This window comes from Rana temporaria, chromosome 3 (genome assembly GCF_905171775.1).
Source record: "Rana temporaria chromosome 3, aRanTem1.1, whole genome shotgun sequence".
Taxonomy (NCBI): Eukaryota; Metazoa; Chordata; class Amphibia; order Anura; family Ranidae; genus Rana; species Rana temporaria.
In genome coordinates this window covers 432,324,892-432,385,839 of record NC_053491.1, presented here as the reverse complement: position 1 = coordinate 432,385,839, position 60,948 = coordinate 432,324,892, and the positions used below count along the sequence as shown (strand labels likewise).

The 60,948-nt window shown below is 44.3% G+C and overlaps 2 protein-coding genes across 4 annotated transcripts in view; one reads left to right on the top strand and one right to left on the bottom strand.

Annotated features, from left to right (window-relative positions):
- Window positions 1-1,071: 1,071 nt before the first annotated feature.
- NXNL1 (nucleoredoxin like 1) lies at window positions 1,072-35,283 on the bottom strand. Its single transcript, XM_040346354.1, has 3 exons — window positions 35,132-35,283; window positions 11,843-12,473; window positions 1,072-1,529 (listed from the first exon to the last, which is right to left on the bottom strand). Exons 2-3 carry the CDS (start codon window positions 12,169-12,171, stop codon window positions 1,202-1,204), a joined length of 657 nt encoding a protein of 218 aa, XP_040202288.1. The 5' UTR covers window positions 12,172-12,473; window positions 35,132-35,283; the 3' UTR covers window positions 1,072-1,201.
- Window positions 35,284-42,165: 6,882 nt separating this feature from the next.
- Window positions 42,166-60,948, top strand: part of PGLS (6-phosphogluconolactonase) — a 49,822-nt gene continuing 31,039 nt past the window's right edge. Inside the window, exons 1-2 of one of the 3 annotated variants that reach the window (XM_040346351.1) lie at window positions 42,166-42,255; window positions 51,501-51,762. In XM_040346351.1, the coding sequence (XP_040202285.1) occupies window positions 51,508-51,762 (255 nt within the window). In that variant the 5' untranslated portion in view covers window positions 42,166-42,255; window positions 51,501-51,507. Of the gene's footprint in view, window positions 42,267-42,421; window positions 42,446-51,500; window positions 51,763-60,948 lie in introns of those variants that run through there. The other 2 variants (XM_040346353.1, XM_040346352.1) reach the window with 2 other exon arrangements.

Genomic DNA, 60,948 nt, shown 5'->3' with positions numbered 1-60,948 from the left:
GACAGAAGTTTATCTAAATCTAAAATAAAGGTTTGGAGCTACAAAGTTATCTGAAAAAAAAAGAATATATATATATATATATATATATATATATATATATATATATAATATTATTTGAAATGATAAATAACAATTTTTTTTAAGTTGTGTGTTGTGTTCAGATTTAGGGTTTTGTTGATCCACTAGAAGTCATTGGCTCGGATTCACAAAGCACTTACGCCGACGTATCTCGAGATACGCAGCGTAAGTGTAAATATGCGCCGTCGTATCTATGCGCCGTGCCCATAAACTGACATACGCCTGAAAATAGGCTTCATCTGACGTAACTTTCCTACGCCGGCGTATCGTGGGCGCATATTTACGCTGGCCGCAAGTGGCGCTTCCATTGATTTCCTATTTAAATATGCAAACGTACATGCGCGCGGTGCATAATATACACGGTTTGCGTAAGTCGTACGTCCGGCGTAAAGCCATTCCCCATATAGGAGGCACAACTCATGCAAAGGCATGGACCAGGGAACACAGCCGTCGTATTTTACATTGTTTGCGTAGTTCGTGATTATGGCTAGGCGTAGGTTACGTTCACGTCGTAGGTAGTGATTCGACGTATCTTAGGCAGTTGTTTTGACGTGATTCTAAGCATGCGCACTGGGATGCGGCCACGGGACGGCGCATGCGCCGTTCGTTTTAGGTACTTCTATGGCGCTTGGCCCATCATTAGCATGGGGTCACGCCTCATTAGCATGGCTCACGCCCACTTCCACCTACGCTGGCTTACGCCGAGGAAACCCATCGTAGATTTGAGAGCGAGTGGGAGCAAGTGCATTGTGAATACTGTGCTTGCCTCTCTGCGCTGCTTCGGCGTAGCGTATATTCGATACGCTACGCCGGCATAAATATGCACCAATGTATGTGAATCCGGGCCATTATATGTTTTTTGTATGTTATTAGTATATAATGTCTGACTGATGTGTTTTATAATAGATAGTGAGACCTGTTGCATTCAATCATCCCCAAGTGTGTCCTGACGAAGCAATATAGTGAAACGCGTTGACGCACAGGGGCTGAATGATTCGTTGTTAAAAAAAAACTATTTTTGTTTATTATACTTTCGTCCATCTTCTCTACAAAGTCCGATTCAGAGCCTTTGACGGTTCATTTTTTCCATAAACTCATTATATGTAAAAAAGTAAAGCTTTGTTCAGAAGAAGTCTCCTCCTCCTCCACCACCACCGTCATCATCATCGTCCCCTCCAGCCCTCCCCCTCTTCTTCTTCTTCTCAGGGCTCTCCAGTTTGTACTTTATCCTGCGGATCGGGTCGCTGATGCTCTTGGAGGCAGTTGAGTCACAGAATTCTTCTGGTAAGAAGTTCCTATCAATCATCTCAGACACTTCCTGCCAGTTCTGGAAGCATGGAGGTCCCAGGCGTACAACTTCATCCACTGCATTAGGGGAGATCACCTGTCCAGAGGGTTTGAGGACTACAAGGACCGGTACTTCTGAGACTGAGAACTGGACTTCAAGGTCCCTAAAAAATTATAAAAGGAGGTTACAGAACAGTGGTTTATAATTTCTTAAATTATGTTATAGCATTAAAGTGGACCCACCATCTGATATGTTTTGCATGCTTGAGAAGTAATGTGAACGTATCATTTTACAGTTACCTATTACTAGTCAAAAGGATCACAGTTCTGTGGTTGGTGTATTGCCAGCCACAGAACTGTGATCTTTTGACAAGTAATAGGTAACTGTAAAATCCTCTTTTCTTTCCAGAAGGATTGAGTTATCTTTTTCAGGCATTATTCAGGGTCAGGATGTTATACTTAGGCCGCGTACACATGGTCGGACAAAACCGATGAGAATGGACCGAGGTTCAGTTTCATCGGTCCAAACCGACCGTGTGTATAGCCCATCGGTCTGTTGTCCTTGGGTCCAAAATTTTAAAACATGCTTTAAAATCGAACCGATGGCCCGCTGCCCGATCGGTCCAAACCGATGGTTAGTACAGAAAGCATCGGTTCAAAACCCGCGCATGCTCAGAATCAAGTCGACGCATGCTTGGAAGCATTGAACCTCGTTTTATTCAGCACGTCGTGTGTTTGACGTCACCGCGTTCTGACCCGATCGGTTTTTGGAACGATGGTGTGTACACACATCAGACCATCAGGCCACTTCAGCAGTGAACCGATGGAAATGCCCCGTCGGAACAATCTCATCGGTTTGGAACGACCGTGTGTACGCGGCCTTAGACTGAGATACTGGCCCAAGGATGACACAGGTCATAGTGCTTGTGCAGTTCTTGGCTGTGTACACAAATGTTGGACACAGATCAGCTCCTGTTGAAGCCTCCCACCTTGTGACTTGCTACAAAGTATGACCTGTTTCACATGGGCTTCAGCTTTTGTAAGAGCAGTGTGAACAATAAGTATTGGCAAAGCATTTGCAGAGCTTTCAGCAAGCTTTGTTGAAGCTTTTAAAGTACCATTCTGCTCCAGTTTGTAAATGTTGAATACAAATCCTAATGTTCCAATCGATCGATTGCCGCATCGCTCGCTTGTCGTCTGACAGGCTCCCCGCCAGCCTCATGCCCTGTACACACAACCGGTTTTCCTGATATGCCAAAACCCAATGTTTTTCCTGATGTGATTCCTCTCAAGCCTGCCTTGCATACACACGTTCAGTCAAAAAAACGCTCGACCAAAACGCGGTGACGTCCCACACGTACGAAGGCACTATAAAGGGGAAGTTCCATTCCAATGGTGCCACCCTTTGGGCTGCTTTTGCTGATCTTGTGTTAGTATAAGTTTGGTGAAAGACAATTCGCGCTTTTCAGCCTCGTGCTCTTCAGTCTGTTACAGCGTGACGAATGTGCTATTTCCATTACGAACACTATTTTTACCAGAACGAGCGCTCCTATCTCATACTTGATCCTGAGCATGCACGTTTTTTTTTCCCCTCGGAAAAGCATGCACACGAGCGGTTTTCGCGACGAGAAAAAGACTGACGGGAAACACGACAGGAAAAAATAGAGCAGGTTCTAATTTTTTTGCGGGCAGTTTTCTTGTTGGGAAAACTGCTATTGTGCATACACACGACCGGTTTTCCCGATCAATCTAAAAAATGGCAGTTTTCTCGTCGGGAAAACCGGTCGAGTGTACAAGGCATTAACAGGTTGCATCTTTGGCGGCTCCCCACCTCATGGTCTCATCCCGAATCCAGGCGGTTGCTTCTCCTCCTGACCCATCAGGACTTAGCACTCAGGACCAATTGGGTCTTAGGAAACGTCATGAGACCCGATTGGCCAGGAGTAGAAACAGGAAGACATTAGCAAATATTAATTTGCTAATTTCACACAACTGGGTGGGCTCAGAGCGTTAATCAGGCTCTAATCATGTGCGCCCTGTATGTAGATTAGAGACTGGGTACATGGATTCGGGGGGCGGCACCCTTGCTCCCCTAATTGATGGGTCAGCACTGCTGAAAAGACAGAATGACAAATCCTTTGGCAAGTAAAACAGCTCTTAAATATGTATTTCACTGTTTGCCTGGAGCTGAGCTTTTAAAGAACAAAAGAGAGCAAATGAGAGAAGGTAATTAAGCTTTGCACACACTTAAAGTGCCTAATTTTCCTCCATTGTTTGAATGACTTTGTTGGTAGAGACTCAGAGACACTCTGTAAAATCTAGCCTGGTATAGGAAGAATCTGGCTAAAAGGCAGTCCTCCCCATACATATAAGAAGGCCAGTATGGTGGCCTGAGTTTATGGGAGGAGCCCGGAGGGTATTTAAGCAGCCCACTCACACATGCTCTTTGTCGGTTCAGTGTGCAGTACTACATGTCACTGGGCCGACTCTTCCCAGCTCACCTCATGTCCGTGAGTCTGCGCATTCAATCGCATTCAACATCGCAAGCGCTTTGCGGCTTCTCCCTTCATGGTCTTCGCCGGCGGTTCCCGCTTACTTCGCAGGTAGGATTCAAACCTTTTCGTATCTTGTGCAATCTTACAATTCGTTATGCTTCCTATCCTGCATCCCTTTTGGGAAAAAATCTGCCTGAGTTACTTTTGCTCATGTTTCAACATCATTTGGCTCAGGCGTAGTACATTTGTAACTTCCTTCTGCCAAACATACGATTCATTTGTAAATCCATTTGGAGATTAGCATGTGTTTGTATGGGTTCTTTGGCAGATTGAGGTGGTAATTGGACTCACATGGTGCCTTCTCTGCACTTGATTAGCCTGGGGGGATGGGTGGTTGGTAGGTGTTCGGTTTCAAAGCAAGGGGTAGCATACACTCTACAACCAATTCGTATCAGATTCGTTCAATACTCCTTACTATCAATTCGTATCGGATTCATTTCACGCATTTTACAACCATTTTGTATCACATACATTGCATACTTTCTACCGTTGTCATTCATTGTTTCCCCCATGTCGTGTGTTTTAGTTCCCACAGCGGAACTTACGAATTGCTTGTACACGGCTCTTCTCTCTCATTTATTTACCAAAGTTATTGCCTGTGTGTCATGCATGGCGCCACACCACACTCTTGGGATGCGTTGCACATCCACTCCAGTCCAAAGCAAACCCAGTCGCACGTTCACTGTCCCAGGTAGGATTCGTTAGCTTGTTTGTCATGTCAAATTCGTGGCCACTCATGGTGTCACCTGTACCATATGTTTGGTTCCCGCAGTGGAGCTTACAAAGCATTGATACGCACTTCTCGTGTTCTATTTTCTACACCAAACCTTGTTGTTTTGCCCCATGCACGGCATCACGCTACACATTCCCGACATGTTTCACTCCAGCCACAGTCCGCCGCAAACTCACTCGCATGGCCCACTGTCGCAAGTAAGATTTACACATTCTTTATGTCTTATCAATTTGCTACCATTCGTTGTCTCCCATATCGTTCATTAGTGGCCCCTATGGAACCTACGATTCAAACAGGCGTTGTCCTTCTACCTTATACTGCTTGCTTAAGGTACAAACAAACCAGGTGTTTCTATCCTTTCTCAGTAACCCAATTCTTATTGATTGAGACCTTGCAACCACGCAAATCATCTCAGCAGTCTGATACCCTTGCTGAGACCTTTGCAACACATGACCCTTACAAAATGCAAAAAAAAAAAAAAAAAAACGCAAAAAGAAAAAAAATATATAAAACGCAGAAAAAAAAAAAAAAAAATATTGCCACCACGTAATCTCAGCCCAGCAACCTGACACCTGTTGAGACCGTTGCAACGATGCAAAATTCGTCTCCACAGCCTGACACCCTTGTTAAGACCCTTGCAAACGCAATACCGTCTTAGCAGCCCCACACTCATCGAGACTCTTGCAACCACACTAAATCGTCTCAGCAGCCTGACACCCTTGTTAAGACCCTTGCAACACATGACCCTTACAAACGCAAAAAAAAAAAAAAAAACGCAAAAAGAAATATGAAAGTGCAGAAAAAAAATGCCACCACACAATCTCAGCCCCGCAACCTGACACCTGTTGAGACCGTTGCAACGACGCAAAATTCGTCTTCGCAGCCTGACACCCTTGTTGAGACCCTTGCAAACGCAATAACGTCTCAGCAGCCCCACACTCATGGAGACTCTTGCAAGCACAGAAAATTGTCTCAGCAGCCTGACACCCTTGCAAATGCAATACCGTCTCAGCAGCCCCACACTCATGGAGACTCTTGCAAGCACGCAAAATTCGTCTCCGCAGCCAGACACCCTTGTTGAGACCCTTGCAAACGCAATACCGTGTCAGCAGCCCCACACTCATGGAGACTGTTGCAAGCACACAAAATTGTCTCAGCAGCCTGACACCCTTGTTAAGACCCTTGCAACACATGACCCTTACAAAAGTAACAAAAAAAAATTAAATAAAAAAATAAAAAAAAAATAATAAAAAAAAAAAGCAGAAAAAAATAAATTGTCACCACACAATCTCGGCCCAGCAACCTGACACCTGTTGAGACCATTGCAACCATGCAAAATCGTCTCAGCAGCCTCACACCATTGTTGAGATCCTTGCAAACGCAATACCGTCTCGGCAGCCCTACACTCATCAAGTCCCTTGCAACCACGTAATACCGTCTCAGCAGCCTCACACCATAGTTCAGACCCTTGCAAACGCAATACCGTCTCAGCAGCCCCACACTCATCAAGGCCCTTGCAACCACGGAATACCGTCTCAGCAGCCTCACACCATAGTTCAGACCCTTGCAAACACAATACCGTCTCAGCAGCCCCACACTCATCAAGACTCTTGCAACCACGCAATACCGTCTCAGCAGCCTCACACCATTGTTGAGTCCCTTGCAAACACAATACCGTCTCAGCAGCGCCACACTCATCGAGACCCTTGCAATACTGTCTTGAGCAACCTCCCACTCTTCAAAGACCTTTGTGACCATACAGTCTCGCCCCAGCAACCTGGCATTCATTGAGACCCTTGCAGCCAGACAAATCATCTTTGGCCTCATGTACACTGCTGTTGGTAAAAAAAAAAAAAAAAAAAAAAAAAAATGGGTTCAGACGGATGTTCAGAGGCATTTGAAACGCCAATGCCTGTAACAGCTTGTAAACACTGCCAGATGCGATAACTCATGTTTACCAGCGTTTCATTCACAGTCGTTTTCATAAAAAAATTAAAATAAAGGGGAATATTGTCTCAGCAACTTGACACTCATTTAAAACCCTTGCTAAATGTAATATCATCTCAGCTACCTGACACCCTTCTAGACCTTTGCAACCACACAATCTCATCTCAGCAACCTGACACCCGTTCAGACCTTTGCAGCCATACAAAGTCATCTTAGCAACCTGACACTCATTTGAGACCATTGCAAATGCAATATCGTCTCAGCAACCTGACACCCATTTAGACCCTTGCAGCCATACAAAGTTGTCTCAGCGGCCGACACTCATTTGAGACCATTGCAAAACGCAACATCGTCTCAGCAACCCCTCACTTGTTGAGACCTGTGCAACCACACCATGCCATCTCAAAACAAACCTCATAATCGAGACCTTTGCAACCACGCAATATCGTCTCAGCAAACCAGACTGAGACCCTTGCAACCACCAATACCATCAAACCTTCATACTCAAGGCCCCTGCCACCACACAATATCGTCCCAGCAACCTGACACTCACTGACACCCTTGCAACCGCACAATATTGTCTGCAGTAGTATAAAACACTTAGCGGCACGCACCTACGTGCAAACCCGAATACAAACTAAACTTGCAAACACACCTCAGTGACAAACAATCAGCCACACAAACACACAGTGGCACCCAGTTGGCCATCATCTTCAGTGGCACGCGGGCCACTCATCTTTTCTCAGTTTTTTCCCTGCGGTTATTTCAGGTTTTCATCCAGCACCAGCGAGTGCACGTTGGCCTGCGAGTGCACGTTGGCCTGCGAGTGCATGTACATCGTCTTGTTGAGCACCTGTGTATTGTCTTGATTTTCTCACACCAATGCAAGATCCAGTCCAAGTTCTCAAACTAGACTAAGCATCAGTAGCAGACTTCGCTATGTGGGACAACTTCCCCACCTGATAGAACATCATTTCAATCTTCATCCCGGCAGTGTCAGCCGAGCCACCAAAGGCTTTTGCAGCCATTTTTAGGCCGCCACTGGTTCTCCAAAACTTGGCCCCCAGAAATTCTCTTAAATTTTTGCTTCACCCAGTCTTCATCACGCCTCGTGCTGCACCCCATCGTGGCAGCTGCCCAGGTCTGGGACCACACTTGAACAGGACAGACACTGTTCTTCACCACAGACAATCAAGCCACAGCCGACATCATCAATTAAGGTAGATCTAAGTCACTCCCCATCACTTCCTGCGCCGGCTCGCGCAGCTGTCACTCCGTCACCAGTTAATATCTTATGTAGACCTTTTCCAGGCAAATGCAAAAAGCAGCTGATGCGCTTTCCTATTCCAACCTTGGAATGGATGTTTTTTCCAGCAAGAGCCTGGAGCCGACCCAACAACTATCCCTGTCCCACCATGGACATTGCTGACGATGGACTGAAGTCGCATCTCGCCAACGCAATCCAACTTATTAACCACTCCTTGGCACGCAACACACTGAAGGCCTATCGCACTGCTTGAAACACTAATCGCAAATTTTTGGCCCCTTGCCCCGGAGCAGCAATAGACAACGTTGGACACATCCTAGCCTTCATATCGTATTGCCACATGCAGCTGACCATTTCTCAATACTATCACGCCATATCTAGATGGCATCCAGCATTTCCTGTCCCTGCAGGACCCCAGTAAACCGTCAGTATTCTCGAGCCCATGCAGTCAAGTCCCTCCTACAGGGCATACAGAAGCACCAACCTGTAGTCAGTGGCAAGCACCTACCTTTCAAGAGTCCCCTCTTTAGGCACATGTCTAAAATCCTTACTCGTTCCCTGTTTAGGGCTTTGCCCAGTCTAGTCACCCAACAGCCATCTACGGTTCCCTACAACCTAGTGAATTTAGTCAGCGGCTCCGGGAGTCACACACTGCTCCGACGCCACCCGACTCGCTTTCGAACCACTACACTCTCACAGTCTGCAAACGCAACAAACCAGCCCCTGGGGTTGTCATCAACCTGTTTCAGACTGACAACGCCTGACGCCCAGTGACGGTCCTCGACCCACTACTGCTCCATCTACCCGGCCAATCTGATGGTACCTTTCTAAACCAGCTCCCTGAGTGTCAGCCAGTGTGTCAAGCATGTCAGAATCCTCCTAAGTAACTTGGGCTTCAAACCCCAGTCAGTTCTCTGGACATTCTTTCCGAATTGGAGCAGCCTCAGTTGCCTCCCAACAGGGAGTACCAGGCTACGTAATCAAGATACCAGGCTGATGGAAGTCTCCTTGTTTTGCCACATACATCCCAAATCCTAATGAAGGAATGGCACAAGCCTTTACCAAGCTGGCTCAATAAATACAAAAAATCAATATAAACTATTTCCCTATCTGAGTCTTTTGCCCCCTTTTCTTGGCATACTGACCAGAACACCAAGGCACACTTCAGGTCTATTTATGTTGTAAGTCTTGTCGCGTGTTTATGTGATCCGCATCTCTCTCAGAGGGTAACGACCATAAATAAGAAGGCCAGTATGGTGGCCTGAGTTTTTGGGAGGAGCCCGGAGGGTATTTAAGCAGCCCACTCACACATGCTCTTTGTCGGTTCAGTGTGCAGTACTACATGTCACTGGGCCGACTCTTCCCAGCTCACCTCATGTCCGTGAGTCTGCGCATTCAATCGCATTCGACACCCTCCCGCCCTTCCCTTTTTCAGGGCACTTCTCAGCATATCCTTCAATTAACTACCCATTACTTACCTTGGGTATGCCCCCTTTTCTTGGCATACTGACCAGAACACCAAGGCACACTTCAGGTCTATTTATGTTGTAAGTCTTGTCGCGTGTTTATGTGATCCGCATCTCTCTCAGAGGGTAACGACCATAAATAAAATATAGTCTAATTAACACACCATAACATAAAAGATAATGACTTAGTGACACTAAGCAGTCCATATCACATAAAGCTCCAGTAATAATCACATCCTAAGAGTCCTAATCCATAACTAAACCTGGATTACTAGGAAATGGAACAGCAATGATGTACAGTAAGAGCATAATTACTAGGATTGGGAAAAATCTGTTTAATATTATATCTCATGGTTGGGCTTAAAGAATTAAAGCCATTTATCATGATTTCAATAGAAAAATGTAAGTACCTATATTAACTGTTTCAGCTCTGATTCATCTCCTATGAACCTGAATAATTTTTACATTGGACTATTCCTCTACTGCAACCGGTCTCAATTAATGGCCCTGAACATTCCTCCAACTACATGCTGATACCTTATTAATCTCAATATGATTATCCTTGTCCAAGAATGTAATGGAAAGTGTGAAAGTTGGGAAACCACCATGTTCTGATTTCATAATCCAATCCCCTGGTGCCTTTAGGTATGAGATAGGTGTCAGCTGTTGGAGTTGCATGGCTGAAGGTCAAAATTGTTGTCGCTAGGATAGAGATGTATAAATGGCAATATATACGGGTGACCAATGAGGTTGAAGGCCCCCGACCCTGTTTAGAGATGCGTATAAATGCTAAGGTGTGCTCCTAGCACTTATTAGAACCAAAGAAGCTGCTTGGATAAGCAGCAAAAAAAAATTCAGAACAAGCCCGGAGAATTGTGACAAACCGCTACTAACTATACTAAGACCTGGGTAAATGAGAACCTGCACAGACATAGATCAGTAAAATGATATGTATTTGACTGGTTGCTATTCATTACTTAATTTTGCAGTTTATCATTGTAGCACCCTCCTAGGTAGGTGCAAGGATAGTTAGGTAAGTGTTACATACCTCCCAACTGTCCCTGATTTTGAGGGACTGTCCCTGATTTGGAGTAATGTCCCTCTGTCCCTCATTCTTCTCATTTGTCCCTCATTTTGGTCTGATCTATACAGATGTATATAAAATTCACTTTGTATCTATCAAAAAGTGTTTCCCAGTGCTAAACCTGATTTCTAAATTGCTGCATTTGTAAATGCCAAAAGACAATATAAAGAAATAGTAGTGGTAAAAAAAGCACTTGTGGGTTTAACCAATCTTATTTTTGTGTACAATTCTCCTTTAAGGGGGCGTGGCAAGGGGTGTGTCCTATTCCTGCATACTTTTGCTGATAGGTGTCCCTCATTCCCATCTCAGAAAGTTGGGTGGTATGGTGTTAGTGTGTGTTTTTGATTTGGGTTAGGTATAAGCAAAGTTTGGCTCACTGTACCCAGTGAGCTGTGATTGTTTAGTTAGATCTGGTCTGTGTGCTCTCCAGCTGCTAGTCTCCTGGATAGCTCCCTCTGTATCCAGGTAACTGTAGAAGTCTCTGGATGATAGGTGTGGTGTTATGCAGATAGCAGCATGAATATTGATACAGCCTTGGTATATCCCAGAGAGGCAGGCTCTGATGGCATGTTGGGAGACTGTATTTATTCTGAGAGCACACAGAGCTCTGGGTGTGGAGGAGAACCTGAGGGGGGCACGCTCTCAGGTACAAGCTGCAGTGAGGAGGCCTCAGGTGGGTGACCTAAGGGAGGAATGCTGAGACCAAAGTACTTGTAAAAAGCTGACTGAGAGGAGCTGTCTGCCATAGATCTGTCTGGTATCGCAGGAGGGCATCGCTTGGAAGATTGGAAGGAGGTTTCATCTGTCCTTGGGCCTTGTGAGTACAGACATTGAAAGATCTTGGGGACCTTGTGCTTTAGCTATCCCCCTGGTACCTTATCATAGTCAGCTGTGGATCTGTTAAAGGGGACACCGCTGGTGTCCTAAACTAGGTCTGTCCAGAAACATTCCTACTTAAAAGGGCCTTTGCTCTAATGGCTCTACTACTACTTAAGCTGAAGTCTACTGTTACAAACCCGGACTTCATCATAGCTTGTCCTAAAAGAAAACCCAAGTCCTTGGTTGTATATAGTTCCTTTCTTTAGAGTATCTCACCACTTCCCTCATCCCTATCCAAATTCTCCAAAAATAAAAACAATAAAACATCTCTTAGATTGGTCTGTTGTGCGCCTGGCTGTGGGGTGGAAGTTGGGAAGACCTGGGCTCCTACGGGAACAGCGCTACCTCATTAATGCCACTTAAGCCCTGTACACACGATCGGTCCATCCGATGCGAATGGTCTGATGGACCGTTTTCATCGGTTAACCGATGAAGCTGACTGATGGTCAGTCGTGCCGACACACCATCGGTCAGACCATTCTCTTCGGTTTAACCGATCGTGTGTACGCGGCCTAAGAGTGTAAATCCAGGTAGGTATCTTGTTACCTTCTAAACTCTTCATTCTCAAAGGGAACCAGTAACCAACGTTTTGGCATGTCCTTTATGAAGCTGTCATGTTCTTCCTCACTGCGGTCTCGGGTTATGTAGATTAGAGCTAACTGCGAGGATCGGTGCACATAGAACTCATCAGTCAGTTTGGTGAAAAAGTCCTTCAAGAGTGGAGCAAACTCCTGACACCGGGAAGAACCAGACTCAGCAAAGTACAAGAGGAGAACACGGTTCTCCAGCCTTTCCCACAACTCCTTGTCTGTATCCAGCTCGTCCTGATCACGGTTGTTTTTAAGCAAGACTTTGCCAAGAAACAGTTCTGCCATCCTATCTGAAGAAAGCTTTAACGTGGTATTTATTTTAAATAAAGAAAAAAAGGATTTACAGTTGACTAAAGCCTGCAAAAATATGTCCTTTATAAAAATGTGATAGCATATGTTCTCATAGGATCAGCCATAACTGATTTCATATGGAAACCAACTGTTGTCAGTCCTAAAACATCTTTGTTGTAGTTATTTGGGTTCTGTAATTATCTGATGTTACTTCCAAGTGGTTTGAACACAATTCATATTTGGATGATGCAGGCAAATATTGCAGTGGAATCCCCTGGTGCTGAGGAAATAGTATCCTAAAAAAAATAAAAATACAACTAATTAAATATTTGCATTTAAACAGAGGCATTCAGCTTCCACTAAGGATGCAATGTTGATCATTTAAATCCTAAAAGCGGAGGTTCTGCCTAAAAAAAAAAAAAAAAAAAAAAAAAAAGCCAGAAGCTACAAATACTGCAGCTGCTGACTTTTAATATTAGGACACTTACCTGTCCAGGGCACCCGCGATGTCGGCAGCCAAAGCCGATCTGTCGCTCGGCTCTCGGCTGCCGCCGCCATCCTCGGTATGGGAATCAGGAAGTGAAGCCTTGTGGCTTCACTTCCTGGTTCACTACTGCGTATGCACGAGTCGCGCTGCATGTCCTCACTTGTCCCTGCTGTATTCTGGGACCTGTGTGCCTCCCAGAAGACAGCTTGGGAGGACAGAGTAGGCGCTGGAAGTGGCGTAGGTCACCTTAATCGCTGAGGTGATCTATGCAGGAAGTGGGAGCAAATACCTGTATTACACAGGTATCTGCTCCCTCCACCCCATTGAAAGGTGCCAAATGGGACACCGGAGGGGGGGGGGGGGTTTCCAAAAAGTGGAAGTTCCATTTTTGTGTGGAACTCCGCTTTAAAGTGGTTGTAAACCTTAGAAATGAATTATGAACAAAACATATTCCTCTATAGTGTGTACTTGTCTCAATTACGTGCACTAAAGGTCAATTTTGTCTGCTGCTTCATTCCTCCTCTATCAGCGTGAGTCACTTCTGACAAGTTTTCCTGACACCAAGAGAAAAATGGTGACAGGGGATGGACCTCCAGCTGATTGACAGCCTCAGCTCTGCCCCTGAGAGCCGTGTGCATCACCTGAGGCTAGTCACTTCATTGGGTATGTGTGATCCCATGTACACACGGTCGGACTTTTGTTCGGGCAAAACTCAGTTGGAATTTCCGATGGAAAAATAGAGAACCTGCTCTCTATCTAAAGTCTGTAGGAATTTTTCCATCGGAAATTCCGATCGTGTGTACGTGGCATTAGGGTTTACAACCACTTTAAGGCTAAACTTCAGAAAAGCAGTTAAATACAATGGCCCGGATTCACAAAGCACTTACGCCGACGTATCTCGAGATACGCCGCGTAAGTGTAAATGTGCGCCGTCGTATCTATGCGCCTTGCCCATAAACTGAGATACGCCTGAAAATAGGCTTCATCTGACCGACGTAACTTTCCTACGCCGTCGTATCGTGGGCGCATTTTTTGCTCCCATTGATTTTCGATGCACATATGCAAATGAGCTAGATACGCCGATTCACAAACGTAGTTGCGCTCAGCGCATAATATACGCGGTTTGCGTATGTCGTACGTCCGGCGTAAAATGTTATTCCCCATATAGGAGGCGCAACTCATGCAAAGGTATGGACCAGGGAACACAAGTCGTCGTATCTTTTGTCGTTTACCTTGTACGTGAATATGACTAGGCGTAGGTTACGTTCACGTCATAGGCAGTGATTCGACGTATCTTAGGCAGTTGTTTTGACGTGATTCTGAGCATGGGATGCGGCCACGGGACGGCGCATGTGCCGTACGTTATTCGTTTCTTTATGACGCTCAGTCCATCATTTACATGGGGTCACGCCTCATTAGCATGGCTCACGCCCACTTCCACCTATGCTGGCTTACGCCGAGGAAGCCCAGCGTATCTTTAACAGCGAGTGGGAGCGAGTGCTTTGTGAATCAAGTGCTCGCCTCTGTGCGCTGCGCCGGGCCATAATTTATAATACATGAATATGGACAGTTTTCACAGACAAATGATTTGTAATTCTGTTCAGTTTTGAGACCTCAGTGCTTTGTCAGACAGCACAGGTCCTGGATCCTTGTGTAGACTGCATTTCAGTAAAGTAATATTATCCAGTCCTTTCCAACCTGTGATTGGAGAATAAAAAAGCAGATCAACAGTATTGATGTGATCATCACCGAAAGCACAGAGCAAAGTAATGGAAGCCTGACTGGCTCAGAGCATTGATAGCTGCTATGCAAGCAAATATGTTAGATTTGTGTAAATAAGTTTATTTTCTGGATTAAATTGCATTTTAAATACAGAGACTTTTGTGAAATATGTTTATATGGGATTTTCGGGCCAGTTCACACAGGAATTGCACTGGAACGCATTGGTTCTAACGGTACCTAAAAATCTCTATAGGCCAAGGCTTTAATTTTTTTTTCATGGGGCACAGTGGCAGCACATGGGGCACAGTGGCAATACTTGGGGCACGGTGGCAATACTTGGGGCACGGTGGCAGCACATGGGGCACAGTGGCAACACTTGGGGCACAGTGGTAGCACTTAGGGCACAGTGGCAGCACATGGGGCACAGTGGCAGCACTTGGGGCACAGTGGCAGCACTTGGGGCACAGTGGCAGGACATGGGGCACAGTGGCAACATTTGGGGCACAGTGGGAGCATTTAATGGGCACAGTGGCTGTGTTTAATGAGTGCAGTGGCTTTGTTTGATGGGCACAGTGGCTGCGTTTGGTACAGTGGCTGCAATTGATGTTTTTTTTTTTTTCAGTTTGTTTGCGCCCCCCAAAACATTTTAAGCACCAGCCGCCACTGGTTCTAACCCATGTAATCCCTTTGCGATTCCCATGTATTTCCATGTGGTGTGTTTTGACAGCCTATTAACTTGAATAGGCTGTTCCAAACACACTGGACTTTTTTCCCACAAATAGAGCTTTATTTTGCTCGCCTCTGCGCTTTATATTTGATCGCCTCTGCGCTTTTTATTTTTTGCGCTATAAACAATATTTTTTTACGTTCTGCTATAAAACATTCCCAATAAAAAAAAAATGTAAAATAGAATTTCTTCATTAATTTAGGCCAATATATATTCTTCTACATATTTTTGGTTAAAAAATCCCAATAAGCATATATTGATTGGTTTGCACGCTGCAACAGCACTAAGTTATAGCGTCTACAAAATAGGGGATAAATTTAGGGACTTTTTATTTTTTTATTGTTTTTACTAGTAATGGCGGCAATCTGCAGTTTTTAACAGGATTACGACATTGTAGCGGACAAATCTGACACTTAGGCCCCGTACACACGACCAAACATGTATGCTGAAACTGGTCCGCGGGCCAGTTTCAGCATACATGTTCGGTCGTGTGTAGGCGCGAGCGGGCCGAATTCCAGCAAACATTTGCCCGCCGGGCCTTTTCCCAGCGGGCAAATATTCCTGGACGTGTTTTAAAACCGTCCGCTGGAATCCTGCCCGCTCGGACATGTACGGTCGTCAGTACAGACCTACCGTACATGTCCGAACGCCCGCCGTCCCTCGCATGCGTCGAATGACTTTAAATGGCAGGCCCGCCCACGTCGCCGCGTCATCGTCGCGGCGACGACGCGGACACGCCCCGCGTAGTGTTTACGCGCGGACTTCTGTACGATGGTTAGTACAACTATCGTACAGAAGCCCTCTGGCAGGCATGTACGGTGAAAACGGTCCGACGGACCGCTTTCATCGTACATGTTTGCTCGTGTGTACCGGGCCTAAGTGACACTTTTTGGGAACCAGTGACACCAATACAGTGATCAGTGCTATAAAAATGCACTAATCACTGTATAAATAGCATTGGCATTGGCAGGGAAGGGGTTAGCACCAGGGGCAATCAAAGTGTTAAATGTCCCCTAGGGAGGTTCTTACTAACTGTGTGTGGCAGCGTCACACTGAAGGAAAAGAGAGATCCTTGATTTTGGTTAGCTGAATCACAGATCTCGCTTTCCCTTTTGACAGATCCGCCGTTTGCCTTGTTTACACAGGCAGATGGCTGATCCCGCCGTGCAAAGGCGAATGCATACGTAGGTTGCGCAGGCATATGTAAATTATGTTTGCACCACACATGTGAGATATCACTGTGCACTTTAGGCTCCATGCACACTGAAGCTGATAAAAGCTATAAAAAAAAGCCAGTAGCTTTGCAGGGAGCCTTTCAACGTTTTTTAGCGTTTTTGCAATAGCTTTAATCAGCGTTTTTTAGTGTAGCTTTTTTTTTTCAATGGATTAAAAAACGCAAAAAAACACTGGCACCGGCGTTTTTGAGAGTTTAAGATTTTTGGAGCGTTTTTCTGCGTTTTTGAGCTTTTTTTTTTGCTAAAAAACTGCACTTTGAACGCAAATTTCGGGCGTTCAGAAAAAAGCCAATAAACTCCAAAGCTCATTAACACTAAAAAACGCCCAGGTGTGCATTCAGTTTATGGGCTTTAAAAAAAAAAGCCAAAACGCCTAGAAACTGCAGTTTATCAGCTTTAGTGTGCATGGAGCCTTATAGTGAAAGGCTTAGTAAGTGTCACCTATGGAAATTTGTAAGTACCGTAGTTTGGCGCCATTCATGATCGTGCACAATTTTAACGCATGTTTTGTTAGGTATCTATTTACTCGGTGTAGCAACATCTTTTATATTTTACAAAAAAGTGCTAGTAATAAATACAGTGCAGCAAAATTTGAGAGTGGATAGCGTATATCTGCATGCAGTACATAAGATTATGCAGAGTAATTAAATAGGCAAGCCTGTCAATTCTTCATTATTCCACTAAACTGCACATGTGCGTGGGTTACTGCTGCGAAACTGCTCAGGTCTAATTCCTGTAATGACTTCATTAGTTTGTTTTCAATCTTAGCCAACCTTCAATCTGCTTTCGGCATTGTTAATTATTTCAATTCTTTTTTAATCGCCTAAAAATATTCATTATATCCTAATTGTCTGTGCTTCTGAGTTTTATTGCTAAATGGAGACATTGAAGTTCCTGTAAATTGTACAAGACAAAACTTTGTTAATTACCTAAAATGAATTAATGAAATGCTACTTGTGCAGTCGAACCAAATTAGAAAAGACCAAATGTGTTACCGCTTAGTGTTCTTCAAAAAGTAAAACTGAACTGTATTAAAACTTGACCATGAGATTTAAAGTAACGCTAAACAATATTATTACTCTCCAAAAATAATCCATACACAACTGGCACTTCAGCTCTGGAAGGTTTTTATGACCAGGCCATTTTGTGCTATTTAGCACTGCGCTACTTTAAAGAGGAAGTAAACCGAAAAAAAAAATCCTTAAAAAGAAACCCTGCAAGAGAAAGGCATAATGAGCTAGTATGTATAGCATACTAGCTCATTATGTGGAACTTACCTGAGATCGAAGCCTCCGAAGCGCTCCTCGTTGCCCTCCGCCGCCACCGCCATGTCCCCTCGGAGCGTCTTCCTTGTATTGCTGCTCCGGCGCTGTGACTGGCCGGAGCGGCGATGATGTCACTCCCGCACATGCGTGCGGGACGGACAGATCCCAGCACATGCGCGGGAATAAGGCATTAACGTCCCATTATCCCATTCACAAAAACGGCACGCTCAGTGCGCCTGCGCTGTTGTCTATGGTGCGCATGCGCCGTAAACATCGGTGCATTGTTTTCATCAAATATCTGCTTAACCATGTAGGTTAAGGAGATATTTCCTGCACCTACAGGTAAGCCTTAAAGTGGAGGTTCACCCAAAAACTTAGGGCCAGATTCACAGAGAATTGCCCTGGCGCAGCGTATCAGAGATAGGCTACGCTGCCGTATCTTACCTGGCTCTAAGTCGAATCCAGGAAGATTTTGCGCCATAAGTTACGGCGGCGTAGTGTATTTCTCGGCGCGTATTTCAAATTGGGCGGGTAGGGGGCGTGATTCATTTAAATGAAGCGCGTCCCCACGCCGATTGAAATGCGCATGCTCCGTTTCGAAATTCCCGCCGCGCTTTGCGCGAAATGACGTCGCACCAACGTCATTTTTTGAACTTAGACGTGAGTTACGTCCTTTCCTATTCACGGACGACTTACGCAAAAAAAAAAAATTCAAAATTCGACGCGGGAACGACGGCCATACTTTAACATGGCAAGTCTATCTATACGCCACAAAATAGCAGCTTTAACTATACGCCGGGGAAAGCCGACTAGCGACGACGTAAGAGAATGCGACGGCCGCGCGTACCTTCGTGGATCGACAGAAAAAGCTAATTAGCATACCCAACGTGGAAAACGACGCAAATTCCACCCAGCGGGCGCCGAAGTATTGCACCTACGATCCGAAGGCATACGAAGCCGTATGCCTGTCGGATCGAAGCCAGAAGCCGTCGTATCTTGGTTTGAGGATTCAAACTAAAGATACGACGCGGCAAATTTGAAAGTACGCCGGTGTAACAGTAGATACGCCGGCGTACTTGCTCTGAGAATCTGGCCCTTAATTTTTAACATTAGATTGAGGCTCTATTGTCAAGGGGAATCGGGTAGTTTTATTAAAATCGAAGCAGTACTTACCATTTTAGAGATAGATCTTCTCCGCCGCTTCCGGGTATGGTCTTCGGGACTGGGCGTTCCTATTTGATTGACAGGCTTCCGACGGTCGCATACATCGCGTCACGAGTAGCCAAAAGAAGCCGAACGTCGGTGCGGCTCTATACGGCGCCTGCGCACCGACGTTCGGCTTCTTTTGGCTACTCGTGACGCGATGTATGCGACCGTTGGAAGCCTGTCGGAAGCCTGTCAATCAAATAGGAACGCCCAGTCCCAAAGACCATACCCGGAAGCGGCGGAGAAGATCGCTCTCTAAAACGGTAAGTACTGCTTCGATTTAAAAAAAAAACACCCGATTCCCCTTGACAAAATGAGCCTCAATCTAATGTTAAATATTTTTTTTCGGGTGAACTCCCGCTTTAATCTAGGCTTACCTATAGGTGCAAGTTGTGTGGTCGGGTGTACAACCACTTTAACTGGTAATTGCTCGGTCATGCAACACTGTACCCAAAGGAGATTTATATAATTTTTTTTATATCAAATAGAGCTTTCTTTTGCTGGTTTTTCTTATCTTTTTATTAAATTTCTTAATAAACAAAACACAACGAGACATCATACACATTGAACCTAAAATATATTAATATGTGTTCAAATCCAATATAACAGCTGTTAATTCAAAATAGAAAAAGGAGAAAATATATTAATTAATTAATTATATATATATATATATATATATATATATATATATATATATATATATATATATATATATATATATATATATATATATATATATATATATATATTAGGGCTGCTACTGATTAAAATTTTTGTGTTTGATTAATCGTTTTTTTTTTTAATCGATTAATCGACTAATTTCGATTAATTAACGCACATACAGATACAACTACTTTTAGCTGATCTCCTTGCATTGCAACTCTGCATTAGTCAGTGGTAAATGTGGTATACACTATTCACAATCACTCGACACTAGTTGGTTTCCACAATCAATGACTTCCCCCCCCATACCGTAATATCCACATCTGCCCCCAAACCGTAATATCCACATCTCCCCCCCCCCCCCCCCCATACTGTAATATCCATATATCCCCCCCATACTGTAAGAATATACACATCTGCCCCCCATGCTGTAATATACACATCTGCCCCCCATGCTGTAATATACACATCTGCCCCCCATGCTGTAATATACACATCTGCCTCCCATACTGCAAGAATATACACATCTGCCCCCATGTGTACATTACAGTATGGGGGCAGATGTGTATATTCTTACAGTATGGGGGCAGATGTGTATATTCTTGCAGTATGGGGGCAGATGTGTATATTCTTGCAGTATGGGGGCAGATGTGTATATTCTTGCAGTATGGGGGCAGATGTGTATATTCTTGCAGTATGGGGGCAGATGTGTATATTACAGCATCTGCCCCCATGCTTTTATATACACACATCTGCCCCCATGCTTTTATATACACACATCTGCCCCCATGCTTTTATACACACACATCTGCCCCCGTGCTTTTATACACACATCTGCCCCCATGCTTATACACATCTGCCCCCATGCTTATACACATCTGCCCCCATGCTTATACACATCTGCCCCCATGCTTATACACATCTGCCCCCATGCTTATACACATCTGCCCCCATGCTTTACATAAACACATATGCCCCCATGCTTTAATATAAAGAATGGTTTGTTGTCATCTCTTACCTACATCAGGCAGACCCGTCGGCAGAGAGGCTGATGGACACGTGTGCGCGGGAACATAATACAAGCAGGGCGGGCGGGTGATGATGACGTCAGCGCGCCGCTACTTGGTTGCCGCCGGGTGGACCAAGATGGCTCCGGAGCTAGGCCGAAGCCGCGGCCTTTCCTATCGGCAAGACCGCGGAGCTCACTCCGCGGTTCGTCGATCAAAATAATTGTAGTCGATCAAAGAAATTAACGATTAATCGAACAATTAATCGTTAATTTCCGCAGCCCTAATATATATATATATATATATATATATATATATATTATATCATAACTTAAATCAAAACCATCCCATTTGTCCACTTAAAGCGGATGTGCCACTAAAAAAATATATTAAAAGCCAGCAGCTACAAATACTGCAGCTGCTGACTTTTAATATAAGGACACTTACCTGTCCTGGAGTCCAGCGCCGATCGCAGCAGATGACGAGCCGATCGCTCGTCACCCTGCTGCTCCCCCCTCCATCCACGGTGAGGGAACCAGGAAGTGAAGCGCTCCGGCTTCACTGCCCGGTTCCCTACGGCGCATGCGCGAGTCGCGCTGCGCCCGCCGATTGGCTCCCGCTGTGTGCTGGGAGCCGAGTGTTCTCAGCATACAACGGGGGACGGACGGGAAGCAAGGGAAAAACCCGTCTTTTTCCCGCATCGTAGGGCCGGAAGTGGGTGCAGATACCTGTCTGTAGACAGGTATCTGCACCCCCCTCCCCCCTGAAAGGTGTCAAATGTGACACCGGAGGGGGGAGGGTGCCGATCAGCGGGACTCCACTTTAGAGTGGAGATCCGCTTTAATTATCAAACTGAGCCCAAAAAGAAAAGAAAAAAGGGGAAAATAAAATAAACATTAATTCCTTCTATCCCCAGAGAACCCAAGCATTCCTTATATGGGAACAAAAAAAACAGCAAAGTTTGAAAAAAATATATTTTCCATTTTGCTATAAAACATATCCAATAAAAAAATGTTTTTAAATAAAAATAAATACATTTCTTCATACATTTTTTGCCAACAGGTACCCTGTTTCTCCGAAAATAAGCCCTACCCCAAAAATAAGACCTAGCGTGAGTTTCTGGGATGGCTGCAATATAAGCCCTACCCCAAAAATAAGCCCTAGTTAAAGTCCTTGTAAAACATGTAATCCGTTCTGTAAAAAGATTATATAATGTGCAGTGTGTCTCCCTTTTGTAACTTTATTGTGGAAAGTACCTTATTTACAGCACTGCTGGGCGCTCACGTGACCCGCCGGAGCTCTTCTCCTTTCCTCCCGGCTGATGTCAGCTGTTTTTTTTTTCAATAAAACTTTATTAAGCCCCTACCCACTGCAGTACTCAGAGTGGGGCTGACGTCATTGGGGATCTTGGCCCCTCCCTCTGCAGTATTTGGAGTAGGGAAGAAGAGCTCCAGCGGCTCACGTGAGCGGCAAGCGGCACTGTAAGTAAGGTATTTTCCACAATAATGTTACACAAGGAGACATACTGCACATGATATTATCTTTTTACAGAACGGATTACATCATTTTATAAGGTCTTTAAACAAAGGTTTATTTTTGGGATTACAGAATTCCACAATGCTGACTCCAGAGCTGACAGGGGGAGAAACTTTTTTGTACATACCATAAATAAATAAGACATCCCCTGAAAATAAGCCCTAGTGTGTTTTTTGTAGCCAGAACTAATATAAGACCAGTCTTATTTTCAGGGAAACACGGTATTCTGCTACGTGTCTATGGTAAAAAAAAAACTCAATGGGCCGGATTCAGAAACGATTTACGGCGGCGTATCTCCAGATACGCCGCCGTAATTTAAAATGTGCGCCGTCGCATCTTTACGCCTATTTAGAAAGCCATTTACGTTTGTTTTTCTCCAAGATACGACTGACGTAAGTCTCTTACGCCGTCGTATCTTGGGTGCATATTTACGCTGGCCGCTAGGGGCGCTTCCGTATATTTCCGCGTCGAATATGCAAATTAGGTAGATACGCCGATTCAGAAACGTACTTGCGCCCGTCGGATTTAGCTACGCCGTTTACGTAAGGCGTCGGTCCGGCGTAACTTTACCCCTCATAAAGCAGGGGTAAGTCATGTTAAGGTATGGACATCGGAAGCGTCGGAACAGCATCGTATCTTACGTCGTTTGCGAAAGTCGGACGTGAATGGGGCTGGGCGTAAGTTCCATTCACGTCGACTAAGCATTGAGCCGACGTATCTTGGGGAGTATTTGCGACGTGACTGTGAGCATGCGCGCACATGCGCCGTTCGTTCAGCCCCTCATTTGCATGGGGTCACGGTTCATTTTAATAAAACACGCCCACTGCCAACCTACTTTGAATTACGCGGGCTTACGCCGGCCCATATACGATACGCCGCCGTAACTAAGGACGCAAATTATTTCTGAATACGGTACTTGCCTGACTTAGTTACGGCGGCATAGCGCATATGAGATGCGCTACGCCCGCAGAAAGATACACGATTCTTTCTGAATCCGGCCCAATGAGTATATATTGATTGGTTTACATGAAAGTTATAGCGTCTACAAACTATGGTATATAGACTGGAATTTTTATTTATTTAACCTTTTGCCGACCACGCTATAGCAAAAATACTGCTACAGCGCGGTCGAGTTACTGTGACAGGACGTCCCTGGGACGTCCTCGTGCACTTCCGCGTTTGCGCGTCCCCTGGGGCGCGCTCGCGGAAGTGTCCGTGCTCGCCGGGTCTAGAAGACCCGGCGCATCACGGATCACGGTAAATTGCCGCTGATCGCGGCCGTTTACCACGTGATCGCTCCGTCAAATGACGGAGCGATCACTTGTAAACAAACCGGCGTCATTTGATGACGCCGGTTCCTCCCTCTCCACTCTGTACCGTTCGGTACAGTGTGAGAGGAGAGGAGAGGAGGGGAGGGGGGGAGCGGGTGTCAGCAGCAGCGCTGTGGCTGGATCTGTGACTATTGCAGTCACAGATCCAGCCATCCATCCATCCATCCCAGCTCAGCTATCCCTGTGCAATACTCTGCAATGCCCCTATAATCTGCAATACCCCTATAATCTGCAATACCCTGCGCAATACTCTGCAATACCCCTATAATCTGCAATACTCTGCAATACCCCAATAATCTGCAATACTCTGCGCAATACTCTGCAATACCCCTATACTCTGCAATACCCCTATAATCTGCAATACCCTGCGCAATACTCTGCAATACCCCTATAATCTGCAATACCCTGCGCAATACTCTGCAATACCCCTATAATCTGCAATACCCTGCGCAATACTCTGCAATACCCCTATAATCTGCAATACCCTGCGCAATACCCCAATATTCTGCAATACCCTGCGCAATACTCTGCAATACCCCTATAATCTGCAATACCCTGCGCAATACTCTGCAATACCCCAATATTCTGCAATACCCTGCGCAATACTCTGCAATACCCCAATACTCTGCAATACCCTGCGCAATACCCCAATACTCTGCAATACCCTGCGCAATACTCTGCAATACCCCAATACTCTGCGCGATACTCTGCAATACCCCAATACTCTGCAATACCCCAATACTCTGCAATACCCTGCACAATACTCTGCAATACCCCAATACTCTGCGCAATACTCTGCAATACCCCAATACCCTGCGCAATACTCTGCAATACCCCAATACTCTGCAATACCCTGCGCAATACTCTGCAATACCCTGCGCGATACTCTGCAATACCCCAATACTCTGCAATACCCTGTGCGATAATCTGCAATACCCCAATACTCTGCAATACCCTGCGCGATACTCTGCAATACCCCAATACCCTGTGCGATACTCTGCAATACCCCAATACCCTGCGCGATACTCTGCAATACCCCAATACCCTGCGCGATACTCTGCAGTCTTCCCAGCCTAGATGTGAGATGTGGGGTCTTATTGACCCCGTATCTCACTGTAAAGAGGACCTGTCATGCTATATTCCTATTACAAGGGATGTTTACATTCCTTATAATAGGAATAAAAGTGATAAAAAAATGTATTTTTGGGGAAAAAACTGTCAAAAGCAAGTAAATAAAGTAAAATGAACAATAATTTGTATTTATTTTTTTAAAGCGCCCCTGTCCCCGTGTGCTCGCATGCAGAAGCGAACGCATACGTAAGTCCCGCCCACATATGAAAACGGTGTTCAAGCTACACATGCGAGGTATCTCTGCGAACGTTAGAGCGAGAGCAATCATTTTGGCCCTAGACCTCCTCTGTAACTAAAAACATGTAACCAATAAAAGTAATTAAAGCGTCGCCTATGGGGATTTTTAAGTAGCAAAGTTTGGCGCCATTCCATGAGTGTGCGCAATTTTGAAGTGTGACATGTTAGGTATATATTTACTCGGCGTAACTTCATCTTTCACATTATGAAAAAAAATTGGGCTAACTTTACTGTTTTTTTTTTTTTAAGCACAAAACAGTTTTTTTTTTAAAAACACGCGTTCAAAAAATTTCTGCGAAAATACCATGCGAGATAAAAAGTTGTAACGGCCGCCATTGTATTCTCTAGGGTCTTTGCTAAAGAAGTATATATATTGTTTTGGGGTTCTTTGTAATTTTCAGCAAATAAATGATGATTTTTACATGTAGGAGAGAAATGTCAGAATTGGTCTGGGTGCTCCAGAACGCCTGATGGCGCTCCCTGCATGTTGTGCCTCTGTATGTGGCCACGCTGTGTAAAAGTCGCACACATGGGGTATCGCCATACTCGGGAGGAATAGCAGAATGTGTTTTGGGGTGTAATTTGTGGTATGCATATGCTGTGTGTGAGAAATAACCTGCTAATATGACAGAAACAATTTTTTTTTTTTTTTTACAGAATTTTCAGTCGTTTTTCTTTTATAGCGCAAAAAATAAAAAACCCAGAGGTGATCAAATACCACCAAAAGAAAGCTCTATTTGTGTGAAAAAAAGGACAAAAAATTCAAATGGGTACAATGTTGTATGACTGAGTAATTGTCATTCAAATTGTGAGAGCACCGAAAGCTGAAAATTGGTCTGGTCAGGAAGGGGGTTTAAGTGCCCAGTGGTCAAGAGGTTAATAAAAAATAAAAGATGTATACTACTAATGGCAGTGATGAGTGACTTATAATGGGATTGCAATAGTGCGACGGACAATCTCACACTAACTTATGCTGGGTGGGAACTGACTAATTGCCACTAACATCACCAGTGACAGTAATACAGTGATCAGTGCTAATAATATTCACTATCACTGTACTAATGACACTAGCTGAAGTGGTTACCATCTAGGGTGATCAAGGGGTTATATGTGTGCCTAACAATGTGTAATGTGTGTATTATGTGCTGCTTTTTACTATCGATCTCTTTTTTTACTTATCCCTGCTTTGCAGGCATAAGAAACAAAGGGATCATTTACTCTTTACAGAGCCCTGTGTTGATTGTCCCACCTTCTGGGAGCACCTCTGGGATTGGTGGAAGCCCCATAAATATTCAGACTTCAGCCTCTTCCCTCCCACTATGTTCTGGAAATCTCCAGAATACAGGGGGACGTAGCAGAGTAGCAGCCTGTGAAAACCTGGGCAGCCCAAACCAATCAACCCCTGCTCCACTGATTACGGTGGAGCCAAAATAAATTTACCTAACAACCTTATTTACACCCAGGAGGGTTCTGCACAAAGACATGCTAGTAGGGTAATTAGCTACTGTCTAAATTGGCCCTAAAATATGTGTGCAGATCTAAAAATTCCAACTGGAGCCTCCAATGGTAGACCCCAATAACACTCCATTGAATGTCTAATGCAGCTCAGGTACATCCATAGTATGGAGCCACAGAAAAAGTGAGTTAGAAATGCAGAAGATTGCAACAAAGTCATGGTAGTAGGGATGGATGGAGTTCAGGGCTCAAGTCCTGCGGGAACGCGTGGGAACGGAGTTCCTGCACTTTTTTCACAGCAGGAACGCAGTCAGGGGAGGGCTGGCAGCCTTAGGCCTGGGGGGCAAGTCCAGTCAAGTGGCCCCCTGCACCTCTGGACCCCTTTACATCACATAGCCCCCTGCACCTCTGGACCCCTTTACATTACACAGCACCCTGCACCTCTGGACCCCTTTACATTACACAGCACCCTGCACCTCTGGACCCCTATAATTACACAGTACCCTGTACCATTGCACCCTTTTACATCACATAGCCCCCTGCACCTCTGGACCCTTTTACATTACACAGCACCCTGCACCTCTGGTCCCCTTTACATTACACAGCACCCTGCACCTCTGGACCCCTTTATATTACACAGTACCCTGTACCACTGGACCCCTTTACATCACATAGCCCCCTGCACCTCTGGACCCTTTTACATTACACAGCACCCTGCACCTCTGGTCCCCTTTACATTACACAGCCCCCTGCACCTCTGGACCCCTTTACATTACACAGCACCCTGCACCTCTGGACCCCTTTACATTACACAGCACCCTGCACCCCTTTACATTACACAGCACTCTGCACCTCTGGGCCCCTTTACATCACACAGCCCCCTGCACCACTGGACCCCTTTACATCACATAGCCCCCTGCACCTCTGGACCCTTTTACACTACACAGCCCTCTGCACCCCTTTATATTACACAGCACCCTGCATCACTAGACCCCTTTACATTACACAACCCCCTGCATCACTGGACCCCTTTACATCACATAGCCCCTTGCACCTCTGGACCCTTTTACACTACACAGCACCCTGCACCTCTGGGCCCCTTTACATTACACAGCACCCTGCACCTCTGGACCCCTTTACATTACACAGCACCTCTGGACCCCTTTACATTACACAGCACCTCTGGATCCCTTTACATTACACAGCACCTCTGGATCCCTTTAAATTACACAGCACCCTGCATCACTGGACCCCTTTACATCACATAGCCCCTTGCACCTCTGGACCCTTTTACACTACACAGCACCCTGCACCTCTGGGCCCCTTTACATTACACAGCACCCTGCACCTCTGGACCCCTTTACATTACACAGCACCTCTGGACCCCTTTACATTACACAGCACCTCTGGATCCCTTTACATTACACAGCACCTCTGGATCCCTTTACATTACACAGCACCCTGCATCACTGGACCCCTTTACATCACATAGCCCCCTGCACCTCTGGACCCTTTTACATTACACAGCACCCTGCACCTCTGGACCCCTTTACACTACACAGCCCCCACAGCTTTGGACCCCCTTCATGTTACACAGACCCCCTTCAGTTCAGACACCCCCCTTTAGTGAAACCCCCCCCCCTCAGTGAAAACACCCCCTTAGTACAACCCCCCCCCTCAGTGCAAACCCCCCTTAGTGAAATCACCCCCAGTGCAAACCCCCCCTTAGTACAACCCCCCCCCCCCTCAGTAGAAACACCCCCAGTGCAAACCCCCCTTAGTACAACCCCCCCTCAGTAGAAACACCCCCCCCCCTCAGTGCTGGGGGGGGGATACTGGCTGAGTCTGCTGGCGGCAGGGGGGGGGGGGTGGGCTGGATACGGTGGATGGCTTCTATGGAGATCTGAAGGGCAGTGCTAAAGACTGGCTGGCATGTCATCATTATTGCATTCACAGTCAGACTCACTCAGACATCACACGGCAGTGACGGCACCTTACTTTACTTTACTTTTGGTTCAGTGCTGCTGTGCTGTGTGCAGTCTCTCTGACTCGGTCCCTGCAGCCAGCCCACGAGTCACTCATAGAGATGTACGGCGCTCGCCCTGACCCTCCCCTGACGTGCCACATGACCTGGCTGGCTTCAGTTCCTACAACTCCCACAATGCAGCGCGGCCGCCGCTGCCGAGTTTTGAAAAAAAAAACAGCGCTGCGGACCACGTGACCTGGCTTCAGTTCCTACAACTCCCACAATGCAGCGCGGGCCGGCCGCAGCCAGCCAATCGGCGGCCGCCACTGCCGAGATTTGAAAAAAAAAAAAAAAAAAATACAGCGCTGCGGACCGCGGCCGTTTTAAATATAATGTGAGCGGCCCGGGGGGCAATGTCCACTTTTCCACCTGGGCCAGTCCGCCCCTGAACGCAGTTCCCTTTGCAAGACTAGAGCAGCCGAGCCGCCCGAGCCAATCCTTAACTAAGCGGCGATGCCCAGTTCGAGTCACTGTCTTGCTTAAAGTTCTTTCTAAATCCCGCGATAACTCGCGGCAGACCTCCGCAATATCTCCTGGGAACAATGACAAAAGCTCCCAGGAGACATTGCGGCATCGAGGAAGTGACGGAATACCCGCACACTACCCGATGAATCCATATACAGGAAGCGGCCAGTAACATAAAGGATTACTAAGGTACAGTGGATCCAAAAAGAAAAAAAACATGCGGTTTATTAATTATGCATATGAGCGTATCATTTTTTTTTTTTTTTGGTGGGGGAGTGGATGTTGGGTGGGAGTTCCCACACTTTTTTCCCCAGGACTTGACCCCTGATGGAGTTCCACTTTAAGGCCGGGTACACACGAGAGGATTTATCCGCGGAAACGGTCCGGGGGACCGTTTCCGCGGATAAATCCTCTGGCGGATTTTGATCTCATGGTTGTACTAACCATGAGATCAAAATCCCTGCGGAATTCCGTCCGCGGTGACGTTACACGGCGACGTGCGCGACGCTGTCATATAAGGAATTCCACGCATGCGTCAAATCATTACGACGCATGCGGGGGATGGATTCGGACAGATTGATCCGGTGAGTCTGTACAGACCAGCGGATCAATCCGTTGGAATGGATTCCAGCGGATCGATTTCTTAGCATGTCAAGAAATTTTGATCCACTGGAAATCCATCCCCGGGGACAAAAATCCGCGGAAACAGACCTGCTGGATCGTACACACCAGGGGATCTATCCGCTGGAGCCGGTCCGCGGATCAATTCCAGCGGATCGATCCTCTCGTGTGTATGGGGCCTAAGAGCTAACTTCAGTCCATTCTAACATTTTAGCATTGAGTAGCATTGGTTTATTAAATAAAATATAAGTTCCTATCTACTTTTGAAGAGTTAGTGAAGAAATCTACCACCTGGAGGTCACATACCATCCTTCCTTGAAAATAAACCATACTGTAAAGACTACAATGGCAGCTCCAGAGGGATCTCATTACCGAAGTCTTGGAAAAAAAGTAAAACTCTAGTTAATTATTAACACAGCGAGATGTGGCTGTTCCTACGCTTTTCCCATGTATAGGTCATGGTGGTGTCGTGTTCTGTACTCCCCGCTAAACTTTGTTATAAGGAGATGAGAGAGACTTTGATGGCCACAAGATCAGCAGCTTTATGGAATGTTGCCTAACCAGGGGAGTTTTCAGAATGCACTAAGTCTGTGTGCAATATCATAAGTTGAGCCAAAATAAAGATGAGGGGGGGGGGGGGGCTTGGGGAAATATAGTCTCGGGGTTGATGGGGAATTAGGCGGCGGGTTCTTTGTCAGGTGAATGTGCCACTTACCACCAGATGCAGTGCCGCCTGCCACCAGATGCAGTGCCATTTGTCACCCATAGCCTGCCACCAGATGCAGTGCCGTTTGCCACACATAGCCTGCAACCAGATCCAGTGCTGCTGTCACTCCCTCTGCATGAGCCACGTGCGTAGAAGGAAACGAGTGGCGTCACTATCTGGAGAGTCAAGATCACACCAGTCCTTGCTGCTTGTGGCTGGGTGCCGGAGGAAGAGGTGCCGAGGTGGGTGGGGACAGCAGTGCTGCACTAGGCGTAGGCCTCGCTCCCCGTCTTACTGTCTGAGAGAAAAATTGTCACTGGTTGCAAGATGCCAGGCAGCGCTGGCCCTAGCAACTAGTTCCGTAAATGTAGTTACTAGTTAGTAGGGGGTGGCTGTGTCCTCTATTTCTTTCTGGGACACTGTATTGTCCCGGAATGAAGGTGCCCGGGACCCAGGACAGACATGTCAATTAAGGGACAGTCCCGGGCAATCCGGGACACATGGGCACCCTAATACACACTGGGCACTTAAAAGCATCCATTTGCACATGTCCAAAGCCAGTGACCCTGACTGGTAACCTTTGGCCCAGGGAGCAAGGACCACCCCGAGGCCCATGGTGCAGCGACTCTGCCCCCTTCCCCCTCTTCTCTTCCTCATCCTGACCCCCATCTCAGGCTAAACCTCAGCTCTAGGTTCTCTCTGCTCACCTGGCGGTTTGGTCTGGACAGCACCTGCTGCACTGACTCTAGGTTCCCTAACTGGGGCAGTGGGCAGCTGGGCAGTGCAGGGGCTGGCTGGGGTAAGAGGGCCTCCGGTGGGGCACAGAGCCAGGCTCTGCTCGTACACGATTAATGCTTTGAGGGGGCGGCATGCGCTCTGTCTTCATCCTTATCCCGCACTCGATAGGACACCAGCGGGGACTTTTTACTCTTCTTCACCAGCAGCCTTTACGCATATCTGCGGCGGAAGTGGTGTGCCCTTTTTACAAGGCATCAGAGTGGCTCAGTGGGGCGATGGCCCCCCCAGCCCAGATTCTATACAAACCTTTTATTATTTAGAATCGTTTGTGGGGACTGGTGAAAAAAGCCTGGTGCACATGCACAGGAACTAGTCTGGATGTGAGGGGCGTACGTTCAAATGATGTACATATTTGATCATGATAATGTCTGTACTGCACATGCCCCTTTGTGAGTATGTGAGTATAGCGCCAATATATTGATCTCCTTTGAGCTTTTAGCAATGACAAGAGCAACTGCAATTCATAGGGCAGAATACATGAACATGTTAACGATATATTTCCCTTGGTGTGACTTTAACCACTTGTGGACCGCCTGCCTGCAATGTACTGCTGATGGGCGGCCCACACAGGCAAAGCGACGTACCGAAACGGAAAACGGAAAGACCTATGAATAAATGGTTGTGTAAGGAATCATTTGAGTTTCATATTTCTTTTGGGGAAATTCGCATTGATATACAAGTGTTTTGGATTACAAGCGTGTTTCTGGAAGGAATTATGCTCGCAATCCAAAGTTTTACTGTATTTTTTAAATAGCTCATGTACCTGGGTATAAAAGTTGCGTACAGTGTAGACTTTGGCCCAGATTCTCAAAGAAGATACGACGGCGTATCTCCAGATACGCCGTCGTATCTCTGAGTCTGAGCGGTCGTATCTATGCGCCTGATTCTTAGAATCAGTTACGCATAGATTTGTATTAGATCCGACCGGCGTAAGTCTCTTACGCCGTCGGATCTTAACTGCATATTTACGCTGGCCGCTAGGGGCGTGTACGCTGATTAACGCATAGAAATATGTAAATCAGCTAGATACGCGAATTCATGAACGTACGCCCGGCCGACGTAGTACAGATACGACGTTTACGTTAGGCTTTTCCCGGCGTAAAGTTACCCCTGCTATATGAGGCGTACATGCGGTGTACCAATGTTAGGTATGGATGTCGTTCCCACGTCGAATTTTGACAATTTTACGTAAGTCGTCCGTGAATGGGGCTGGACGTCATTTACATTCACGTCGAAACCAATACGTCCTTGCGGCGTACTTTGGAGCAATGCACACTGGGATATGTCCACGGACTCCGCATGCGCCGTTGGTTAAAAAGCGTCATTTACGTGGGGTCACACAACATTTACATAACACACGCCCACATCTTCCAAATTTGAATTTGGCGGGCTTACGCCGGCCTATTTACGCTACGCCGCTGCAACTTACGGAGCAAGTGCTTTGAGAATACTGCACTTGCCCGTCTAAGTTGCGGAGGCGTAACGTAAATAGGATACGTTACGCCCGCACAAAGATACGCCGATCTACGAGAATCTGGGCCTTTATTTTTACAGATTTGAAGCAGTTTTGTCTATTATGGCTTGTGCTCGATATACTTTCAGCTGCATGAAATCAAAGTAGAAAATTCTGCGTCAGCGGTCAGTTGTTTCGCACAATTTAGGCATGCATAAATGTAAGCCTACTGGGACTAAAAACTTAGCTACATAAATACATTTTTTTTTTTTAGAGATGTGAACGCTTTATGATAGTTAATGCGTCTAATCGCTTATACACTGAATTAATTTACAGATAATTACATACTTTATTATGTAGGATTTTTCTGCCAGCAGGATCCTGCGTAAATATTAGAATTTTATTACGCCCATGTGCACAAGCCTTTATCCTGTAATTTGGTGTTTTTTTTATTAAAACACCAGTGGAAGGCAGAGTTACTTTACATTAATATGATCATGTGATAAAATATTGATGCAATACATATATCGTATACAACCGAGTATAAGCCGACCCGAATATAAGCCGAGGCACCTAATTTTACCACAAAAAACTGGGAAAACTTATTGACTCGAGTATAAGCCTAGGGTGTCCATCTGCATGCCTCACTATGTCCATGTGCATGCTTTACTGTGCCCATGCCTCACTGTACCCATACCTCACTGTGCCCATGCCTCACTGTGTCCATGCCTCACTGTGCCCATGCCTCACTGTGCCCATGCCTCACTGTGCTTCACTGTGTCCATACCTCACTGTGCCCATGCCTCACTATGTCTATGCCTCACTGTGCCCATGCCTCACTATGCCCATGCCTCACTATGCCTCACTGTGCCCATGCCTCACTATGACCATGACTAGACTTACGTTTAACATGGGAGTATATAGAAGGGGTGCCCGGCTTTGAAAAATCGGTGCTTCCCGGCCATAGGTCCCTCAGACAGCAAACTTTGCACACTTGTAGAGGAGAACTGGGGCTACATGTGTTTCTGCCGGTACCGGGTCCCCAAAGTTACCGGAGAAATTACCGTTTAACATGGGAGTCTATGGAAGGGGTGCCCGACTTTGAAAAATCGGTGCTCCCCGGCCATAGGTCCCCCGGACAACAAACTTTGCACACTTGTAGAGGAAGAGTGGCCGGGACTGGTTCCCTAAAGTCCAATAGGTAGATTCACAAAGAGTTAGGCCGGCTTATCAGTAGATAAGCCAGCCTAACTTAGAATCTACGCCGACGGATGTTTAAGGCCGCATTCACACTGTAACGCGGCGTATTTCGGCGTATTTTGCCGCGCCAAATTGCGGCGTATTTAACCCGCAATTTGCCGCGACAAAACGGGTCTTTTTTTTTTGACAACACATTGTTATCTATGGTCGAACGCCAATGGCGCCTGGAAAAAAAGGGTCCGGGACTTTTTTTCAGGCGGCAGGCGTACAGCGTTTCGGCGTTCGGCGTGAGATGTGAACCATCTCCATAGACAACAATGTAAATTCGCCCCTCCAGCGGCACGAGCGTCGGGCGACAAAACGCCTAGGTGTGAATGGAGCCTAAGCGTATGCTCAAACAGAGATACGCTTAAACATATCTAAGAAACGACGGCTTGCGCCGTTCTATCTTAGATTGCAATATTTTGGATGGCCGCTAGGTGGCGCTTCCATTGCGGTCGGCGTAGAATATGTAAATGAGGGGATACGCCGATTCACGAACGTACGCCAGGCCGACGCAGTACTTTTACGCCGTTTACGTAAGAGATAGGCAGCGTAAAGTTAGAGCTAGGCTCTAGTGGAATAGTAATGTCAAGTATGGCTGCTGTTCCCGCCGCGAAATTCGAAATTTTTACGTCGTTTGCATAAGTCGTCCGTGAATCGGGATTTACGTTGTTTACGTCCACGTCGAAATCAATAGGCCCGTGCGGCGTACTTAGCCGCAATGCACACTGGGAAATGTAGGTGCCCGGCGCATGCGCAGTTACAAAAAACTGCAAAAACGTGAGGTCAAGCCTCATTACCATACAATACGCCCCCCTTCAACCCATTTGAATTAGGCGCCCTTACGCCCGCCTCGTTTACACTACGCTGCCCTAAGTAAGGAGGTAAGTGCCTTGAGAATCATGTACTTGCCTTTCTTACTTAAGGCGGCGTAGTGTAAACACGCTAGGCTACACCATCCTAAAATTGCGCGCCCGTACCTGAATCTACCCACAAGAGATTAGGTGCAAAAAGGTGACTCGAGTATAAGCCGGGGGGGGGGGGGGGGGTGTAATTTCAGCACAAAAAAATGTGCTGAAAAACTCGGCTTATACTTGAGTATATACGGTATTTCAAAATGTGTATATAACGCGCTAATAGTATAGAAGAAATATGAAAAAATCGGTGAGAAGAAGCAACGACACAAACATGCGATATTATCATGTAAACAAAATGGTAAACTAAAATAGTCGCGCTACTAAAGTGTATAAAATATCAATTTAAATCCCAAAATAATATGAATCATTGCCCATCTATTTCAGCATATAAATCTAAATTAAATACTGGGTTAATAAAAAAAAAAACACCATTGTACGGTAAAAAGCCTCCTACTTAGTTTATTTTCCCCACATTCATTGTATTTGTCTGTCATAGCAAAATTCACCATAATGACGTCTTCCTAGTTTGTACAAATACAAAATGTATGTCATAAGCCATCCACCTACAGTGGCCTGACGATGCAGCAACCTCTCCCATGTTACGATATGGCAGTCGGATGAGCTGCTAAAAGATTATTGCCGTCACTACTGCTGCCCTTTATACATTGCTGAAGCGTGTACTGGCCTTTTAAATTGGTAATGGGTTTATTACAGAATCACCTACCTGCTCAGGAGTTCCACGAGACCTTATATAAAAAAAAGAAAAGATACGCCTCCTATTATATTCCTAACATACGCCTCCTATTAGATTCCCATTAGAAAGATCGGAGAGTGCGGCAGAGGATTTAGGAAGTGGCCCCTATAAATAGAGCGGATCTGGTGCAAAGGATTCTGGGAGTGTAATCAGCTTATGTCAGGATCTGCAGACCTCAAATGTTACCTTGATCTCATAGATAACCTTTCCTGGTTACGCCAGATAGTGAGTGAGGACAAGGACTACATTGGTTTATGTACAATACAGGAGGGGGTTTACGTTTAACGTCCTATGCGTCTTTTTTTTAACAGAAAAAAATATTTTTATTAACCATTCATGTAGTGCTACCCCCCTAGGAGCCGCTGTAACTTAAAGGGGAGTTCCAGGCTTTTTTTACGTTTATTAACCTCTTGCCGACCGCCGCATGTATATGTACGTCCACAGAATGGCACGTACAGGCATATGGGCGTACATGTACGTCCCCGCCTTTCCGCGGGTTGGGGGTCCGATCGGGACCCCCCCCGCTACATGCGGCGGTCGGAAACCCGCGGGGAGCGATCCGGGACGAGGGCGCGTTTCTAGCCGCCCCCTCGCGATCGCTCCCCAGAGCTGAAGAACGGGGAGAGCCGTATGTAAACACGGCTTCCCCGTAATTCACTGTGGCGGCGTATCGATCGAGTGATCCCTTTTATAGGGAGACACGATCGATGATGTCACACCTACAGCCACACCCCCCTACAGTTGTAAACACACACTAGGTGAAACCTAACTCCTACAGCGCCCCCTGTGGTTAACTCCCAAACTGCAACTGTCATTTTCACAATAAACAATGCAATTTAAATGCATTTTTTCCTGTGAAAATGACAATGGTCCCAAAAATGTGTCAAAATTGTCCGAAGTGTCCGCCATAATGTCTCAGTCACGAAAAAAATCGCTGATCGCCGCCATTAGTAGTAAAAAAATAAATAAATAATAAAACTATCCCCTATTTTGTAAACGCTATAAATTTTGCGCAAACAAACGCTTATTTAATTTTTTTTTACCAAAAATAGGTAGAAGAATACGTATCGGCCTAAACTGAGGAAAAAACTATTTTATATATGTTTTTGGGGGATATTTATTATAGCAAAAAGTAAAAAATATTGTTTTTTTTTTCAAAATTGTCGCTCTATTTTTGTTTATAGCGCAAAAAATAAAAACCGCAGAGGTGATCAAATACCACCAAAAGAAAGCTCTATTTGTGGGGAAAAAAGGACGCCAATTTTGTTTGGGAGCCACGTCGCACGACCACGCAATTGTCTGTTAAAGCGACGCAGTGCCGAATTGTAAAAACGCCTTTGGGAATTTAGCAGCATATTGGTCCGGGGCTTAAGTGGTTAAAAGTCAGCAGCTCCAAAAAGTGTAGCTGCTGGCTTTTAATAAACATACACTCACCTGCTCCACGGTCCAGCAACGCGCCAGCTGGAGCTCCGCTCCTCTCCCCCCCTCTCCGGCCGGTGTCTTCATTCTTATGGCCCGTACACACGATCCGAATATCGGACGAAAACGATCGTCCGATGAAGAATCGTACGATTTTCGGATCGTGTGTACACTACTTTCGAGAGCCGATCACGACCGTTCATCCGATATTTTTCGATCGGACATGCACGAAAATTTTCCTTGTACGATGTAAGATCGTACGATTTTCGTTTAGTCAGTACAGTTGTCGTCCGACAATACAATACAAATTCATTACAACACATGACATCACTTCCGATTATTTTTTTCGGTCGTACGAGAATTTTCGGGACTTTAATAACCTATTTTATTTTACTTGCGACTATTAAGCGAAAAAAGTCGTACGATCCGTCGTACGATATTCGGATCGTGTGTACGGGCCATTAGTGTGGGCACCCGGCCGTGACAGCTTTTGGCTTCACGGCCGGGCACTCACTGCCCATGCGCGAGCGGCACAGCACACTGTGATTGGTCAGACGATCGTCTGGGACCTGTCACGTGTACAGGGAGGGGCCGCTGTAGGCGATATGACGTATCGCCTAATCGGTCCCTGGGCGGAAGGAGGAAGTGGGACAGGAAGTACCACTCCTACTGAAGCCCCCCCCAAAAAATGACATGCCAAATGTGGCATGTAAGGGGGCAAGGAGTGGATTAGGCGGAAGTTCCACTTTTGGGTGGAACTCCGCTTTAATCAGTTATTTTCTAGAATTGGCGCAGAGGCAGCCAGGCACACAGCAATAGTTCCTTCACTCCACTTAAGGACCAGGACTTTTTATGACATTAGTTTTTTTTTGTATTTTTGCTAGAAAATTACTTAGAACCCTCAAACATTGTATTGATTGTTTTAGCAGCGACCCTAGAGAATAAAATGGCGGTTGTTGCAATTTTTTATGTCACACGGTTTTTGTGCAGCAGTTTTTCGAACGCAATTTTTTTATGGAAAAAATACACTTTAATGAATAAAAAAAAAAAACATAATATATACGCCAGTCAAAGAAAAATGGGTAGAAGTTTCCTCCCATAAGGGAATTTGGATTTTAAAGGATATGAGGCTGTTGCTGAGGTGAGCACACAGATACAATTATATACAAAAGTTCATTTTATTAAAGCGGTTGTATACCCTGTATTTTTTTTATTTTTTTTACACCAGTAAAGGAAAAGCCATAATGAGCTAGTATGCACCGCATATTAGCTCATTATGAAATACTTACCTTAAAACGAGGTGAAGAGAACTTATCTGGTCCATGCCGAGCGAGATGTCATCTTGCTCTGACGTGTCTTCCGGGTATCGGCTTCAGCGCTGTGATTGGCTGGAGCGGCGATGACGTCACTCCCGCGCATGCGAGCGGGACACTTCAAACCGGCAAGGGCCGGCGGCTGCCGGCCCTTTAGCCGAGAAAACCTGCTGCGCATGCGCCGCTGCAAGCAGCGGTGCATTGCGGAGGGAATATCTCCTAAACCGTACAGGTTTAGGAGATATTCTTTATACCTACAGGTAAGCCTTATTATAGGCTTACCTGTAGGTAAAAGTAAAAAAGTGGGTTTACAACTAGTGTTGCTCACGAATATTCGCATTGCGAATATTCGACTCGAATATAGCATATTCGAGAAATCGCGCTATATTTCGAATTTCGCGGTGAATATTCGCAATTCCGAATATTCGCATTTTTTCAATTTGATTTTTAAAACAGATCACATCCTATCGACGTCTAAAAGCATTGCTGGTATGATTAGAGACCCTGGGCCGAGTAGCTAAGCTGAGGCGATCCTTTTATGTTGCCAAATTGAAAAAAAAAAAATTGCGATTTTTCGCTATTGCGAATGCGAAAATGATTGCGAATTTTCGATAACTGTGGTAGGAGAACTCTGATTGTCTCTGATGCAAAAGGGGGGGGCTTTGTGTATGTGTATGTTATGAATATTTGTATGTTTGATATTATTATTTTTTGTAAGAAGGAAAAAATTGCGCATACCTTAAAAAAGGGGAGAATACAGCAGCAACTCAAAAATGTTATACAACATAAATTAATACAAGACAGAAAATGGAGTCGCTCTACAAGAATAAAAAATATGTCTAGTGACAAGACATGTGGGCAAATTATAAAATAAGCAAGCGCAAATAACTTGTGAAATACACAGTGAAACAAATATATAAAGAAATATAGTCCCAATAATAGAAAAATAATCTTTCATAAAAATGTCTTTGATATGTGAAGTGAAAAAAAGTCCAAAGCATGCAGCATGAACGTGTTCAATCTTCAAGGTGTTTGATTGACAAATGGCTGTGACAGATGGATAGAGTAAAGAATCACCACCAATGCAAAACACTTTTTATTTTCTATTGTAAAATATCACGAATATTCTGAGCCAATCAGAGTGCTCCTTCCGCATTTGCCGAATATTCGCAATTATTTTCTATTGTAAAATATCAAGAATATTCTGAGCCAATCAGAGTGCTCCTTCCGCATTTGCCGAATATTCGCAATTATTTTGTATTGTAAAATATCAAGAATATTCTGAGCCAATCAGAGTGCTCCTTCCGCATTTGCCGAATATTCGCAATTATTTTGTATTGTAAAATATCAAGAATATTCTGAGCCAATCAGAGTGCTCCTTCCGCATTTGCCGAATATTCGCAATTATTTTGTATTGTAAAATATCAAGAATATTCTGAGCCAATCAGAGTGCTCCTTCCGCATTTGCCGAATATTCGCAATTATTTTGTATTGTAAAATATCACGAATATTCTGAGCCAATCAGAGTGCTCCTACAGCATTTGTCGAAATTGCGCAATAAATATCGCATTCGCATGTTGCGATATTTCGATAAAATATCACGAATATTCTGAGCCAATCAGAGCGCTCCTCCAGCATTTGTCGAAATTGCGCAATAAATATCGCATTCGCATGTTGCGATATTTCGATAAAATATCACGAATATTCTGAGCCAATCAGAGCGCTCCTCCAGCATTTCTCGAAATTGCGCAATAAATATCGCATTCGCATGTTGCGATATTTCGATAAAATATCACGAATATTCTGAGCCAATCAGAGTGCTCCTACCGCAGTTATCAAAAAATCGCAATTATTTTCGCATTCGCAATAGCGAAAAATCGCAATCATTTAATTTCGATAAAATATCACGAATATTCGAATTTAGCGAATATATCTCGAATATTCGAATATATATTCGAGATATATCGCTAAATCGAATATGGCATATTCTGCTCAACACTATTTACAACCACTTTAAAGTATTAATATCCATGAAATCATCATAAAAACACATAAATGTGTGATTGACATACTTGTTCATAGTCAACAAGAAATTTCTTGAGCATAGAGTTATCTATCGCGTTTCCCTGAGCTTACTTCCCGCTTCTTCAGGGAAACTCACTATCCATCCCCCCGCTGAGGGGGGAGGAGTCACTTCTGACGTCACCCGCGGCCATTACACTGGTTTGAAACCAGCATATGCTTTTGATGCTGGCACTAGCTTAGAGAGTGCCATCTATTGTAAGTAGTTTTCCTGTTTTTTATCATTAAACTTTCATGCAGAGAGCACTAGATCGCCTCTTTTTTATTTCTATGTGCGGTGGAGTTCATCAGAAGTATGGATTATCGCTGTGCATGTGCTTATATACTGCTGTTACTGACCGATTGGATGGTTTCAGCTGGAGCAAGATTCCCATTGTTACTCCGATTGTGAGTTCACTGCTTTGTGACCTTTTATAGGTCGAGTGGATGAGGTGAGAGGCCAATCTCTGGGCCAGATTCTTGTAGAATCTGCGGCGGCGTAGCGTAAGCCATTTACACTACGCCACCGCAAATTACTGGAGCAAGTGCCGTATTCTCCAAGCACTTGCTCCGTAATTTGCGTTGGCGTAGTGTAATTGGCCCGGCGTAAGGCCGCGTAATTCAAAGGGGGCGGCTTGTATTTAAATTAAGCGCGCCCCCGCGCCGATCGAACTGCGCATGCGCCGGGTGGAAAAATAGCCCAGTGCGCATGCTCCAGCTCACGACGGAAAACGTCAATGTGCTTTGAGCGTCATTGACGTAAAGTCGTATTCGCGAACGACTTATGAAAACGACGTAAACGATGGAAAAAGCCAACGCTGACCCGACGCCATACTTAACATGTCATACGACGGACCTACGTAAACTTGCCCCTCATTATAGCAGGGGCAAGTTTACGCTTACGGAAACGTCGTAAAATCACTGCGTCGTCCGCGCGTACGTTCGGGAATCTCGCGTAACTAGCTAATTTGCATAGACGACGGGGAAAACGACGATGCGACACCTAGCGGCGGGGAAAAAAATTGCATTTAAGATCTGACAGCGTAAGAGACTTACGCCTGTCAGATCTAATGGGTATCTATGCGTAACTGATTCAAAGAATCAGTCGTATAGATACCCTGGGCCAGATTAGGACTTACGGCGGCGCAAATGGCGTTGCGCCGTCGTAACGCCTTTGAGAATCTGGCCCTCTGTGCGGTGGAGGGATCTGTGTCACCTGTTTTAACGTCCTTTTGCACCTTTGTTCTGCGCTTTACACATGCACTGATGGACTTTTTTTCTGATTTATAAGTAGACATTCATGTTGTGATGCATTAATTATCTATTTATGTACTATTGCGCTGTACTGATTTATAGGATAAACTCCATGCCCAAGAGGGTTAAGGCAGTGCTGGAAAATATTGGTGGCCACAGAAAATTGGTAAGGACGAAAAGCGGACCTTCAGTCATTTTTCATCTTTCCATCTATTAAATCTTCTGCCCTTGTTGTTTTAACTTTGGATAGTAAAATATATTTTTTTGACAGTAAATACCTTATACAGCCCACTTCCTGTTTCTTGTCTGGTAAAAAGCCTAGGCTTATGACATCATGCATAGCTCTCTCTCACACACTCTTGTGAGAGTTTGTCAGGAAGGGGGGGGAGTCATAAGAGGGCCAATGTCAGGAAGGGGGGGGGGGAGTCATAAGAGGGCCAATGAGAGCTGCATGGCTGGAGGTGTGCCTCTGTGTGTCGGTGTAAATCCAGGGAGTTAACAGGCAGCAGCTTCAGCTGCCCACAGTAAAAATGGTTACAGCCTGACTAGTGGAGGGAGATTCCTGCAGCATATTTGGCAAGTAAAGAATCACAATATATATATATATATATATATATATATATATATATATATATATATATATATATATATATATATATAGATATATATATATATATATATATATATATATATATATATATAATGAAAAGTGGTTGGAGGGAAGCTTCTTGTTGTTTTTATTACAAATTATATGTTTTTATTACAAATTATATAAGCAGACTGCAGTTCCTCTTTAAATCCCTTAGAACTCTTGTTAGCGATCATGCAACTCTATTGCCAGTTCTCTCTCACGCCCTAGCACCACTTCCGCCCTTAGTTGTGGTCACTTCCTGCTCTCTGAAGAAACGAGCAGCAGAGCATGCGGTGTGATTCTCTCCCTCGCTTCCGCCCTTACTGAAGCCGTACAGGTAGGGAGTGAAGACGTCACTTCCGCCCACTCACCTGGCAGTTCCCTCTCTGTCTCTATTCATCTCATTCGGCAGCAGAGTGAGTGCTCGGTACAGTACGGTGCTGTGTTGTGTGTGTACATAGGAGGGCCATGTGTTCCCCTGTGCGGGATGGTGGAGGGGGGAGGAGGGAGGAATGGGGAGTGTTGCAGTGTGTGTGTGGGTGTGGGGTGGGAGCTGTCATTGTATTCTGCATTGTCCTCATGTGTTGGGCTGTGTGCATGTAACAGGTGAGGGGCTGCCTGCTGATAGAAGGGGAGGAGATTCTATGGGTGATTATTATTATATATGGATTTATTGATCATTGATCAGGTAATAATCAATACTGGATCTATATTGTACACTGGTGACCAGCCTATTCTGTATTGGGGTACGCCGGGTGGGGGGCGAGGTGCAGCGAGGATTTCTAGGGACATGGTGGGGCTTATTTATAAATCGGTGAATGCGACTTTCACCAAATATTCACCAGGGGGTCACCGGAGGTCAGCCGGTCATCGCCACCGCCATGTGCACCCGGAAGATTCACATACAGGGAATGTCAGATCCGCTTCTGTATAAACATTCACCTTGGTGGGGAGATCACCACGGGTTCTGTAACTTGGGATTTCATTCTGTTTTTAGTACATAGCATGTGAAGAAAAAAAAACATTGAAAAGTTTTTATAAAAGAGAAGAGTCACACTGACAGATCGCTCTTCATTGTGGTGTTTATTAGTTTTTCCAAATGGGGGGGGGGAATTCTCCTGGGGTCTTCCCTGGGAATCAGACAGATGGAGACCCGGGGGGATTCTTTATCCTGGGATTGTAACGTGTCTCTTGGGTGTGTGCTCAGCATTGCAAGTCATAGGAACTTATTATAACTTTTTTTTTTTTTCTTTACATTTGCTTTAATTGTCTTTGTTACATGTGTCTATTGTGTAATAATATATTAAGATTTTACTTTTACATTTTTGTTAGTGACAATTTTTGATTGTTAAAATGTGAAATATATTTATAGTGTCAAGTTCTTATCATTTGAACTACTAATAATAATATTATTATTATTATTATTATTATTAATAATAATAATAATAATAATAATAATAATAATATATATATATATATATATATTATACATATTTTTTTTTTTTATCTATCTTATAAGTATGCAAATATTGCTGGTATTAGTAATAATATGATTAATGATCATCATAATGTATAATATTATTTTTAGAATGTTATGTTCTTCATAACTTGCTAGTATTATTACCAACATTATTTTTTGTGGGAACATTTTTGCTGTCATTAATAATTGTGGTACGGATGATCATCATAATATATAATATTTTTAACATTTCCTAATAACAATAATAATGATAAAATAAAATAAAAAACACATTCTGGCAAGCATCATTAATAATATTCTTCGTATTATTATTATTATTATTATTATTATTATTATTAATAATTGCCAGAATGTTTTTTTTTTTAAATTGTCAATAATATTAATAATAATAATTGTGTTTTTTTTAAATTGTCAATAATAATAATAATACTACGAATATTATTATTAATATTATTATTGACAATTAAAAAAAAACACATTCTGGTAATCAATAATAATAATACTATGAAGAATATTATTATTTATTATTAATAATAATAATATTATTGACAATTAAAAAAAACACATTCTGGCAATCAATAATAATAATACTATGAAGAATATTTATTATTATTATTATTATTATTATTAATAATAATAATAATAATAATAATAATAATAATATTATTGACAATTAAAAAAAACACATGCTGGCAATTAATAATAATATAATAATAATATTATTAACATTATTATTAATGATTTCCAGAATATGTTTTTTATTTTGTCAATAATAATATCCGAAAAATCTAGTGGAAACCCACAAAAAGATTTTAAAAGAGACTTTAAAAAATATTATTGCAATATTATACAGATAAATATTTTTCTAATAATAATAATCATGATCATACAAATAATAGCAAAATCTTCTATAATATTCTACGTAGACAAACTTTTAAGACCTAAAATATTTATAATCATTATTATTAATAGGAATAAGAATGAATAATACATTTTTAAATCTTTTTGTGGATTTGTCTATGCAGAATATACCTGTAATGATTTTTCTATTAATGTTGTTGTTAGGATGATTTTTCTATTACTATTGATGATAATAATAATATTATTATTATTATTAACAACATTAATACTAATAGAAAAATCATTCCAGGTATATTTTGCATAGACAAACATACAAATATAGACTTAAAAATGTATTATTCATTCTTAAAATTATTATTGGTATTATTAATAATATTATGATGATGATAAAAGTAATGATTATAATAATCTTTTAAAAAAAGCTTAAAAGTTTGTCTATGTAAAATAATATACCTATGAAGATTTTGCTAAACATATTATTGGTATGAATATTAATAACAATATTTGTAAAAAAATAATAGCAAAATATTCATAGGTATAATATTACACATAGACTTTAAAAAAAAAACTAGATTATCATTATTAATAGTAATCTTCTTTTCTTCTTCTTTTTTTTTTTAATGTCTTTTGGTGGCGTTTTCTTATGTAATAATATATTAAGATTTTACTTTTACATTTTTATATTATTTATATATTATTTATATATTATGCAGATGAAGCTTTTTCTATTATTATTATTATTATTATTATTATTATTATTATTATTTATATATTTTTTTGTAGAATCCTGCCTCATCGTTAGAATGAAGAATAATCTTTTTTTTTTTTACATGTTATTGTGTTTGTCTATGTAGTATATAAAATTTCATGTTTTTGCTATTGATGATTAACAGAATGTAGACATGGTTACATAGATTGAAAAAAGACACAAGTCCATCCAGTTCAACCATAATAAATAAATAAATAAAATAAAAAATATATGTATTCCTCCAGCCTTACGCTGGCCATACACTATATGAAAAATCAGCCTGGTCATTTGGCCAGTTAATGGGCACAAAATAGTTGGGACGTTTTTGAGCTGAAAAACCGAAGGGCAAGTTTGTAAATTTTCTGCCAAACGAACGATAAAATGAAAGGTGTTTGCCTTCCGAACCCTTTTCCCAGGTATATGTGGAGAAAAACGACCAAAAAATAGATTCATGTACGTCCATTGAACGCTTTATCGGTCATTACACAATGGCGCTTGCTCTCGCGGCCGATTGTTGGTTTTTCGTCAGTGTGTGCGTTGGATTTTTGGTATAGTGTACGGCCAGCATTAGAATACATAGTGGCGGTTTTTCACGTGGCTGTGATTGGCTCTGTCTGTCGTATTTTCTGCGTATGAAGAATTCGATTTTATTATTAATCTTCCTTCACAAATCTCGCCATTACACGCACACCTTTTATGTGAGACGGCTGATAAATTGTTCTCGTCTCGGTAGCGATTTTCCGCCTTCTTCCGAAGGACAATTAGATAATAAGTGGCTCTTGGAACCAAAGTGAATGACTTTCTTACTGATTCAGACGTCTTCAAAAAGAATAAAAAACCCTCAGCCTGTGGAAATGTTTTTCTCGGATATGTCAAGAGGCATCCAGCCGGCATAACAGGTGTAAAGTTAATAGCTGTTTATTCTTTGCCATCCTCGGAGGGAGCCCCGCTGCGTCTAAAGCGCCACAAGGGTTTTCTGGTTACCTAGGAAACTGCATCTCCTCCAGCATCCCGGCTACCTACAGCTGGCACTGGCTGGGCGCGTCTGTGTGTGTGCCGGGCACCGGTCTGTATAGAGGGCGCCTCTAGAGGATCACCAAGGTGTTTTTATTATTTTTTTATATATAAAATCTAGTTAGCATTCACAGTTTTTGACTTCTAGCCACTTGCCGGCCAGACTCTTTCTGGCACTTTTTGTTTACAAGTTTAAATCAGTATTTTGTGCTAGAAAATGACTTATAACCCCCAAACTTTTTTTTTTTTTTAGCAGAGATCAAAGCGGTTGTAAAGAATTTTTATTAATTTTTTTAAATAACAAACATGTTATACTTGCCTCCACGGTGCAGCTCCTTTTGCACAGAGTGGCCCCCGAACCTGGTTTTCTAGTGTCCCTTGGCCACTGTCTCTGGTCCGTCCTCCCTGCAAGAACTCCACACATTCATGCGAGCTCGCGTGGTGTGGAGTCAAAAATAAAGCGACAATTTAAAAAAAAAATCAATATTTTTTTACTTTTTGCTATAATAAATATCCCCAAAAAACATATAAAGAAGTTTAGGCCGATGCGTATTCTTCTACATATTTTTGGTAAAAAAATCGCAATAAGCGTTTATTTTGGTTTGCGCAAAAGTTATAGGGCCAGATCCACATAGAAATGGATAGGCGCAGCGTATCAGAGATATGCTACACCGCTGTATCTTACCTGGCTTTAAGTCGAATCCTGGAAGAATTTGCGCCGTAAGTTACGGCGTCGTAGTGTATTTCTGGCGGCGGAATTCAAATCGGCGATTAGGGGGTGTGATTCATTTAAATGAAGCGCGTCACCGCGCCGATTGAACTGCGCATGCTCCGTTTCAAAATTTCCCGCCGTGCATTTTTTTTACTTAGACATGACTTACGTCCATCCCTATTCACGGACAACTTACGCAAAAAAAAAATTCAAATTTCGGCGCGGGAACGACGGCCATACTTAACATGGCAAGTCTATCTATACGCCGCAAAATAGCAGCTTTAACTATACGCCGGAAAAAGCCGACTAGAGATGACGTAAGAGAATGCAACGGCCGCGCGTACGTTCGTGGATCGTCGGAAAAAGCTAATTTGCATACCCGACGCGGAAAACGATGCAAACTCCACCCAGCGGACGCCGAAGTATTGCATCTACGATCCGTACGCCTGTCGGATCGAACCCAGATGCTGTCGTATCTTGGTTTGAGGATTCAAACTAAAGATACGACGCGGGTAATTTGAAAGTACGCCGGCGTATCAGTAGATACGCCGGCGTACTCTCTCTGTGGATCTGGCCCATAGCGCTACAAAATAGGGCATAGGTTTATGGCATTTTTATTAATATATTTTTTTTTTTACTAGTAATGGCGGCGATCAGCAATCTTTATCGTGACTGCGACATTATGGAGGACACATTGGACACTTTTGACACCATTTTTGGGACCAATGTAATTTTTATAGCAGTCAGTGCTATAAAAATGCACTTTTTTCTGAAAAAATGACACTGGCAGTGAAAGGGTTAACCTGTAGGGGGCGCTGAAGGGGGGTTAAGTGTGACCTAGGGGGTGTGGCTTGCCGTGACACGTCACTGTTCCCGATGACAGAGAACAGACGATCAGTGACATGTCGGGGGAAGGACGGGGAGATGTGTTTACACTGACATCTTCCCACTCTTCAGCTCTGTGACCAGGTCGCAGGACACCGGCGGAAATCGAGTCCGTGGGTTCTGTGGGCACGGTCACGGAGCTCGCATTCGCAAATTAAAGGGGACGTATATATACGCCTATTTGCGCAGCCGTGCCAGTCTGTCGACGTATAAGTACGTGCGGCGGTCGGGAAGCAGTTAAAATGGCGTTCATTGCAATTTTTTTATGTCACGCAGTGTTTGCACAGCGGTTTTGCAATTTTTGGAATAGAAAAAATACACTTTAACCGGTTCACGACCAGCTCACGCAGATATACTGCGGTAGAATGGCTATCCTGGGCGAAATCCTGTACATATACGGCGTTGCCAAGGAGAGCCACCAGAGGGCGCGCGAGCGCTGCCAGAGGCACTCGTGCGCACGGCAGGCGGGCGCGATCTCGTGCACGAGCGGCAGCACAGGGGTTTGTGTGCGTGTGCGTGTGCGTGTGTGTGTAAACAAACAAATCCCTGTGCTGTCAGAGGAGAGAAGACAGGTGTTTCTACAAAGTAGTAACAGCGATCTGTCATCTCTCCTAGTCAGTCCCATCCCCCCACAGTTAGAACACACACACATGGAACACCGTTAACCCCTTCCCTGCCAGTGACATTTACATTATGCATAGTTCTAGCACTGATCGCTCTGTAAATGTCAATAGTCCCAAAAATGTGTCAAAAGTGTCCGACCTGTCTGTCGCAATACTGCTAAACATAGCAGATGACCGCCGTTACTAGTAAAAAAAACGTATAACTCTGCCTTGGAAGTTTTGAGTCTGATTGGTAATGCAGGAAGAAGAGATTACACAGTGCACTTCCTCTGTGGACATGTGATTGCAGTTTGTGTTCTTTAGTAATCGGGCACAGCCTTTGTAGAAAAGTCTGTCCTCTGGCAGCATGCTGTAAAAGGGAACCTCTGCACTCTGTGGGGGTGCAGTGGTCTCTCTGCAGAGGTCCAGCATGCCCCTTACTGATTTGACAATTGTAGCTATGACTCACTCATCAGGGAGTATTTTAGGTTGTTCTCTGCAAAATGTTGGCAGGAGACAGGCTTTTCTATGCAGGCTGCTTTTTAAAGTAAACAAACTTAGGTTGTGATGCACCTGGAACATATTTAGTAGATTTAGGGCTAGTTCACACCCCATTGCTTCCTACATTTCATACCATGATCTACGTTCCTCTATTTTACTTATAGGTAAGAGTACTAAGATTTAGTTCTTTGGTTCTCTTTCCTAATTTTTAGTCAATTACCATTGATTATCAACCTTTTACTCTTTTTAGGTGAATAATAATAAAAAGTGATAAGCGCTAAAGTAATGGTGAAATACACAAAAGAGCTAAATATCCAAAACACTGTGCACTTGAAGTGATATGATGGGCTGACAAGTCCAAACAGTGGAGATGTATCTCCCCACAAATGTGACAAATTGAATGGTGAACACTGAACAATTAAAGAGAGTCTATGGGTGGATGATCAAATGGAGCAGTTGGAGGTGAGGTGGGAGAAATAATGCCACAATAGTGAAGATCGTAGGTGAAGGGGATACTGATATTTTAATAAAAATGGACTCTTACAACAGGGTTTGACAAATTTGCTTGGAATCTAGGAGCCAGCTAAAAAAGTTAGGAGCCAGAAAACGCGCCCCGTCCCGACGAGCTTGCACGCAGAAGCGAACACATACGTGAGCAGCGCCTGCATATGTAAACGGTGTTCAAACCACACATTCGAGGTATCGCCGCGATTGGTAGAGCGAGAGCAATAATTCTAGCCCTAGACCTCCTCTGTAACTCAAAACATGCAACCTGTAGATTTTTTTTAAACGTCACCTATGGAGATTTTAAAGGGTAAAAGTTTGTCGGCATTCCACGAGCGGACGCAATTTTGAAGCGTAACATGTTGGGTATCAATTTACTCGGCGTAACATTATCTTTCATAATATTAAAAAAAATGGGGATAACTTTACTGTTGTCTTATTTTTTTAATTAAAAAAAGTGTAATTTTTTCCCCAAAAAGTGCGCTTGTAAGACCGCTGCGCAAATACGGCGTGACAGAAAGTATTGCAACGATCGCCATTTTATTCTCTAGGGTGTTAGGATAAAAAATATATATAATGTTTGGGGGTTCTAATTAGAGGGAAGAAGATGGCAGTGAAAATAGTGAAACATGACATTAGAATTGCTGTTTAAAGGGGTTTTCCACCCATTTTGTAAGTTTATTAAAAGTCAGCAGCTACAAAAAGTGTAGCTGCTGGCTTTTAATAAACCGACACTCACCTGCTCCACGGCTCCAGCGCCGCGCCGGACGGGGCTCCGCTCCTCGCCCCCCCTCGCCGGCCGGCGTCTTCATGCTCAGTGTGGGCACCCGGCCGTGACAGCTTTCGGCTTCACGGCCGGGCACCCACTGCGCATGCGCGAGCGGCCCGACGAGGCGCCGTCTGATTGGACAGGCGATCGCCGAGGACCTGTGACGTGTCCTGGGCGATCGCCTACAGCAGCCCCTTCCTGTAGGTGATTAAGCTTAATCGCCTAGGCGATTAGGCTTAATCGTCTACCCGGAAGGAGGAAGTGGGACAGGAAGTCCCACTCCTCCTGAAGCCCCCACTCCCCCCCCAAAAAATTACATGCCAAATGTGGCATGTAAGGGGGAGAGGAGTGGGTTAAGAGGAAGTTCCAAATTTGGGAGGAACTCCTCTTTAACTTGTAATACCAACGGCCACCACCAGATGGCGCCAGCTCACATCTGGTGGTAATAACTTGTAATACCAACGGCTCACCACTAGATGGTGCCACCTTCCAAGCCAAGTCGCCAGGACACTATTTCTAGTCACCATGGCGACCTGGCGCCCGGGATTTGTCGAGCCCTGTCTTACAATTAAAAAGTTAAAAAGAGGCAAATCGCGATCAGGACAGGACACGGCGAAATGACAAGCCGGCTTACGTCTGCTGGCCTCCGGCTGATTGCATGTATCACGTGGTCGCACTTCCTACGGCGTTACGTCATGGTCTTGTGACTACTTCAGGGTGACTTTTTAGGTGCCCTTACTGTATAGCCTGCTCCTGATGAGTGGATTAAGTCCACGAAACGCGTCAAGCCTCTCGTTTAGTTGATATCATGCCTCAGCAGTCATGCACATACCATAGGTTTTGATGTGTTTGAATCATTAACTAATTTTTTTTATTTTTTTATATTTCTGAGCTCATTGCTGGGTTATCAATTATCATTTATTATGTTACCCATGATATTATGTGACTACCAATCATGTGAAATTTTTAATGTATGTGATTACCACTTTTTTAAAATCATAATGATAACAGAAATCACCCAATAGGCCCTGATAAAAAGTTGACATACCCTGGAATGTTTGGCCTTGGTACCGACACAGAAGGTGGGATACATAGGTTAAAATGGCTATTAATGGTTAATTTCCCACATTTGTGGCTTTTTAAGTCGCAATTAGTGTCTGTGTATAAATAGTCAATGAGTTTGTTGGCTCTCACATGGATACACTAAGCAGGCTAGATACTAAGCCATGGGGAGCAGAAAAGAACAGTCAAAAGACCTGCGTAACAAAGTAATAGAACTTTATAAATATAACCATATTGCCACCCTTAAAAGCGCCTTCCAACCCTCTTGTGGAAGCTCCCATTTGTGGATGGATATTTTATGGTTACACAACCAATCACATTGCTATAATCTGTTTATATGGACTATAAACTGATTTATGACTAAATGGCTGTGGAACGAATCATTTTAGTTTCCAATATTTCTTATGGGGAAATTTGCTTTGATTACAAGCATGCTTGAAAATTACTTTGGATTACAAGCACGCTTCTGGAATGAATTGCCGTATCTCTGTATAATGCGTTATTGGTGATTTCCTTTCTCCAGATCCGTGATGTCTTCCAGTCGTCAGATCCGCGAGTTTCCCTCTACGGAAGAGCTTGCGCTCTCTTTGTCACAGCTCCTAGTCCATGAATCCCGTGGCAAGAGTAACTTCCGCCTGGGACTGTCTGGAGGGAGTCTGGTACAGCTGCTCAGCCGGGAATTGCCCAAAACAGCCGGGCTCAATACAGAGGGCTGGAAGGTGGCCATGTGCGACGAGAGGCTTGTTCCCTTTACGGATCCTGAGAGCACGTATGGAGAGTATCTGGTATGTAGCTGGTTTGGGAGAGACTTCAGTATTGTGTTCACTATAGCAACTAGTCCGGTTACAGCTGTCCTTATGTCATTTGAATGCTAAAAAACAATCTATAGTCATCTACACTGGTAGTGGGAATGAAATGCACACGTGGGGTCTCCAGAAGCCTTAAAATTCAGGGTGCACTATTATGCAAATATCGACTTCTTCCTCTTTCGAGGTTCGCAAATGACCCTTTTCCCTCCTGCCCCTCACTAGTGGCCACTTATTGTATGGGATCTACTGACCATTGCATGGGATGGGAGAGGGCAGAGCCAAACCCTAAATGAAGGTCAGTAACTCTGAAAATATCTGCTGGTCTGCAGTTGGCATTCTCAGAAGGAAGGACCGGCAGTTGTGTCCTGCATATTTTAATCTCATGGCAGGTTTCCTTTAAATCTGCCATATACACCAGGGCTCGACAAAATTCAGGCTCCCGGTCGCAATTGCGACAAGAAATTGTGACCTGGCGCCCGAGCCTGCCAGTTATTGAGGCCGCGGCTTCACAGAAGGAAGCTTTGGCCGCAAAGCCGCAGCCTCAATTACCGGCCGCCCGTCGGTAATTGAGGCCGCGGCCTTCTGTGATCTGGCGCCATCTTGTGGTGGCCGTTTGGCATTACAAGTAAAACGGTTCTAGCAGTTCTAATGTGTTTTTTCACTGTTTTCACTGCCATCTCCTTCCCTCTAATTAGAACCCCCAAACATTATATATATATATATTTTTTATTCTAACACCCAAGAGAATAAAATGGCGGTCATTGCAATACTTTCTGTCGCAGCGGTCTTACAAGCGCTCTTTTTTGGGGAAAAAATACACTTTTTTTTTATTAAAAAATAAGACAACAGTAAAGTTAGCCGAATTTTTTATATTGTGAAAGATAATGTTACGCCGAGTAAATTGATACCCAACATGTCACGCTTCAAAATTGCATCCGCTCGTGGAATGGTGACAAACTTTTACCCTTTAAAATCTCCATAGGCGACATTTAAAAATATTTACAGGTTGCATGTTTTGAGTTACAGAGGAAGTCTAGGGCTAGAATTATTGCTCTCGCTCTAACGATTGCGGCGATACCTCACGTGTGGTTTGAATACGGTTTAGATATGTGGACACTACTCACATATGTGTTCGCTTCTGCGTGCGAGCTCGGCGGGACAGGGCGCGTTTTCTGGCTCCTAACTTTTTTAGCTGGCTCCTAGATTCCAAGCAAATTTGTCAAACCCTGATATACACTATATTGCCAAAATTATTGAGACGCCTGCCATTACACACACATGTCCTTTTAATGTCACCCCAGTCTTAGTCCGTTGGGTTCAATATTGAGTTGGCCCACCCTTTGCAGCTATAACAACTTCAATGGTTTTGGGAAGGCTGTCCACAAGGTTTAGGAGTGTTTCTATGGGAATGTTTGACCATTCTTCCAGAAGCGCATTTGTGAGATCAGGCACTGATGTGGATGAGAAGACCTGACTTGCAGTCTCCACTCTGATTCACCCCAAAGGTGTCTTATCGGGTTGAGGTCAAGGTCAGTCAAGATCCTCCACCCCAAACTCGCTCATCCATTTCTTTATGGGGGTAATCCACAAAGATCCGGCGTAACTTAATTTTTCCCATTTAAGTTACACTGCCTTAAAATTTCTACCTAAGTGCCCGATCCACAAAGCACTTACCTAGAAATTTTTGGCTGTGTAACTTAAATTCCGCCGGCGCAAGGCGTTCCTCTTTTCATGGGGGCGATTCCCATTTAAATTAGGCGCTCTCCCGCGCCGGCCGTACTGCGCATGCTCGTGACGTAATTTTCCCGACGTGCATAGCGCGAAATTACGTTACGCCGAGCTTTGTGGATCGCGACAGGTCAATAAAGTTGCGTCGGGGAAAAAAAAAAAATTCAAAAAAAAAAAAAAAATTGCGTCGCTGGACAGAAGGGTCTGCTTTTACATGGTGTAAACAGTTTACACTTTGTAAAAGCAGCCCTAATTTTGCGTTTGCAAACTAAAACTTACGGAGAAAAAACGAAGCTGAAAAGCTTCGTGGATCTTCGTAAGTGCTAATTTGCATACCCGAGGCGGCATTTCGACGCAAAATGCCCCCAGCAGCGGATGCGGTACTGCATCCTAAGATCCGGCAGTATAAGTCCCTTACACATGTCGGACCTTCTGCCTAACTATGGAAAACTGATTCTGTGGATCAGTTCCATAGTTAGTTAGAAACAGGGATACGACGGCGTAACAGCAGTTACGCCGGCGTATCCCTTTTGAGGATCAGCCCCTATGGACCTTGCTTTGTGCACTGGTGCGCAGTCATGTTGGAAAAGGAAGGGGCCATCCCCAAACTGTTCCCACAACGTTGACTATTGTAGTCAGGCAGTCACAAAACCCATGGCTCCCAGAGTACAATGGCGCAGGATGCAGTCACGCTGGAATCTCAGATCTGATAGGGTGCAGTCACTATTCATCCAATAATATTCTACCTGGGTTAAGCCAGGGTCCAAATTTGGCCAGTTCAGCAGGGACTGGACAAATTTTGTTTCGTGTGTGGGCAGGCTGATTGTACCCAAGTCAGTCCATCTATTGACTTGTGTAAACCAGCCTGTCTGATTTTTGGCATGCAATTGCAGTCAACAGCTAGAGCCACTATATGTTATCAGTGTGTTCTGCCAGCCGGGAAGATTTCCCGCCGGCAGAGCACAATAGCGCTACGAAAGGGATTCTCCCATCAACAATAACTGTGTTCATGGGGAAATCAAGGCATTTTCTTTTCTTCCACCTGTGATGGAAGAAAAGAAAATGGAGTTATCTATGGCCTGCTTAAAGAGGAGCTTTAGGTGAGTGATGCAAGGGTTCAGATCATAGAGCTCCGACTTGCACCTTTAACCACCTCAGCCCCGGAGGATTTGGCTGCCAATTGACCAGGCCACTTTTTGCAATTCGGCACTGCGTTGATTTAACTGACAATTGCGCGGTCGTGCGACGTGGCTTCCAAACAAAATTGAGGTCCCTTTTTTCCCACAAATAGAGCTTTCTGTTGGTGGTATTTGATCACCTCTGCGGTTTTTATTTTTTGCGCTATAAACAAAAAGAGCGACAATTTTGAAAAAAAAAAGCAATATTTTTTACCTTTTGCTATAATAAATATCCCCCAAAAAAATATATAAAAAATAAATGTTTTTTTTCCTCAGTTTAGGCCGATACGTATTCTTCTACATATTTTTGGTAACAAAAAAATCGCAGTAAGCGTATATTGATTGGTTTGCGCAAAAGTTATAGCGTCTACAAAAAAGGGGATTTTTTTTTTTATATTGTGACTGCGATATTGCGGTGGACACATTGGACACTTTTGACGCTATTTTGCGACCATTGTCGTTTATACAGTGATCAGTGCTATAAAAATGCACTGATTGCTGTGTAAATGATACTGGCAGGGGGCGAGGAAGGGGTTAAATGTGTCCTAGGAAATATTTATTTATTTATTTTATTTATTACTATTTGTTTGTGAAGCGCGCATATACCACCGGTCGGCGGTGCCAAAGCGCTTTGTGACAAAATAGCCCGGATGTTCTGGCGAGGGGAGCATAAATAAAAGAGGAGGGAGAAAAAGACAAGAAATCAGCGAGTAGATGAACGAAGAAAAATTGGCCTAGGATTGAAATGCTTGGCAGAATAGCCAGGTCTTCAGCTTCTTCCTGAACGTATATAGGCTTGGGGAGATGCGAATGTTAAGCGAGATTTGGTTCCAGAGTGTCGCCCCCGCAGAGCAAATCCGTTTTCCTCCTATAGAAATTAGCCTGTCAGTATTGCCAATGCAATGATTCTAACAGTGTGGGGGCTGGGCTACCTGTGACGTGACACTGATCGTTGCTGCTGTTGACAAGTGTCCTGTCACTTGTCAGAACAGGGAGATGCCTTGTTTACAACGGCATCCCCCCTGTTCTGCTGCTCCGTAACACGATCGCGGGACATCGAGGGACATCGAGTTCGCAGGTCCCGCGGGCAAAGTCACGAAGCTCGTGCTGGCACGTGCCCGCTAGGCGGCAGATTCAAAGCAACGTACCTGTAGAGTGTCAGAATTGCTTATCTGTAGGTTTGTTTGAGGTCAGCGAGTAAGTGGAAGCTTCACCATGACAGTTGGGGAACTAATACTTTCAGAAGACAAGGTTAGCCATGGACTTTCCATGGTTCTCTGAAGACCGCTTTACATAAAGGGGATGTAATGACCGCGGCAGGAATAGTGCTGTCTGGTCCCTGTGATTTTGCCCGGCCCTGATTTATCATTCATTAGGTTCTGGTGGGTGTTTGCAGTGTGACGCTGAATTGGTTTTTCTGCAGTGATCTGCATCTTTAGCGCGGGTCACGATAAGGCCAAGGCATACACAGAATTACAGATGGCATAATAGTGTCTTTAATAGGGAGTGTCCTTCTGTTTGCATTTAGCTTGTGTACTAACGTGGGTGTCAGTTTTCAGTAAATTCCCGATGCTGGAAATGACTTCTCAGCATGAGTCAACATAATTGATTCAATAACTGTTACCAAAATGTGCTTTTTATTAAATTCGTTATGTGCATAAAAACTGTAGCACCTCTGACACCCAAGGCGAGGAAGTTTTAATTAGAGGAGAGACATAGCATGTCTTTTCTGCAATACAGAGCGACCTGCTCGCAATTTTTTGTTTTTTAAAACCGTATTAACCACTTGCTTCCTGGCCACTTAAACCCCCCCTCCCCAGACCAATTTTCAGCTTTCAGCGCTGTCACTTTTTGAACGACAATTGCGCGGTCATACAACACTGTACCCAAATATTTTTTTTTCCACAAATAGAGCTTTCTTTTGGTGCTATTTGATCACCTCTGGATTTTTTATTTTTTGTTAAAAAAAAATAATTCAAAAATACTGAAAATGTTTATATTTTGTTATAATAATTTGCAAACTGGTAATTTTTCTCCTTCATTGATGAGGCTGCACTGATGGGTGGCAGTGATAGGCACTGGTAGGTGACGCTGATGAGACATTAATTGGCACCACTGGTGGGCATTGATGGCACTCGTGGGCATTTATAGGTGGCACTGATTGGCATTAATATTCATTGGTGGGCACTTATTGGTGGCACTGGTGGGCACAGATGAAGTGGCTGTGCCTCTTCCTTTTCGGGACTGATGTCCCTTACACAAAAGCCTGTGATCCCTTTTTTTTTTTTTTTTTTTTTTTTTTTTTTTTCTCGCGCTGTCAGCTTGAGGAGAGAAAAAAAAATATATTACCGATCTTCTGTTTACATCACGTGATCAGCTGTCATTGATGACAGCTGATCACGTGGTAAGGAGCCGGGATCGATCCCTTACTCCAATATGTGATCCCCCTGAAGAAGCAAACACACATTTTGTCTGTGAAAAAACGAGTGGCAAATGCTGCAAACAAAAAAACGCAGTCCACAAAATACCAAAATGTCCCATAAGCAGTGGCGGGCCGCCCCCCCTCCTGTAGGCACAAAAAAAAAAAAAAAAAAAAATATATATATATATACATTTTCTTTTTTTCAGTGGCCCCTTTAAGAGACTTAAAAAAAAAAATTCCTTTACTTAAAATTCGATTGAGCGCCGGCCACCATTGCCCTATGAAGCGCCACGTCAATGCAATCTTTAGATTGCATACATGGCGCTTCATTTGCGGGCTTTTATCCTACCTATTGAGCGCATTGCAAAGAGCTGATAAGCTTCCCGTGCCAGTGCCACTATGGGCGCCGGTGTTCTGCCGTGCTGGTTCCAGGTGTCCTGGAAGTTCCAGCGCATGCGCAAACTGATGCGCTGAGCTGGTTCCAGCTGTCGGGAAAGTTCCTTCAAGCACTGCGCAGGTGCAAACTTGCTGACGGAAATCCCCGAACGGCAGCCGGCATCCAGGGCGACGTGGATTTTGAGGTAAGTGGCCAGTCGGCCTCACGTCCTCGCTGCGCTCGGACGGCTCGCTTTGCTCGCTCGGCCTCCTGGCTCTTTTTTTAACATCCTCCAATCCACGGGGATGTTAAAGAATGAGCCTGGATGCCGGGCGAGGTTCGGGGATTTCCGTCGGGAAGTTTGCGCCTGCGCAGTCAGTGAAGGAACTTCCCCCACAGTGGAACATTGAGGACAAGTCACCGGGACTCCGGGAGCATTACTATACTTCCGGCCATTCGTCTTACAGACGAAAAACGGAAGTGACGTCACGCAGCAGCTCGCATCTCTTTACACTGCCCGAGCGGAGCAGAGCTGAGCTGCTAGGTAAGCCGATGGATGCCTCGTGTCACGCCACTATGGATTGGCTTGATCGCCCCCAAAGTCATCAGCCCGTGCAGTGCACGGGCTGATGACTTTGGGGGTGATCAAGCCAATGCTGCACTGCTTGATCCCCATCCATCCACCTCGAACCCTGTTATTGTAGTTAAACTGCTGGGACTTGTAGTTCTCCATCTTCTCCTGGGGCTCATGGAGAAGATGGAGATTGGAGAACTACAAGTCCCAGCAGGTTTTACATACAATAAGGCTCTGAGGTGGATGGGTGTGGTGGATTGCATGCACCTATCAATCCCTGGGGGGGGGGGGCTCAGAGCCTTATTGTATGTATAATTTGCTGGGACTTGTAGTTCTCCATCTTCTCCATGAGCCCCAGGAGAAGATGGAGAACTACAAGTCCCAGCGAATCCCTTGTGTTGGTTATCTTCTTCCTCGTCTTCCTTTTAAGCTGTTGCAGCTGCTGCAAAGACAAGTAGCCTAATGTCAATGGTTCATGACCTCCAAGAGAGAAAGACAACATCACACCACACTGTAAATCCAGGAAGAATGATACAAGCCAAATGAGGAGTTATAATGTCACAAAGCTATACTTCTTTCTATTGGCCAAAACAAAAATGCCTAAAATCTTATATACGTGCAGAAATGCTTATAAAATGCTTATGAAACACCTGTAAAAAGCCCCAAAAATGCATAGAATACACTCGGTGTGTGCTCTGCTCAGGTGTGAATGCAGAATCAATAATACCCCAACAGCAAAAACAATCTTCCATGCCAACCACAATGGACACCTCCCCCCCCCCCCCACAAGCAGTAACAAAATGTCTCCAGCATCATTAATAAAACACCCAGCAGCCTCTATAAATTTCCTTGCAACAATAAATCCCCCCAGGAACATTAACCACTTAAGGACCGGACCAAAATGCTGCCTAAAGACCCAAGGTGTTTTTACAGTTCGGGACTGTGTCGCTTTAACAGACAATTGCACGGTCGTGCGACGTGGCTCCCAAACAAAATTGGCGTCCTTTTTCCCCCACAAATAGAGCTTTCTTTTGGTGGTATTTGATCACCTCAGCGGTTTTTATTTTTTGCGCTATAAACAAAAATAGAGCGACAATTTTGAAAAAAATTCAATATTTTTTACTTTTTGCTATAATAAATATCACCCAAAAACATCTATAACATTTTTTTTCCTCAGTTTAGGCCGATACGTATTCTTGTACCTATTTTTGGTAAAAAAATCGCAATAAGCGTTTATCGATTGGTTTGCGCAAAATTTATAGCGTTTACAAAATAGGGGATAGTTTTATTGCATTTTTATGAATTTTTTTTTTTTTTTACTACTAATGGCGGCGATCAGCGTTTTTTTTTTTTCGTGACTGCGACATTATGGCGGACACTTCGGAAAATTTTTGGGACCATTGTCATTTTCACAGCAAAAAATGCATTTAAATTGCATTCTTTATTGTGAAAATGACAGTTGCAGTTTGGGAGTTAACCACAGGTGGCGCTGTAGGATTTAGTGTACACTTAGTGTGTGTTTACAACTGTAGGGGGGTGTGGCTGTAGGAATGACGTCATCGATCGAGTCTCCCTATAAAGGGGATCACTCGATCGATACGCCGCCACAGTGAAGCACGGGGAAGCCGTGTTTACATACGGCTCTCCCCGTTCTTCAGCTCCGGGGAGCGATCGCGACGGAGCGGCTATAAACAAATAGCCGCGCCGTCGTCCCGGATCGCTCCCCGAGGGAACCCGACCGCCGCGTGTAGCGTCCCGATCGGACCCCCGACCCACGTCTAGGCAGGGACGTACAGGTACGCCAATGTTCCTGTACGTGCCATTCTGCCGACGTATATGTACATGCGGCGGTTGGGAAGTGGTTAATAACTCCTCCAGGAGCAACAATTAATACCCTAGTGGCAACAATTCAGAATGAGGTGGTGCGGAATGGGGAATGAATGTGGAAGTGTGGAATAGGGAATGTACAGCATGGCATATAGTTTTGAGGGAGGGTGGAATAGAAATATGTCACGCCGCAGCTCACATCTCTTTACACTGCCCGAGCGGAGCTGCTAGGTAAGCCGATGGATGCCTCCTGTCACGTCACATGTGATCTGTAAGGCTGCGCTATATACCATGATCTGTGATGCTGGGGCTTTATACTCTGTCCTGTGATGCTGGGGCTGTATACCATGTCCTGTGATGCTGGGGCTTTATACTCTGTCCTGTGATGCTTGGGCTATATACTCTGTCCTGTGATGCTGGGGCTATATACTCCTGTCCTGTGATGCTGGGGCTTTATACTCTGTCCTGTGATGCTTGGGCTATATACTCTGTCCTGTGATGCTGGGGCTATATACTCCTGTCCTGTGATGCTGGGGCTTTATACTCTGTCCTGTGATGCTTGGGCTATATACTCTGTCCTGTGATGCTGAGCTGTATACTCTGTCTTGTGAGGCTGAGCTGTATACTCTGTCCTGTGATGCTGGGGCTATATACTCTGTCCTGTGATGCTGAGCTGTATACTCTGTCCTGTGATGCTGAGCTGCATACTCCTGAAACTATGGGTGGATGGAAGTGGAATACGGGGGACAAAGTAGGTGGATTATATAAGGGGTGTGGTTTACAAGAAGTGGGAGGGGCCAATTGTGGAGGGGGCGGGGTCTTGCGCCCCCCCATCCTAAAACTTCACCAGCCGCCACTGCCCATAAGCCACATATAGCACAGCCCATTGAAATCAACGGTCTGCCCTATGTGTCATAGGAAAAAACAGGCACAAAATGTGCGCTCCCACTATGCTAGATGTGATTGCGTCCTGAAAGTGAAATTTGTGCGAGTAACATGAGAACAATGAGGCTCCATTCACAGTTGTGCGTTTCCTTGTATTTCAGAAATCCGCTGA

Coding starts and splice junctions, on each gene's coding strand:
- NXNL1 (XM_040346354.1), bottom strand. CDS start 12,171: ATGGCAGAACTGTTTCTTGGCAAAGTCTTGCTTAAAAACAACCGTGAT. Junction 1,530..11,842: donor GAGAATGAAGAGTTTAGAAG/GTAACAAGATAC, acceptor ATAATTTTTTAG/GGACCTTGAAGTCCAGTTCT.